A 72,089-nucleotide genomic window follows, 5' to 3' on the forward strand; every position below is an offset into this window, starting at 1 on the left:
GTGGATTTTACCAGGATTTTTCATGAGCCCTTAATTTCTTGTCTCATTTCTCTTAATAATAGGTAGAAACACTTGCTCATTTCTCCTGTACATAAAACTGCCTTTGCTATTCTGCTTCTCGTTCCATAGCAAAAAAAAAAAAAAAAAAAATTCTTTAAAGAGTAAAAAGTAATCAGATACCAAACAAACAAACAAAATGTAAGTGAGTCTTGTGGAAAAAAAAACCCTGATTTCTCTTCATTTTTATTTGTAGAAGATTAGCTTGCTTTAGGGGATCTAGATAACACGAAATCACTTCGCAACCAGAAGCGATGAAGATATGAACTCTAGTCTAACAGTAACGGCAAAAATAATTTCAAACTGAAGGCAAAAGCACTTCATTTTGTGCACAATGTCTGAATGCCTTCCACTGGACTTTAAATAAAAAATGGAAAACATTTTAGCAAATACAGGGAAGCACTGAGTATATGGCACTGAGAGGCATTTTTGATGTTTTTGCATTTTTGTGCAGAGAGAGCTATAAAAGGTTGCCAATGGGGTATTATAAAACCACAGTTAACAATGAATTTTAGATAGATATAACCAGTTAAAAGTGATTGAATATCAAGGGTTGAATAGTGCTTATTATATCTGCTGTTGGGAGACTTCAATTCATTATTGTAACAGAATGAAAACAGCATTGCTGCTGTCCAGGACATGCTTGTAGTATTGATTGGGTTTCTCCAAAGTCTTCTCTTAGGATGCAGAGTGCAGTCAAACATGCACAAACATCACTCAGTTCCCCTGATTCTGTCACGTGCTCCTTGTACCTCAAATGAAAGCAGCCTTAAGACACAGGAAAATGCTTCTTTATTTGAAGGCAGACAGGGCTCTAAGCCTGACTCCAGGGGCTATGCAGATGTGGTGACCTTTCTTCCAGAGACCAGATTTTACACTCAAATTGTCATTAAAGCTCAATTTTCCCTAGAGGTTCCCAGTCAACTTGTGTGCTCTCTCCATTAGGATTAAAAGTCAAGAGTGGCACCATGCCCACCATACATACTAAATGAAATGGAACATAAATAAAAGGGGGGAATGACCTGCCCTCCTAGAGAAAAGGCATCATCCACAGTCTACGCAGATGTAGTCAGGCCTGGTCAAAATTGCACAAATCCAGGACTGACACTTCAGCCAGAATGTCACAGGATCCTGTCTCTAGCAATGTACCTCTGAACGAGGATATTATTCCCTCCTTTAAATTTCCAGAACCAGTAAAAAGTATTGACTAAACCTGTATAGATCTAGAAACCCTATATCTTTCTTACACCCTCTGCCTGTATCTATAAACTTAATTAATCTGATAGTCTTAGGAACAAAAAATTAAAAAGCAAAGGAAGAAAAGAAAAAAAGACATTAGTCTATAACCAAAAAGTGAACTGTTTTGGGGTCTTTAACTTGGAGTTTGGCAGAGTAAGTGTATACAACAATAGAATTAACTGATAAAATAGATTTTTTCCCCTTGCCTATGTAGGACAACATGACCTTAAAAAATTCCATGATCTCTTAATCTCATAAAGTAGCTCATTTTAAGGTTATCTCATAAATGAAATTCGGAAAAAGGAAATTTCTCTAATGTCTCAAATGAATCAACCTAATGTTTCAGGGATGGGAGATATTCTTGACCTATTGATATGCTGTGTTTGCCCCCCACAGACCTATGTCAAGAATATGCTTCACCAAAGTGGAAGCCTTTCTGCTTAATTAGGCACTTCTTGATTTGAATTGCCAATGCAGAGAACTCCATTTTGTTCTTAAAAGGGGGAGAGGTGTTGAGAACTGAAATTGTTCAAAGAAACATTTCTTAAAACTTCAAAAAATCCCATTATAGGGAACCTGAAAACCAGGAAAGGTAAATCCTGATCATATCTGACCTGATTAAAACAGCAACAATAGATCTGAAACTGGGATGTACTCCAACATCCCAATATAAGATCTAGTATCTGGATTTGGCCTACTGTTTTTAGTTTTATCTATAGGTTTGGGGCAATTCTCTCATTTAAAATGGTGTTTTGTATCTGAGTAAAAATGTAGAGTATAACACAGTGTATGTTGTAGCAAGACTTTGATTGTTTATCAAAAGAAATGAGTTTTAGCCCCAACTCCATTATTTGTGGTGTAACCTTGAGCAAGTCACTTGCCCTCGTTGAACTTTTTATTTTTAATCTGCAAACTGAGGCTAATGACATATGCTTTGACTATGTCTAATATTAAATGAACTAATTCATATGAAAGTTTTAGAAAGTTTTAGAAAATTGTGAAGATGATAGATTGATAGATCCTATTATCAATTTGCTATCTAAAATTTAATCTACCTAAGATGAACAAAATTCCTCTTGCTAACTTTTGGGGCAATCATGGCTTTCTAGATCCCTTTTTCCTTAAATCTGTTAAAACAGATTTTTTAACAAGGTGTCAAAGCCATCCTTAATTAGATGATTCCCAAAGTCAAGGCCATCCCCCTTGGTCTTTTGCTCCAACTCTCACTCTCCACTGGGGCTTTGTCTCCACATAGCTAGCATGACACCCTTCACAATAGCCTCAGTGACGAAGGAGGTCCCACATTTTTCCCTTGAGTAATCACTCTGATTTTTCAAAAAAAAGAAATTATTATTAGTGACACTATGATCCCTACTCTGTCCCAAACTACATTTTTAGCTCATCTTCAATCTGATGCATGCCTTTTATTTCATAGTAATGATACCATTTTTTTTCCTAATAATGTTCAGAATCACTTACTTTTTTTTTTTTTTTTTTTTTTTTTTTGCGGTACGCGGGCCTCTCCCCTGTATCGGCAGGTGGACTCTCAATCACGGCGCCACCAGGGAAGCCCCCCTTACATATTTTTAAAAGCAATTTTGGCCTGCCTCACTAGATTGTAAGGTTAAAAGAGGAGGAGTATGTCCTGTTCAGGTACTGAGCTTGGTACCACAGATGCCACAATGAACTGATCCCAGCCTTGCCATCATGGAACATATGCAGTCTTTGTCTTTACAGCCAATTAAAGATGGTTCCAAACTTCCCACATGCTTTCCCAGGATACATGGAAGAGAGCTAATTCAATCTCCTCCTTCCCCATAATGATTCTTGTGACTTTCCCTGCCCTCAGGAAGCAATCACATAGATTATACAGTGTTCAATCAATGAACGTTGCAATCTTGTATTTGACTTACCTCTGCTCTCATTCCTCACATCTCCTACGTTCTCATCTACCCCCACTTCCCCACCCTGTCTTGATAATGTAAAACTGGTTCACATCCTTTGAGAACAAATTAACTATCATTTGTTAGTGCAGGCCTTCTATGCCCAAGGCCCTTACCACACATGATTTCCATTTTTCACTGCAAACTCATTTTGCAGAAGAGAAAGTTGGGACTCAAAGCTGTAAATTAACTTTATTCATGCCATAAGATAGTAAATATCTGTGCTAAGAATTCTTGAATTCTTTATCAGGTCATTCTGACTCTGAAGACTGTAATATATTCCCTCCTATCTCAGTATATTGACTCCCTTCACTATATATTGACTTCCATAACTCCATTTGGGGGCATGCGTTTTAGTGTAAATCTGCATCCCATGATGCCTCTAAAACTCATCATTGCTCATGCTCTAATTTATAATAATTCCCTGTGATCACATTATGCTTCATAGATTCTCAGAGTACTTTTACGTAAATAATCCCATTTGATGCTCATGGGAAACCTGAGGAATGCTGGACAGGTGTTACAATACACATTTTATCATGAAAAAAACAAAAAAACAAAAAAAAACAGGTCTTTAGGTTATAGAATTGCTCCAGTTATCACAATTAGAAGCAACAGAATCATGCCTAGGCTTCATGCCTCCTGACTGCACTCCAGAGGGCCAAAGCTTACAGCATCACATATTATTATGTGCACCTATATTGTAATTACAGTTTAAAACTTATTGGTACAAATTTAACAGTTGAGAAATTCAGGGGTTCAAAACTCCAACTTAATTTTGTCACAGCTGGACTTAATTTCTTCCTTAAAACCCTATTTCTGCCTGAGGGTAGAACCAACCTAGCCACATCCAGGAAAATGTGGTCCAATTCCTGATGACTCAAACACTTCAGGAGTGATCGCCTTCTGACTGTTCCTCCTCTTTCTCTGGACCTTTCCTTCTTTTACTTTTCCTCTTGGCCTGGTGGCCTGTGTGTTCTCACAACATGAGGTGAAGGTGGTTGGCCCAGGCGCATCGGTGCCTGGTCGCTTTGGCACCAGGGAGATGTGGGTTGGCAGGCCTGGGCTTTAGATGCTGCTTTTGGCCTCCACTGCATCTACCACTTACTCCATGGCCACAGGGTCCATCCTGCACTAACTGTGTTGCTTTGGTCCCGACCCAACCTTTAGCCTCTTCTCTGGACTTCTTAGGAGCAAAATAATTATAAGATGTTCTCTATTGCTGTTGGGCTACAGGAGGCTTGAGAGCCATCTCCAGCCCTCTTACTGTCTTGGGTCCTCTTTCCTAAGACATACCTCGTTGCTGTCAAACACTGGTTTAGAGGACCTTGACACAGGCTTGTTGTCATCCCAGACTTCCTCTTAGAAGAAAAATATGAGTTCCCTCTGCTATTGAACACCAGCAATTCCACTGAGTGTTATCATTATCAGACACTCCTCTTCCAGCAAGCCTTACCCAGTATTAATTGCATATTATTTCTGTTCACAAAAGTTTTACACAGCATGTATTATTTGTCAGGCACTGTTCTAAGAAGTTCTACTCTTATTAATTCTATTTTATAGATGAGGATATGAGCCAAAGAGAGGCCAGAGTGTGCCCAGAATTACACAAATAGTAAGCAGCAGAGCTAGAATATGAGTCTTGGCAGTTAAAAATGATGGATTATGAGAGCGATTCACATGAAGTATATTAACCACACCAGTGTAATGAGGACCTTAACAAGATGCCATTTATAAAATTTATCCAAATGGTCTGAGAGACATTAAAGTGCCTCATATAGACTAGTGCATTATGCTTGTCTGAACTAGCTGATGGTCCTAAGGAACTATCCTTATGGGCATGATTCTATTTACACATCAAGAGATACAGATGGTTCTTTCTGAGTGGGAAATGGTGAATCTGTTATATCATATTCTAAAATATAACAGTATCCAGGCCAGGTATGTATCCCAATAATAAATGTTTTATATTTAAATTCAACATAGTCATGTAGGTGATTACAGTATAGATAGTTTTTAAACATATTTTACTCATATTACTGGCAGAGTTCTTGAAAAGAGAAATAGTAAGACTATTTGAGAGAATGTATCTGAAATTTTAATTAAAGTAGTTATCTTCAATGTCTTAGAAAAATAAGTGTTTTATCATTTCTAACATTTTGTGAAATTAAGCTTGGAGTCATAGACACTCCTCATAATTGAATTCCTTTTCCTGACATATAATTTTTCCAGAAAACCAAAATGATTGCTATATCCTTAAAGAAGGAAAATCGTCCATTATAATAGACACCTTTGTCTTCCAGGCAAGATAAAGTCACAGGACCAGATTTTCCCTCCCACATTACATAACCAAAAACATGAACAACGGTTTTCAAGACACTGGACATCAGGCAAAAAAGGACACGATCTCTGAGTGACAAGAAACAAATGAGGCAAGCTCTTTTATTGCCCCAGTCCCAGTTGTGAGAGGGTTTCTGGCCTGTGGTGCCAGAATGGGGAGCATGGAGTGCTCAGGGAACTCAGCAGACTCTCTGAGTTGAGGAGATGGAACAGAGAGTCCAGGGAGATAAAGGCAGCTGAAATTCACAAGACAGAGTTCCAGAAAAGAGAGAACTGAATAGAGCCAGAACCCTGGAGATCTGCAGAGGGTCTGCCTCGATCATTGTACGCTTGGGTGCTGAGCAATTCATGCTCTGAGGAAAGCATAAGGCTGGGGAAAGAGGCATCCAAGAAGACGAGAGGTAATAGTGCTCAGCACTCCCACAGGACCAGAATGGAAAAATATAATTAGAAGGATCTTGGACTTCCCTGGTGGTGCAGTGGTTAAGAATCTGCCTGCCAATGCAGGGGACACGGGTTCAAGCCCTGGTCCAGGAATATCCCACACGCCGCGGAATAACTAAGCCTGTGCACCACAACTACTGAGCCTGTGCTCTAGACCCCACGAGCGGCAACTACTGAGCCTGCACGCCACAACTACTGAAGCCCACGCGCCTAGAGCCTGTGCTCCGCAACAAGAGAAGCCACCGCAATGAGAAGCCTGTGCACCGCAACAAAGAGTTGTCCCCACTCGCTGCAGCTAGAGAAAACCCGTGCGTATCAACGAAGACCCAATGCAGTCCAAATAAATAAATAAATAAATTTCAAAAAAAAAAAAAAAAAAAAAAAAAGAAGGATCTTGGCTCAGTATGGACAGGGATCCTTAGACTAAGCATTATTTGGGCTAACATATCTTGAAAGAAAGACCCCGAAGGATCAAACTCTTTCTAAGTAACTTAACTGCATCACAAAACAATGCACAAGAATACTTACAGGAATACAAAATTATCCTGCACCCAACAAGGTAAAATTAATAATGTCTGGCATCTAATAAAAAAATACCAGTCATGCAAAGAAGGAAGAAAGACCCATAAAAAATGATCAATTGAGATCAACCCAGAGCTGACACAGATGTTAAAATTAGCAGGCAAGGACACTAAGACAGTTTATTATAATATATATTTTAAAAGTTAAGTAGAGATATAAAGATATAAAAATACCTAAATCAAACTCATAGAGATGAAAAAAGATTAAAAATAATGAATAAAGCATCAATAAACTATGGGACCACTTCAAGTCATCTAATACATATTTAATGGGAGTTCCCAAAGAAGAGGAAGGGAATCGATTACATCAAGTGTTGATAATAACGTGTAGGAACTGGAATTCTCATACACTGTTGATGGGAATTTTAATGATACAATCACTTTGGAAGACAACTTGATAATGTAATAAAAAATTTTTAAAAATATCGACCGTATGATCGAGGCATTTCACTCGTAGGTGTTCATCTGAGAGAAATCAAAGTATATGTCCACACAAAGACTTGTACACAAATGATCATAGTAGTTTTATTTGTAATAATCCCCAAATGGAAACAATCCAAATTTTCATCAATGTGAAAGTATAAAGAAACCCTAGTATATCGATATGGAATCCTACTCACTTTAAAAGGGAATGAAATATTCTTTCACAGTAAAACATCAGTGAATCTCAAAATAATTATACTAATGAAAGAAACTAGACCAAAAAATACTATATGATTCTATTTATATTAAATTACAGGAAATGTAAACTCATCTTTAGTGACAGAACATGGATCAGTGGTTTGTTAGGGGCAATATGGGGGTCAGGGAGGGTTGGGAGAAAGGGATTACCAGGAGGCAGGAGGAATAGGGATGATGGATATGTTCATCATTTTTATTATAATGGTAGATACATGAGTGAAAAGCTTTCAAGTTGTTTAACTTAAATATATTCAGTCTATTGTATGTCAATTATATATTAATAAAGCTGCTTTTAAAAACCACATACACATAAAAAGAATAAAAGAAATAGTTTCACATGAGAAAAGAAGGTTTTTATAATATGATTTTATAGAGCATGATGGGGCCAATTAAATTTTGTTTCACCTTTCACTTCTTCCTCTAATCTGTACTTGAGTCATTAATCATATAAAATCAGATTCTTTAAAGAAAAAATTTTGATGGAAAATATATTTTCCATTATATTGAATATAAATTTATAGGAATTTCCTCCCTATTTATTTTATTTATTCATTTTTATTGAAATACATTTGATTTACAATATTGTTTTAGTTTCAGTTGTACAGCAAAGTGATTCAGTTATATTTTTTTCAGATTATATTCCATTACAAGACATTGAATATAATTCACTGTGCTATACAATAAATCCTTGTTGCTTATCTATTTTATGTATAGTAGTTTGTATTTGTATTTGTATTAGTTTGTATACTCCTAAATTGTCCCTCCTTCCCTTTCTCTCCCTTTTGGTAACCATTAGTTTGTTTTCTATATCTGTGAGTCTGTTTCTGTTTTGTATACTGACTCATTTGTGTTATTTTTAGATTCCACATATAAGTGATATCATATAGTACTTTTCTTTCTCTGTCTGACTTACTTCACTTAGTATGATAATCTGTAGTTCCCTCCATGTTGCTGTAAATGGCGATGTTTCATTCTTTTGTATAGCTGAGTAATGTTCCATTGTATATATGTACCACATTTTCTTAAGCCAATCATCTGTTGATGGGCACCAGGATTGTTTCCATGTCTTGACTATTGTAAATAGTGCTGTTATGAACACTGGGGTGCATATAGTTTTTCAAATTAGAGTTTTCATTTTTTCTGGATATATACCCAAGAGTGGGATTGCTGGATCACATGGTAGCCCTATTTTTAGTTTTTTAAGGAACCACCATACTGTTTTCCATAGTGTACGCATCAATTTTCATTCCCACCAACAGTGTAGAAGGATTCCTTTTTCTCTACACCCTCTTCAGCATGTATTATTTGTAGAAGATAACATTTATTATTTTTGATGATAGCCAATTATTTTTAAGTAAATAATAAAATGTGCTCAGGAAAAACTCCTGCTCAATATTTTATTTTCAGGGCTTTTCATCAGAATATAATGACCTAAATTTATATGATCACAATATGTATTTAATATCTATGCCAGAATTTATCAGGAAAATAAGTAGTTTGATTTAATAATGTACATTTGTGGAAAAAGTTAAAGTCAAAAAATTGGATTTAAGGTATAATTATCAGATTGCCGAGAAAATTTTGAAGTTTGAATATTAAATGACATATTTTTCTCTATAATAGAACATTAAAGCAATTTAGAATTTTACATTATCTCAGGACAATATGCCTAGACAATTGTAAAACCTTAGGTGTGAATTGTCACTAGGGATTTTCATACTCTTTACCAGAAGATAATATTTTAGAAAATGATTGGTTTCAGAGAATATTTCCAATGGATAACAGAATCACTTCTATAAGATCAGAGAGAATCCTATCATGTGAGAAGAGGTTCCTAATAAGTTTTTATTCCTCTAGTCTCTTCTTCCCACAGTTCATCTTTCATATTGCTTCCAGGGTTTCTGAAATAAAGATTGGGTTATGTCAATTCTCTATTCTAAAGCCTTCCATAATTTTGCAGCGTTTAAGTAGCTATTTAGAGTACATGCATCATTATTTTCCACCACGGTTACCACTACCTCCTCCTATACATTCTAAGTTTTAGTTAGAAAAAACTTAGAAAAAAATTTTTTTATTAACACATATTTATTGACACTCTTCTCATATGTTATATAAAGATCACTTCTCCACTGTGTGTGGACAGGATTGGAAAAGGGTAAGAAAGAATGAAGGAAAACTGTAGCATTAACCCTTGTGAGAGACGATAGTGACTTGAGGTGTTGTAATGGCAGTCAGCGTTCAGGGGAACTCTCTGCAGACTGTTCCTCCCTGCTTTTCCACGTAAAGATTCCGAAATAACATTCAGGACCCTACGGCAAGGTCACCTTGTTTATAACTTGTTCCCAATTGCCAAGACAGATTCCTTTTTTCCTTCCACTATGCTCTTTTATCATTCTGTACATACTGCTATCATAATACTTATCCCAATTCAGAATAATTATTTGTTACCTTGCTTTATTTTCCAAGATCTGATATAAAAAGCCGAAATAAAGATTCTTAATTTGTTGCCAGGGTCCCCTCAGGGAAAGCATGTCACACTCAAGAGGATTAAATGAAGCACAGAACTCTTACAAGGTATGAAGAGAGTTACATGAAGTCAGCAAGAGATGATGGAGCAGCCTGGATTAGACAATCTTAAGAAGCTGTTAGTCTTCTAAGCCTGAAGGGGCAAGAGAAGTGGGCCAGTTGCCAGAGCTACAGCTATGGCGTCTCCTACTGGATGCTTTAATAGAGGAATTCAGCCACTGGCAAACTGGAAGGAACTCGGCCACTGCCAAACTTTTCTCAAATGGACAACAGGAAAATAAATACCTTCACTGCACTCTCCATTGGCCTGAAGGCAAGAGCACTGGTTGATGCAATCCTTACAGCCTGGCCTCCAGGACACGGGCAGGTCAGAGGTGGGAGAATGGCTCTGGAGGGCAGATGCAAAGCCTCCAGTGTTCAATACATGGAAACTAAATGAGTGATTGAATTAACAGATGGCAACATGTGTGAGAATCTATACATGGAAAGAGAATAGAAACTTGGAGAGAGTTCATGTGAATCTTAAAGTCTGACTACAACAGGGCCAAGATGGTAGCTAAAGATTAAATTCCAAGTCTCTAGAAACTCACTGTCAGTGATTCATGAAGTGTTTTCTTAAGACCACCTGCATCAGAATTGACTAGATTCCATGTTAAAACACAGATATCTAGGCATCGTGTCAGGCCTAGTGAATCAGAATCTCTAGGGATAAAGCCCAGAATTTGTTATTAACAAGTACTCCCAAGGACCCTGAGTAACTTTGATCTTCCCTTCCTTCCCTCCTTCCTTCCTTCCCTCCTTCCAGAATTACTAATCTGAAGCTTTGTGGAATGATAAACTCCAGAAAATTGCAGGCAATTTTCTCCAATTTTTCACTTTACACTGGTTTTAACCTTCCTGATAAACTCTACCCCTTAGTTAAGGTGTTAGTTTTAGTTTCTGGAGATAACATGAGACAAGCAAAACACTCACTGCAAAAAAATTGCCAGGCTGTGAGCCCCTTGGGGCTAAACTTTCACTGAATCTGAAGGAAATATGCACTGGTGAGGCACATCCCTTTCCTTCTTTTTTTCTTGTGCAGAATGCTTCTCAGGGATGTCTCAACTCCCCAGCCCTTTGTCATAGACAGGTGGTCTGGAACAAAACTTCATCATTACTATGCACCCTAATCCCAGAGGTCCCACAGCCCTTAGGTTAACAAAGCAAGCTCATTTTCAAGAAGCTTAATGTTAGTGATACCTCATCAGGTATTAGCAAATGGCCCTCCCAGCAAACATATCATCAGAAGCAATGCTGCTGAAAGCAACCAGGGCCCACTTGAGGCTGACAGCCCAGTTCCTAACAGAGCCCCACCGAGGACTCATTATGGCCCACTTATGGTGGGCCACATGTGTGAGAGCTGAAGCAGCCAACCTCCCAACCATGGCTCTGCAAACCAGTTCATTGAAAAAATATCCAGGATGGGAATTGGAGCTGTGTCACGTTGATATCAGAATTCCAGAATTTTTTCTTTTCCCTTTTTGCCATCTTGTCAGAAGGAAAAAGATGTAGGGAATTTTTTTAACTTCAGGAAAATAGAATCTATGCTGTCAAAGAAGTAGCTTCCCCTGGTAATAACTGATGCACCAATAAAATACATTGTATTTTGTTAAGCGTATTCTAATCAGGATGTCATCTCAGTGGGGCATTCTGAGGGCTTTTAAGATTAACCAGTGCTCAGAAATATGTAAAAATCCTTTGAAAAAATGTTAGTGGATGCATTCAGAGGCCCAAGTCCTTCTGATTGAGGCTCCCCAAAACAAAAACTTGACACATTCATTTATATTCACTAATCAGCTTACTTACATATTGTGCTTCAGAGAAAAAGAACCTATTAGAACTTTGGATGCAGGAGAACCAGTTTTGCAGAACAAGAATTATTTTTCAGCTTAATATATATGCCATTTTACCTTCAAATTAAAGTATATTTTTACCCCCTCATTAAGATTCTTAAATCTGAAGCCACAGCTCAAGATCACACTGGAAAAACAGCTATGTAAAGTGACTACGGTGTGTGAAATGTAGGTGTGCTCATGGGTTGCTTAGGTGGAATGAGATGTAGTTAAATAGAGCTGAGGAAGTCAAGGGACTTTGAAACAGTGATGTTATTAACAGGGCCGGAGGAGCAATGGGAGGATGATGTCAAGATGTAAGGAGAGAAAGATGATGACAGAAGTATTGAAATCACAGAAGCAGATAAGGGTTTTGGAGTTGGTAGATAAGAGGAATAAAGACAAAAAAAATAGTTTGCTGAGTTTTTGAAGGTACTGAAAAGAAGTTTGGAAGCAACAATAGAAAACAAGATGTATGCTAACTCGAAGGCCAGTTTTTCTGCTCTTGAACTCTCAAGTTGTTCTAGAGAGAACTCTATGACAAAATAACTGGTTCCATCATAAACTCAGCAGAAATCAGCCACGCACTAATGAACTAATCAATGCTTTCATTTGTCTCTAAATTGACTGCCTTTGCATAAGGTTGTTTCATTCAAGGACATAGCCCCAGCTCACATTTAATTGTTATCTGCAAATAATATCACCTTCTACTTAAGTGAGATCAAGACTAATGACCACGAGCTTCCTTAATGCCTTTCCTGTTTCACTTCAAAACCCTCAGCTTCTCCTTCCAAATTCTCTTCTCTTCTCTCCCTCCCATCACAGAAGAAGTAATTTCAGGGCTTATTCAATTGCGACCTCATTCCATTCTTCACACATCCTCTGAGAGCTTGTCCCAGTAATCACATGCCTTTTCTCTTCTCTCACACATCTTTCTCTCTCTCACTCTCTCCCCTGGATCCTTCCCTTCAGACTGTAAGACTACAAACATTCCAACATTTGTGGTCCCATCACATCCCTTTCTTGCCCGGGCGCTCTCTTTTACTGGTAGTTTCTCAAAGATCATTCTCAGAAGAAGAACCTCCATCTCTTCACTTTTTCTTTTCCCATTTGCACAATTGACCTAGTGAATCGCTCTCTCAGAGGTGTAATGATCATCTGCCAGATCTAAGATTTTTGTCCTGCATCCTCATCTTTAACTGCTCTGTAGCATCTTCATCACAGCTCTCTGCCAGTGCCTTCCACGAACCTGCTCTCTCCAACTGCTCCTTCTAGGACTTCTTTTCAGACTGTTATTTCTTGTTCTGCTCCCTACACAAACGTTTCCAAAGTTTCCATCCTTCATCCCCCCTGACCTACCCTCTCCCTTTTTTTTCCCTGAAAAATTACCTGTAGCAGCCTGGCTTTCACTATCATTTCTAAGCAAATATATAGGTTGACTGTAACACATCACAAACTTTGTCTCACTTCAAAACTCTCTTCTGATCAACTTCACCGCAGACCGAACCCAACACCTTTCTCAGACCTTCCAGTTTCACAACTCTGGGCCTCTCTGATGATAAGATCTCTACTTTTCCTCAAATTCAAATAGATGCTAAATCATATGGATTCAACATCACTAATATCTCAGTCACGTCTCTGTTTCTGTCAGCACTCTCTTCCTCGTCTTTCATCTGGTGGCAAACAACACCTTTTAAACAATACCTTTAAAAGTTGGAATGCAAATCTAAAAGTTTGGAATCTAATGAATAAATATGGCAAACAAATCTACAAAGCTGCGGTTTCCTCACTGCGGCGTCTACTTTGAACCCCTTTTCAGTCTCTCACTGTAGCCTGCCATAAACATCACACTTTCAGAAATATTTCAAAAGAGAGAACATTCTTGAGATTCCTGGGACCTTTTATTCTTCACCCTTTTGTCCACATTCAGAGACTCCTAGATCTTAGGTTATGAGCTGACTTCCCAGAATCTCCCAGCCAGGCTGGCTCTCTCGACATCATCCCTTGCTGCTTCTCTAGGCCCTCATTAAAATTCATCCATTTTTTGCATCATGGTCTTATGAAAGGAGTTTGAGATTTGGAGTCAGAATAGAAAAATGTCAAATCTCACCTCTACAACCTACTGACTCTGAGACTTTGGAGAAATATTATGTGATATTTATTTGTTTGATGTCTGGCAATGTTTGATGGTATCCGTTCAAGAGTAACAATATGGTTTTGTAGGCAATACCAGAGAGAAGATGCATTTCTGGTGAACAGAGTGGCAGGTAAGAAGATTCTTCCCATCGCCCTTTAAAATAATTCCTACTTTGCTTCATTCTCTATCATTCCCATGACAATGAGGATAGCTGTTGTTAAGTTCTAATTTGTTTATTAAAATGCCTTAAAAAGTCATTTTTTTGGCCTGATGAAATCAGAAGTGGAAGAGGCTTTGAAAGAAAGGCCATGCTGGTGAGGTTGCCTGAAAGCTGGAGGGGGCGGGTATTGTGTGAGAGGTGGCAGTGTTGTCGGACAGATGGCAGGGGACAAACTGAGAGGCACAAAGGAGGGGCTGGCAGCCTCAGGTACCCCTTTTGCTTAGCCAAGATTCAGAGAGATTTAGGGGTGTGAAGAGGAGGGAAAACCCAGGTGGACAGTCTTTCTTAACTAGCACTAATTAATTAACCTTTGCTGAGAAAAACCCCACTTCTACATAAAAGAACCCCGCGGTTCCTAAAGTGTTGTTTGTTCATAGATTTTGGATTAAGTTTGGCCATTACAGGCTGCAATGGGCATCCTACGTGCCACTTTTTCATCTCAAGATTTTTGTTTAGGGTGTGAGCATATGATTCAAAATCTAGGAATTTATTGCCATCAATAAACTTCTCAGTCTAACGTTGATGTTACTGAAGTCAGGCTGGCTTACATTTCTGTGATTCTATCTTCACCACTCAATATTTTTTTCATCCTCAGGGTCATGTTCTAAATGTGATCTAAAACAGAGTCTTTGGCACAGTGGTCAGGATCATAGTCTGTGAAGCCAGAGGGCCTAGTTTCTAATACTCACGCTACCACATACCAGCTACATAACCTTGGACACTTCATTTAACTTCTCTCTACTTCAGTTTTCTCATATGTAAAATGGGAATAATAATATCAACCTCATAGTACTATCAAGAGGAATAAATAAATTAATACATGTAGATCCTTAAATCATGCCTGGCAAGTGCTTTTAAGTTAGCTACTAGCCTGGCACATAGTAAATGCTATATAAGTGTTAGCTGTTGCTGCTGCTAGAAGCGGTTAGACTGAATTCCACACGCTCTATTATTACCTTAAAAACAGTACACTGATCTATCATCTCAGAATTTATTCAAGTGTGCCAGATAAATGTCTGAATACACTTACTCATCAAACCAAATATGAATTTACTCTGTAAGTTGAAGAGACGCATAGTGAAAACAACCATTTTATTTTTTTAACAGAATACTGTTTAAGTTTTAGTCACTCAATATAGAACTAAAATAGCTTATAAAAGCACTTGGAAGACTCTGGTGTTGATCAGTTTCAGAAGTAACGTGAGAACAAAATAAAATAATCATTCAATGGATTATTGATTCATTCAATAAACAATTACCATATGCCTTGCCCTTACAGAGGTTTGAAGAAGACGCAATGAAAAATAAGACCAATTTCCTACATTTTTGGAGTTATAATCCAGTAAAGAAAACTCAGATAAGTAAATAATTTTAAGTAATGGTGCTGAGCACAATGATAGTCAAGTGTGAAATGATATGGGAACATATAGAAGGAAGTGATTTGTATAAAGGCCAAGGCGAAGGGGTTGGGGGATGTGATGATGGTTTGGGGATGGTTATTGGAAGGCAAGTATTCATCCCACCCTTAACTGGGATCTCTGTGTGTAGGGAGAAAAGAAATTCATGGTATCAGTATTCTTTTGCCCTCATACTTAAACTTTTTTTCAGCTAACCCTGTAAAAAAATATAACAAGCATGTTGACTTGACCCCCAAACACAAAGCATTCAAAGTCTTCAAGTTTAGTAGGGAAACAATAATTACACAGAGCAATATCAGTGAATTGTGTTAATGTAAAATTGCAGCTAATACTATATTTTGAATCCTAGGAGAAAAAACGTCCCAAAATTTTACCTGCAGACAAACCATAGGTAGAACTTATGGAGAATCACAGGAGAAAGTTTCTCCTTGACTCTTATGTTCTCCCTGGACTAATGTAATCTGTCAGGGCTCTCACTTGGTAATTAGGCCCATGGAAATACACAGGTTGATATTCAGCAAGATAGGAAGATAGATCATTCCTGAGAATTGTTCCCACCATAACAGTCACTCAACCCCCTTCATACAGTCATTCACAACCTCCCTGGTCAAGTGTGGAGTCAGAAAGCAGAGACAGCATCCCAGTCTCATTCAACATTATCCAGTCATAATAGTCAACTTTCTCTTCTTCTTTAAATGAAAATCTATAAGAAAATAAGTTCAAAAACTGTAATACAACTTGAGAAATATTAAATGGGCTTTTAGAATGTATAAATACATTTTTAAAGTTTCTTAAACTTGACTACATGCAATACACACAAATTAAGGTGTTTTTGATAAATAACAAATTTCATAGTATAACTTAAAGACATAAACTACCAATAGACATAAATACTTTTTAAAAGGCTAAGCTTTTTGGTCATCGTCAGGTTCTCTAACTCTGATACTTCTACACTGAGTGTGAGCTCAGGAAGTTAGGGGAAGAGAGTTCGAGGGGCTCAATCACAGGAAATTTTGAGTAGCATCTGTGGTAATTGGCTCACTCTGATGCTAACACTGGCACTGTAGCTCAAATTACAGACATCACAATTAAAACGGTCAGTCACCTGCTATAGCCAGTTAGGAAACATTATGGATTGGATCTCTCTTTGCATTATAACAACAAAAATGTAAAATACAAAGGAAGAAATTTGACAAGAAGTGGACAAGACCTAAATAAGGAAAACTATAAAGTGATATATGTTTTTAAAATAAAGATTTGAGAAACTGGAGGACCTTATCATGCTCTGAACACATTAGCTAAGGCATCACTCTTCTCTAATCATGCTCTGAACACATTAGCTAAGGCATCACTCTTCTCTACTCCACTACCCCTATTGCTATCTAAAAGATCAGAGACAAAGAAATATCCTTGACTGAAAACAAACAAATATCTTGTTTCCTTGTCTGCTTATTTATTTTCTGTCTTGGAGTGCTAAAATAAGCTTGTGAAAGTAAGTTCTTTGTTTTTCATCTTTAATCACGTCTGGCACACTCATCTTAAGAATTTTTAATACATAAAGAGTTATTATATCCCAATACATAAGATAAATTTTTGCTGTAGAAAAATAGTGAAGGACATTAAGATATAAATAATAAATACAAATTGATAATAAATTTTAAAAGTTAAACTTCAATAAATAGTCAAAAACATAAATTGAAAATACATGGGATAGCATTTTGACCTCCAGTTTTTATAAATTTTGTAATAAGTGTCAAAGGAATTTTAATTGTGTATGCCCTTTGACCCAGTAATTCTACTACTTAAGAAGGAATAAGAGATTCACAAAAATGAGTATATGTATATATGGATCCTCAGTACAGAGTTCTCTCTAATAGAAAAATGGACAAAAGCACCTAAATATCTACCAATGAACTAATGAGTAAATAAGGTATGCTACAGCCATGTGAAGTAATGATATGAAGAAGCCACTAAAAATTGTTTTCTCAAAGATTATGAAAGGATTTGGAGAAATACATGGAAAATTGATGACAGAAAAACCCCAAAACAATGCAATACTGCTTACACAGTATTATCTTAATTTGGAAGTATGTAGTTGTGTAAATATATATTTAAATATATTAGGGCACAAACACACCCAAATTAGCAATGACTCTCCCTGGGTGTTGCAAACTGTTTCCCCTTAACCTGCTTTTCTTTATACTTATAAGGTTTACAGTGAAAATTACATTACTTTTATAATTTTCAAAGCCAGTTACAGTTATTTTTAATTGCCAACTGATTTATTCAAAACTTAACCCAGAACTTAGCTGTTAAGTCTACTGAGGACATATTACAAAAGGGAATATTGTCTGATATGTGTAGTCTAATTGTTTCATTGGAGAAAATTCACCCTCATACGTATTTCTACTAAGTTTTAGGTTAAGCCGTGTAATTTTATATTGTTTTCTTTCTTGTTTATCTTTCTTTTTTGGGCACATTTGATAGTTGACCTAATTTTTTCATAGATTAAAATGCAAGCATTTTATTAGTGTGCTTGAATACCATTGGCCCAATTCTCACTTTAGAAAGAAACAGTAAACTATGATCCATGAGTATGGATGGAAACTGAATGGTCAGTTAGTCATATTAGAGCTGTTACATTTCCTTACCATAGAACCCAGATATCATAGTTGTTTTAGATCTTTCTGGTTATCAAAATATATTTACTCTCAGATTCTTGATGATAACAAAAGGTAATCCTTGAGCATTTAGAACTCAAGAAAGGCTCAGAAGAATTTATTCTCAATGTCATATATCTTTCACTATTATTAATAGTAGATGAACATGGATATTGTTTTAAATATGGATTCAGTTAAGCCACACTTACATCAATGGCAAAGTTTACATATCCTTTCCATTTAACACCTCTTAGGCACTTTTACCCACCAAATTATAGACTTTCTTCCAAATCTCATGGTCAATGTCTATTCTCATTTCTGAATTTGGTATAAAAAGCAAAGTTCTTGCCACATTCACTTCACTCTATATAGCCACACTTGAGTCACCATGGTCCTTTCAAATCCATCTATGACAGCTGTTGGGATGAATGCCAAGATTTTCAGACATAAAATAACCCAATCTAGTAGAATCCAGATTATATTCCTAATCACACGGGGCTTGGGTTGTTCACTGAGTTTCAGATAACATATGTAAATTCATCCACTGGGTTAGAAACAATGGTGATGTAATCTGGAATGTGCTACAAAATCTTAAATATTATGCATTGAAGCCAGTAACTTTTCTCTGGACCAGACTGAGGTAACTCTCTCTCCTTGATAGAGTCTTGGGATTACCACCACAACCTTACACTTGGCTTTGACAGTCATCTTTTCTATCACAATTTTAGGTGTCTGAATAAATAAGCTCCTGATCTGCAGATCCATATATTTTTCCTTTAGTTTATCAAAACAATAGCAAGGATAGATTCATTACCAAAATTCCCAGAATGCTGATGGCCCAAGTCTACATATGCTGAAAGAACTCCTCCTAAATGGAAAGTGTCTTAACTGAGTCTTCTAGGAAGCAGAGGATGGGGCAAGGGTTAAGGTGTTAACACTTTTTAGGAGGTGTTAGCCCTGGTGGTGAAGGTGAGAGAAAAGGTGAAGCAAAGCAAAGAAATGTGAAACCAGTGTGCTATGATGTATTACCACACTGGTTTCTGCTTAACAAGGAGCTGCAAAGACACATGGTTGGTTGCCTTGTCCTCGTGTTACCTGGCACTCAGAACTGCAAGTTTTGCAAAAAGGAAGCAAGCCTTGAAGAGTCCGTGGGGAAGAGAAAGAAAACAGAAGCAATTGATGTACCTGACTCCTTCCCTTTCCCACTGGTCAAGATTCACCTCACAGAGAGCCAGCTTCTCAAACTTCCAGGATTTTCATGTAAGTCAGAAAGTGGAGGGGAAAATAGCACAGGCAGCATGTTGATCAAGAAAGAAAATGAAAGAACATGTGCGAATCTGAAAAGCGATCTGAGATTTGTGTCTCCACAAAGACAGGGACACTGTCGTCTATGTAGTTTTCTCATGTGCACAAACTGTAAGATTTCATGTTTAAGTATTTGCATTCCAAAACTCTGAATTATTCTTCATGTTAAGCATATTAGAAAGACAGGACTTTAAGATTTGTGGGAAATGGAATATGAATCAACTATCAATATGTAAAAATCTCATAAAGAAAAACTATAGATTATATCAGTAAAAATATTTTCTTTTTTCAATAAAAAAGATTCAAAAATACTTTTTAAGAAACTACAGCAAATCCATCATTTTGTCTATTAAATCCTTCATCTAAAATTGTATTGTTCGTATCAAAGTATACTTTTAAAATAAGATTTGGAATTTGTGGAATAAAATACATTGGATTTGAAATTTGATCTTCTCTGTTTGTTATACCACCATTATTAATACCATGAGTCATCATCAGGAAAACTGAGGAATTGAGCAACAGGCTAAAGCTTGCAGAACCGATTTGGCATGTGCTGCGGAGATAGTACAGCAACTTGCTTCCGGGTGTGAAGCATTTTGGTGCATATCAAATTGAGACTTCTGCTTAAATTCCAAGACAACAGGAAGGGTAATGTTTAACATACTGATGCATGTGTAGTATTTATTTATAGATACATGATACCCCTGTACCTCTACATTTACATATGAATGTATTCAGAATTTGGTTTATCTATGTATCATAGTATAGAGATATATTTGGAGAAAGAGAGGAAGAACCCAGGACAGAGAAAAGTTATCTAAACTCAAATATTTAAAGCCTAGGATATGACTTGGGGGAGCTTTAAACTATCAACAAGTGCTAACTTAATTTTAACTTTTACATATAGTCATTGTAAGGTTTTGAAAGTTTATCCTAATGTCTCTACCTGTAACTACTGTCTTTTTGGACCTAACTGAACATGTTAAAGTCCCCATGAATCTGTTCCTCTGCCCTCAGTTCTGATGGCATGCAAAATCACCCTCTAAGGATATTTCTTGAGATGTTGGTTAAAGCTTTGAAACTGGTATGAGATAGCTTGAGGAAGCATCATCCACTAAAATTCCCTCAAGCTCTCCGTAAATCCAGTTCAAATATTTAATGTTTACGAATCCATGTATCGAGATAAATATTTCCATGAGCGTCTAGTGCCTAAAAGAAAATTTCAGTGCAGGGACATTCTGAAGGTTTGTATCTGACCTTTCTTCAGTTTTAATCACTGAAGTCCTCGACAGCTTAATAATTTGAAGATGCTGGGTCACCATCTAACTTAATAAGGCCTGCCACAGAGACTTGGTCATCTCTGATTGCTCCCATAAGTCTTAGCACATCTGGTACACTGTCCCTGGGTGAGAAATGTTTTCCATAACACCCCTCTTGTTCACTACCCTGCATATAAACTGTTTTTATTAACCTGAGAATGATACAGCACTGTATATGTGTGTGAGCTTTTGCCATTTGCAGCTTTATCCTAAAGAAAGAGAGTTGATTGTTTTCTCCAAAATGGAATTAAACACTGTTTATCACCAATGTCTTCTTTTCTATTTTTCTACCATTTTTTAATATAGGTCAAACTAGCCTTCAATTTGACATGAGATTAAAGAACTAAACATTGTAACAAGACTCTTTGAGACAATTTAAAATATGCCAGAGTTGTGGGAAGAGAAGAGCCAGATAAAAACAATAGATCACTTTGAAAGATTTTCCCATTGGACAACATATCTAGATGTAAATATCTTAGGAGTATTCAATTGTATATGGAGATATATATAGTTGGATGATTGGCACATTTCTTTGCCCAGAACGATAAACAAAGTGATAGACAATCTATTCTGTTTTATATCAGTATATTTTACAAATCTAATGAAAGTCATATTTCTGCTTTCTTTGCAATTTCCCATATGGATAATAATAGCATGGAAGTTGATCCAGATGGATAAAACTACAGTTTTATAGTATGGCATTATATCTGTATCCTCCACCTTAACCTTAGTCAAGGAGGAATGTATCTCAGGGCCATTATAGTGAAGTAAAGAAAATTAAGCGTCTTGATAAAGAAAGTGGGCCCAAGACAAAATGACTGCATTTTTATTAAGAAAAGTCTGCAGGTGGAAGTAGTTTGTGCTGGCATCCATCTTATCTTGATAAAAGCCAAAATATTTGCATACTGAAGTCATCTGCCAACCCATCATTGACACGTATCTTTTGACATGTATCTTTTGAACAAAAACAGTGTTTAAATTCTCCTCTGATTTAATCCTATCTAACCTGAATTCATACACAAACACCATATTGTTCACAAAAAATATAAAAAAGGAAGAGGGAGTAGCTAGATAATGTGAAATGAGTAACTATTACTATTTTGTATTCTTCCTCTCTTCAATAACATACTATAGTTCCCTCAATCTCCCAAGAGCTTGGAGGTTTTGTTGCTGTATTTACATTTTACTACTCAGCCACCTTTCCAGAATTTCCTTTAACTTCACATCATACAATTCATCTGCAAAGGAAGTTTCATGTGACTCCAATTTAAGATACTTAGATTAAAATTTTAGTTTTATCTACTGACACGAATCTAGCTACCAGATACATCTACATGCAGATATCACCGAAATCTGCTGTTCACTTTCCCTCTCCTTCCTGTCCAATGGAAGGTCTCACTGATATCCCTATCTAGACAATATTAAAATGTGACTTCTTTTAGTTCTTCCCTATATCCTGTAAGATCATCTTCATCATATTTTTGCTAGCTGATCATTTAGCTATATGATCATTTGCATGTCCAATCATTTTGTTTTACGTTTTATACAGCACTGCCCACACCTCCACACCTTGTGAAGCTATCTTTTTGTCAGACTTTGAGGATTCCTCCCTTGGATAGTCACAGAATCTTAGGGTTCTAATTTGCAATCATAATTGTATAATGTTCAAGCCTGAAAGAGGCTCAAAGACCTATTCCGTCTCTCACATTGTAGCCAAGGGAAAATGCTGTAGGTGGCAAAGACAGGATTAAAACACCAATCACTATATTTCAAGTTCACAGCTCATACTGCAACAGCTTGTGCTTACAACCCATAAGAACTGCTGCAAATTAGTCCTCTTCAAATTAGCAGTCTTAAAATTGTCAGTACTCTCTGCATTCTTGTATTAGGGTTCTCCAGAGAAACAGAATCAATAGGGTATATATAGATAGATACATGTAAGAGAGTATTTATTATAGAAATTGGCTTACGTGTTTATGGAGGCTGAGAAGCCCTGCAATCTGCTATCTGCGAGCTGGACAACTAGGAAAGCTGATGGTGTAATACGGTCCAAGCTGGAAGCCCTGAGAACCAGGGGAGCTGATGATGTAACTCCTGGTGTAAAGGGGTTCGTTCACTATTCTAAGTTCCAGGGTCTAGAGGTCTGAGAACCAGGAGCTCCAATGTTCAAGGGCAGGAGAAAACAGACATTCCAGGTGAACTAAAGACAGAGAATTTGCCCTTCCTCTACCTTTTTGTTCTATTTGGTCCCTTAATCAGTTGGATGACACCCACCCACATTGGGGAGGGGATCTTCCTTACTCAGGCTACTGATTCAAATGCTCATCTCTTCTGGAAACACTCTCACAGGCACACCCAGAAATAGTATTTTACTGGCTACCTGGGTATCCCTTAGGCTAGTCAATTTGACACATAAAATTACCCAGCCCAACTGCACACGTCTTCCAGAGAATCCCAGGCCAGGTAGATGTTTACACGGTGCTTTAAAACTTGTCAGTTCAGGGCCTCCCTGGTGGCGCAAGTGGTTGAGAGTCCGCCTGCCGATGCAGGGGATACGGGTTCGTGCCCCGGTCTGGGAGGATCCCATATGCCGCGGAGCGGCTGGGCCCGTGAGCCATGGCCGCTGAGCCTGCGCGTCCGGAGCCTGCGCGTCCGGAGCCTGTGCTCCGCAACGGGGGAGGCCACAACAGTGAGAGGCCCGCATACCGCAAAAAAAAAAAAAACTAGTCAGTTCCCTGCGTCATCTTTTACTCCATTATCCCTCCTTATTCTCTCAGACATACCTGCTCACTCTTACTATATCTCTTAAGTCTGCTTTTTGCCTAAAACCCATCCTTTAAGCATTGTCTTGTAATCTACTACAGCCATTTTAATTCTATCTCCTTCCATTTAAAAGGTTTCTAAGATTCACCTCCCTTAGCTTCTCAGAATAGTCAGCTTTCTTCATCAGTGTTGATGGTTTCATGCTTCTGATGATAAATCCACAAATATTTTTAGTACATCCTATGAGTTAGTCACTGTGGAAACACTGAGGATATTTATCAGTACCTCATATGCACCACTTCAGGTCCTCTCTGCCTCACCTCTGTCTTGTCCCAGTGCCCATTGCATTACTGGCTCTGAGAGGGCTCTGGCCAACTTTAAGCCTGAGCACTTTATTTCATGCTTGTGCCATCGCTTCTCCCTCAACTAACTATGGCCCATTGGAGGGGAAAGGGGGGTCCCCACAACCACATAATGAAGAAAGGAACTTGAGCCTTTTCACATATGTTGGTGGTAGCCAAAAATGGACTACCATTCCATTGTATTCCCATTTAGAACTTGTCTAAAGGACAGTGTTAGGGAAAATCTTACCAGCAGGCAGAGATAAGAGCAGTACACTGCATCATTCACTTAATATGGAGGGAGAAGTGATCTGAAGGATGGTTATACATGAACTCATGGACAGTGGGAAATTCCTTGGCTACTCAGTCATGGGCAGAAGAATGAAGCTGGAGAATTGTAGATAAGGAAGTCTTGAGTAGAGATCTACAGATGGACTTTTGGGGTAAGTGTAAAGCACATAATTCTTTGTGTTTCCAGTTAATCCTCACAAGAAAAAATGTTCCCCACAGAGTAAGCCCTCAATAACAACATGGATAGGATGACTTGTCTCATAGATATCAACTAGCTTGTTTCCTCTGCTACCCCAGGGCCTAAATGTGCGATGGGACTATGGAAAGAGTGGACATGGTGGAAGGAATGGAAACTGTGTATGGGCTCCTTCTCACAAAGCCCAGTCTAGTTACTGCCACTTCTTAATGTCTACCAGCAGCAAGACGGAGCCTATGGGGGGCACCATTCCTTGAAGCAACCAGCAACTTGAGGGTTGATGGATTACATTGGAACTCATCTCCTTAAGGATAAACAATGTCTCCTTACCAGAATCTAAGAGATGAATTAGTCAAGAGAAGATGAGAGAGATATTCCAGATGGTAGTACCAATATGAGAGAATGCCTAAAGGTAAGAGAGACGGTGGTCTGTTCCAGGAGCTGAAAATATTTTGGGTAAAAGTTCAGAGAGGTGGTAAAACATGTAGCTGAAGAGAGAAATGAGGCCAGATGAAGAAGCCTTAAACACTCCTTCAAACCACAAAGGAATATTTGAGTCTATTATCACACTGGTAACCTGAAAGAGGTAAATCTCAGTTTGCAATGTGCCTTTAACAAAAGCCACATTAAATTTTAAAATAGCAAATGAGATTCCTGCATTTGAAGGCAGATCTGTTTCCAGCCCTCAAGATATAAACCTCTTCTTTTGCTTGTCTTCTGTATGCCTCTCTCCATAAAAGCATTAGAGACCTGAGGAATGTACTAGATACTCGAGACTTTCATTATGAGTGTCTTCATAGAACCTCACTGTTGGAAGTTTTTAAATGGGCATCTAGTTCAAGTTTCTTCTTGGATCTCCTATTTTTTAATCTCAAAAGTGCATTTTGTTTCTTATGAGAAATATAAAAATAAAATAAGGAAAAATAAATATCAAATTGAAGCTTTCATATAAATTGAGAGTCTTTGAAGACTGAGTTACAAGAATCTGTAATTCAGAGATTGGAAACCCAAATGTCTTCAGTTGTGAGACTGGTAGATAAAATGAGTAAAATGAAATTAGTGTACAATGGTAGAGAGGGATACAGAAATTTTTGCTAACCAGGTTGAGTGTGCCTCTTTTAACGACATTCAAATTCTTTCTTTTAAATTGAATTCTATGTCTATAGATAGGCTCATCTTGTGGTTTCTAATACATGGTACCCACCTGTATACAGTTGGTGGTTCCCAAAATTAAATGATCATCAAAATCACTGGGCAATCTACTAAAACATTCAAATTTCTGGGTTCAATCTTAAGATTCTTGTTTTCCTGTGATTTGTTTTAGTTTGTTTTGGTTTTATAGTTTTTCTCTTTGGTCAGCGAAATCACTGATTTAGGTGCATTTATTCAGCAAATAGTTTACCTAATGTTTCAAATTTGTCAGCAACTATTGTAGGTACTAGGAATATAGTAGTAAATAAGCCTGTTTTCCTAATCTCATGAAGCTTACATTCTAAGTAACATAATAGAAATGGACATGTCTCTATTCTCAGCGACACCTTAATGAACTAAATTATGTTTACTTTATTAGCCAAGGATTAATTAAGGTTTAAATTAGTCATTTAAAGAAAAAACTACTTATTCATCCATGAGTAAAACAAAACCATATAAGCACTCTATTCTTGCACCCTTTTATTACTTCTATTATTTAGAAATAGTAATTCTACTTGATAGTCTATTTATAAAGTCAGTTCTATAACTCCAGTTTTATAAAATTATTCAGATAGAATAGCTTACATAAGGTTTACTCAATTAATATTAAATTATTCATTGACTTTTTAGTATTATTCAAAACACGATATAAAAACAAATTCAAAATATCTAAGAGACTAGAGTCATCTATTTTCTTTTTTCTATGAACTTGACTTTAATACATATCTTCTTCCTACAGCACCTCGGCACTGTCTTCTATTTTGTCTCAATTTTTAAGGGCTGCTCATAGGAGGTAGGTTTATAATCTAGAGTACAAAATAAGATTAGTTGTTTAAGACAAGTGTTTCATGGCCTCCTACCAGAATAGAATCTTCCTCAAGAATCTTGCATTTTCTTCTTTTGAGTCACCTCAAATAGTTTCTCCACTTCCACCCACCCTGGTCTCATCCACTGGGTGGTCAGCATACAGTCTACTTAACAACAGCTGAGGGAAAACAACCACCCTGAAAAACCTCCATTTTGATATAAAAATTACAACTCCCAAGAGCCATAAAGCATTGTGGTCCTGACATGCTGACCTCAGCCAACTGTTGTGGCCACTCACAAATGAACTCAGTAAGGAAATTAGAAAAACTCTGGAATGTGTTTTTTGGGCCAGAATAAACTCAATCTAGAGAGAGGAAAAGAGACTCTCCATTTTATTTTTCAGGGTAATGTCTATCACAGGGAAGGCCTAATGAACTCTCAAACACACCAAGATTTTTTTTTTTTTTTTTTTTTGGCTACACATTCATTTCAGGTGGACCCTCCTTTACCCAGGGTTCTTTGTGGGCAAGCAGCTGCACTGTGAAAGTACTTTGGTAGTTAAACAAAAATAAAATATTTTCCCTTTTGAAGTGGTTAAAACAAGATTCTTCAGCTATCACAGAAAGAACCATGTAGCATGAGCTAGAAATATTATCTTATTAGACTAGTTCTTTCTTCTCATCTATTTCGTTCATTTGGACATTTTATTCAGTACTTACTAGGTGAAACATACTAAGTAAAGTGCTTCATTTGTTTGTCTGACGTAGAAAAACAATCCTTTGCTAGCTGAGTAATTTACAGTGATTGCATTATCATCAAACTTCTTCTAGATGACTGAATTTTTATTTAGGGCAGAGAACTTGTTGGATACATTCAAATGCATAATATACTTAAAAACAGGGTACTGTATAATCACATATGGGAGGAAAAAAGGTCTAGTGTTGCCAGAGTTAATAGCTCATACATTTCATGGAACAAGTTTGCTTTTGGATATGGCTAAAGCATAATAATTCCTAATGATTTTTCTTTCAAATCTTTCTTGTAAGCATACATCTGCTCCTTTTGAGATTTAATTGTAGATGCTGCCTATGTTGGCCAAAGGGAAAATATCTGTGTTCCCTTCACAACACCTCTCAGTTTGCATTTAATCAAAGGCCTGACTTCATTTGATCTCAGTTCCACATCGCTATTTTTCACACTTCACCTTAGAGGCAATGAGCTTACCAAATAGAAGCATTGCTTTTGGAGTGACGGTGAGGGGCAAATTTCATTGCAAAGTTGAGCAAAGTGTTGGACTGGTGTGCTCATCGTCCTTATTGAATTCTTTGCCAAGGAAATCCAATCCATGATAAATAGACAAATGTCTGAAATCATTGTGGCTCGGTCTCTGATGAGGCAGCTGCCTCCATGCTGTGTTCGTTATTCTGGGATATTGTAAATACTAATATTTTATAAGCTCTGGAGCAGTTGAGAAATGAATCTCATAAACATAATTCAGTATTTCCAAGTTTTCAGAAACACACAGCCTGAAAGAATCTCACTCTTGGTCAGCCTGTGGGTTTGGACATCAGCTCCGGGAGCTGTGATGGGCAGAGGAAATTTGGGGTATGCAAAGTCTCAACTGCTGCCTTTCAGAAAGATAGGAAGTTTGAGTGTAATGACCATATATAATTTCTAGTGGTTTAAAATGATAGATTAGAAAAGAATGCCTGCATTTAAAATTTATAAAAAGTGCTGTAGCATAAATTAATAAAGCCAGTTTGAAAAGATAGGTTTAAAAAACCCACAGTGTTGCTTACTAAAAAGGCACCATAATTATTTATTTTCTTTTCCAGCAGAAACAAAGGATGTTATATCATATCGCATGCAAAGCATCAACTGAGGGTATTCTGTTAAAACACTAAACTAATTGCCACTCTCTTTTTGAATTCTCACTCTCCTCTGGCAAATTTTTGGATCTAACCTATATCTGCGGCCCCTTTCTCCCTTATGTGCTTATTTCTATATTCACAGAACCAAGCCTCCTTGCTCTTTCTCAATTCTTTTCTTCTCTCTCATAACTAACTGTGTCTTCTTTGAAGGTGGTGACTCTTCTGCCCACTAACTGCTTAGGTTTGCTTTGCAGAGAAGTACCTCTCCATGTAGTATGTGTATCATTCTAGAAGTGCAATAAAAAATAAAGATAACGACTCCCTTTATATACTGGAGATAGACAGCTTAGCAGATATGCAGGCAAATGGATAAGGACTGAAATAACACCTACATCTTAAATCACTACAACCAATAAAAACATATTGATTAATACATGGCTAAAACAGACACTGTGTAAGAGTAATAAAGTAGATGAAAATATTTTGTAAATTATATAGCACTATACACACATTACTGTGATTGTTTTCCCTTTAAGACACTGCACTGAGAGTGAATTAAATAAGATGCCAATTGCCTATCAAAAACGTAGCCTTAATTAGAGTTGGGAACCCCCCTCTTTGTATTAAAGGGCAATAATGATGGAACGACCTGCTACATGTGGGATCTTTTCTTTATCCTGAGTCGGTGATGCTATTTGGGTAACAACTGATGAAAGGACTAGGGTGCCAACCAATTTGCAGTTAAGTGGCTAATTAAGACCCAAAGCAAAGCTGCCAGGAGGTTGGGGTTTCTAGCTTTAAAGTGACACATAAAACCAATTAGAATGGAGCTGGCTTTACTGGGACATATTTAAATTTGGACACAAGTTTGGGCCAGTTATTATTTTATGTTAATATATTCTCTCGTAAGACAGCATCAGAGAGAAAAGGGAATCATTTAGGACATAAGAAATAAATTACTTGGATTCACTGAACTTCAGATGCGAATAAAAAGCAAAACTATAAAACCCATTTCTATGTTTGCAGTCCTAATAAGGGTAGTAGAGTAATTAGATTTCCTAGTCTCAGAGGAAAAGAGAATAGTGCATGAAGCATACTGTTATCCAAGAGGAGAAAAATCTCTTAATTCTTGCGTGTGTTGTCACCTGTCTGTCATATTGTCTGAGTGTGACACCTAGCCCAGAATGGCAAGATTTTTACAATTGTTATATTTCAACTTGGGACAATCCAGTGTTCCATTTAAATATAGCTGCTCTAATAGCAGAGGGGGAAAGACAGATTCTTTCCGGGTATAGAGAGAAGGTTTGAAGTTGAGGAAAAGTAAAGAGGATTGGAGAAGATGGAAATTATAACACAAATTATCCACGTGTAAGGGAATACTGGTTGTGGGAGAGTAGACAACTTTTAAAATCATAGCGCCAGAGGCATGTGAGAGTTGTGGGAAAGCACAGTCCATTTATACCTTGCTCTTGTGATTTATGATGTCACCATTAAACCCCTTGATGGCATTATATCCTTGTAATTTGCAGTTGCCTAGCATTTTTTCTATATACAACTCAATAACTCATTGTGTAGCTATTTCACACACACATAAACACACACATTAGTGTGAATGTGTGTGTGCTGAATCTGTCATCAGTGGAAACCATGATTTTTGATGTAATAATAAGTTGGGTTAATAAAAGGCAAGAAATCACAGGCTGGATGTGTAGTCACTGTGATACCAGCTTTGTCGTGAGGCATCGCAAGGAAGACAGCACTGCATGTTCCTATAAACAGATATCATTTAGATGGTGTATATATTCTTTTTAAGAATTAAAGAAGCAAAACTGTTTGCAGGGTCAGCCAAAAGTCGTTATTAAAGGAAATATGTGAGATTGCACAAAGATAAAGAAGGAAATATATTCAATTCACCTCAACATTGTAGTAATAGGATTAGAAAATAACAGGATTAGAAATATTAAACCTTCAGGGCTAAATTCTGCTGCCCCCGGAGATGTGTGGTTGGATCTCCTCCCTGCCCAGGGAATTTCTGTTTCCTTCCAGAGAGCCTGGTCCCGGCCAGTAACTGTGACACCGTAAATCTGGGAAAGAGAAGGTTTTGGAACCTTTGCTTTTAGACTATAATACAACTAGTCATTAGCATTTCTGCGGGGGTGAGAGGTTCAACATCTCTTAAGTTAGCTTTTAAACTGACTTCTGTAATTATTCTCCAATGGAAACATGAATGCCAGCGACTTTCTGGAGAGTTATTTTTATTTCTATTTGACTATTTTAGCTGCAATGCTGGATATACACTGCTGGATCTCTGAGAATGTTGTTCTAAAATGCTATATTTATAAAATGACCAAAGAGCACATGCTGCCTGGATTAAATTTATCCCAAGATGAGAGGTTTTATCTCTAATCATCTGTTTGTTGACTAATCTGGGTGCTTCTTGTGCAGGTTTGATAGTTGAAATGTAACAGGCTGAGGTAATCCAGATCCTAAAGGGGCATCCCTTTGTCTCTGCCTTTGCCTTCCTGAAACCTGGAGATAATGAACACTGCTGCTTTAAATTCATCATGCCATAGAGTAACATCCTCATTGAATGAGACTGCTAGTTTGATACAAGAAAAAGTGGGGTGCCTTCTTTAAAGGCATGTAATATATAAGATCACAAAGTTATTTCGCTTCTCAGGAAAAGATTTTTAAAATACATAGGATGGCTTTTCCACAATGTGTTTAAAGCCCACATGAAGTATAATTCTGGAGTATTTGTTTCTATGGAATTGTATTCTCAGCTATTCTGTGGTCCATGTCACATTATAATGTTATTATTTTCACATGAGTCTCATATAGTAGACTGAACTCCTTGACAAAAGGGACCTGTACTTGCTATGCTTATATTCTCACCAGAATTTCACACAGTTCCAGGCACATTATAAGCATTCACTAAATATACCTTAAGAAAGGTTGACTATTCTGTGTTTAAGACACTTAATGGTGAGCAATATAGCCCTGTTACCTGCAGTAACTTCTTCCAGGGGCTGCCTTTCTTTGCTTTAGGGTTTAGTTATAAAAGTCTAAATTGGGATTAGATCCTGTGTCTTACAGATCTGCCTTCCATGAAGTGAGGAAATCAGTAAGAAGGATATTCATAACAAGTTCAATATCCCAGCCTCTCTCTTTGGAAGCTTTTAAGTGCCAGCAAAGAAAAATTAATGAATGAGAAACTCTTAAGAAAGAGAGTTTTGGAGTGAGCATAGAATCATTTGCCTCTCTGCTGTGCTATACTAGGGCCTATCAAAAATTGTAAGCAGCTTTACTGCTGGCTACATTTTCTCCCATGGGTTATTTCCTTTTCTATTAAGTAATTCCTTAATGCCCAGGGAGTTAAACATTCTGTTGAAAAGAGAGTTCTTAGCATCTTCTATGATTCAAAGCCTTACTGCAAAGTTCTTCTTGATCTTGTAATTTTAAAGTGCTACCGGTATAGTTAAATGTCTCTCTCATGATATATTTATTTTAGTGATATTTTTAAGGTTATGCACGTTTGAAGACAGATGTTGTGTAATAAGACTCTTACTCTGAAGCATTTTCTGCCTCATTTTGCTGTTATCTAAAACCTTTTAGAAGCCAGCTACACATTTGGCCTTTTTTTTTTTTAATAAATTTATTTATTTTATTTATTTATTTTTGGCTGCATTGGGTATTTGTTGCTGCACGCGGGCTTTCTCTAGCTGCGTTGAGCGGGGGCTGCTCTTCATTGAGGTGCACAGGCTTCTCCTTGTGCTGGCTTCTCTTATTGCAGAGCACGGGCTCTTGGCGCGTGGGCTTCTGTAGTTGCAGCACGCAGGCTCAGTAGTTGTGGCTCACGGGTTCTAGAGCACAGGCTCAGTAGTTGTGGCACACGGGGCTTAGCTGCTCCGTGGCATGTGGGATCTTCCCGGACCAGGGTTCAAACCCATGTCCCCTGCATTGGCAGGCAGATTCTCAACCACTGCGCCACCAGGGAAGCCCTGGCCTTTTCTAATTCTCATCCCAATACAAAAATCAGAGTAGTAGCTAAAGAAAATGGGAAAATCAAAGATATTTTGAGTTCTATTTTGTTTTGTTTTCCCCTGGGGCTGAAGAAAGCATCGCCTCTGCAATTTCCAGCCAACATGTTAGAGGTGCATGAGAATGTTCACGAAAAAATGAAATTCTTTTAAACACATTTTATGAATGTATTTAGCGTTTCTTCACTAATGAAAAGCATGCATTGCAATTATTGTCAAAGGTGGAAACATTTATTTTCTTGATTTTTAAATGGAGATATAATTCAATTATAAATAGTCTTTTCTTGAAATTAGTACATCAGCAGAGAGAACTTATTTATTTGCCAATTTTCCCCTCTCCTGCTTTTGATAAAAATCGTAGACCTCGGTCTTTGAATTTTTGTTGTTTCCAATGGTCCAATGTCTTATTGGCCTTGCTCAGGGTAGGAGCAGTTTTGGAAATGATATGTTGCTCTTCAATATCATAGTGATGTATTATCTAAGAGTTGACATGGTTTTAGCAGTTTGGCATTTCAAAGGGACTTGCCAGAATGGATACAGTGTCCTGAGGTGTGAATGTGTGTGTGTGTGTGTGTGTGTGTGTGTGCATGCACACATGTGAGTGTAATCCTCAAGTGAAGAGACATCTATTCTGGTATAAGCCATGTACTTAGGCCCATCTACAGTTTGATTGTACATCGGTTATGATGTGTTTCTTTCTAACAGGAAGGAGACCGATCTTGATGAATAGCTAAAAGGTAAGATCATTCTTAAAGGTGTGAGTGATTGATAATGGCTATGCATAGATTTTTTTCTAAGAGTGTAAATAAAATATATCATTCACTTGAAGGGCAGGAGTTTGGCAGAGTGATTCACAGTGCATCTAAAAGCATAAAAACTCAAACCCAGGGTCTCTTCTAAGCATGCCAAAGAGGAAGCTGGTTTAACCATTTGAAATATCTGAGTGAATGTTGAAATATTTCAGTGGATGTAGAGAAATCATATGCCTTATGGAATACTGAAGATGGAGCTAATATTATTAATTGCCACCAATTAAACACAATCAAAATTTTCTCCTTTAGTAGCTAACAAGTAATAATATGACAGAGATAAGTGGATAAAAAAGATGGTATTTGTGTACTATGGCATTTGGACTATACATTTCAATACAACTAAGATTTACTATATAACCTTTAGATTAGAGGTTCCTGTGGGAAGTTGCTCTATTAGCATAAATCGTGGCTTTGACATGGTCAGTATTCATACCAAAGTACATAGGGCCCTATTAAATTGTTAACTAGTGCAACAAGACTGAAAAAACTTGAAGACAGAAGAATTATTCTAGTGGTGGTATCAAAGGACAGTAACAAGCAACCTATATAGTTGGTCTTTGTTAATTTCTTGTCAATGGTCTAGAGCTCATGACATTTTCACAATGCATACGACAACAAACTTCTTGGTAATACACTACCTGTCATGCTTTCCTATGGTCTAGCATCACAGGGATTGTGCATGTCACAGAAAGAAAGAGTCTCAACCCTGGGGTCAGGGTGGGATTCATCATTTCTTCCACAAGTCCCAGGTAAATGGAGGAGCATGAATTATGTCTTTCTAGTGAAGGTGGAAAAACAAGTGACTGTCATCATAAACTATGTAAAAAGAAATATTGGTGACTGTCTAGGATCAAATGCCTATATCCACTGGAGACAAAAACAAGATTCATCATTTATACATATATATAATCTCAAAATTATATATATATATATAATCTTAAGATTATAATCTTAAGAATAAAGATTTACAAGTCACTGAATTTTTAAAAGACTTTGTTGACTTAATGTCCTATAAAAGATGCCATGAATATAATTTTCCTCGTTTCATGCCTCTCCATGTGAGGACAGAGGGCATACATCCTGGGTATGAGAGAAGGCACAGTGGCATTCTCTCCCTGTCGTTATCATGGTCCTTTTCCCTGTGTTCTTTGGCTGCCCATGTTCCCTGCAAGTCAGGGCTCATGTAAACAAGCCAAGAAGGAGGCCTATTGATGGATGGAGATCTGACAAATACACTGACACCATCTGAAGCACCACTTTTGAACATGAAGGGCAAGGTGTTCATAGGATTTTCAGAATCTAAACTCCCTTTGAGAAACTCTAAGGTAATGATACGCTTTTACTGACTTGAATACAGCAGCATATGCAGCCCTCCACACTCCTCTATACTGTCTCTCTTAAAATACACATTTTGAGAATGTTCTGCCTCTGGGTGTGTGGGTGCCAATATGTGTGGACATTATAGGTGTGTAGATCTTCTGAATATCTTGGGCTTCCTGGGGTAGTAGGATTTAAAATTGGTCCAGTTCTACTAAATAATACATTCCAGGATTTGGGAATCTTTGAAGAAACATGGAACATGTTTCTCGTAACACATATTCAAACACAGAAATGAAAGGTATGTCTCCAGAATAGAAATATTTAAATGATTGTCTGCATCTGGTAAACATTCTAGTGAAACACTATCATGTACTGTACTAAGTTCTAACTCCAAGTTATATGTTTCAGGGTAAGTAAAAATGAAAGCATCAAGTGGCTCAGAGAAATCAGGACTGGGAGGGTGATGCTTGGGGGGTGGATAACTGTAGATGTACTAAAAGATACAGTAGTGTATCACTCTCCTCCAATGATCCTTTTTAGGATGTATCTATTTGGGGATTTCGTAAAGATACATTTATACTTTGTTCACCAAATTTTAATGAGAACACCCTAATCTGAAAAACAAATACTATTTTAATATAATGTGAGTCATATGTAAATAATCACATTGTGGTTTATGGGTAAATGAAATATACTAACCTACCATCAGGCAGACAATTAAACAACTATGTTTGTTTAATTGAACCTTTGAACCTTTGAACCTTTCCCAACAAGTGTGGATTTTTTTCTCTTGACTTTGCCTCTAGAAGGTGGGGGTGAACAAATCATTTCCACTGTCTCTCCTGTCTGCTACATGGCCATGGAAGTGAAGGAATCTATTTTACTCTTTTCCTTCTCCTCTCCTGTTGCCTATCAGGATCCTTCCCAAGCTTCCCTTTTCCCTGTCCTTTAAAGAAATCTTCAGGGAGCAAGTGGATGCCACTAGCCACACAGTGAGTCCAGAGAAGGCCATGACTTTGTATTCTCACACTGGTTGTTGTCATGGCCAAATGGCAAAATGACACATAGAATAAGAGTGAGATGACAACCAGATCACATACATATCTGAAACGTAAGGGAGATGAAATAACTGAAGTGGTAAGACACATGGCCATACTTACTTTGGATTTCCCCAAAGGGTACAGTCTCTAAAATCTATCCCTGATTTCATCCCTTCTGTGATGACACAGAGATTCTGTCATGGATTTTTATTTCCCCTTTCTATCTTTTTCTGACCATCATCACCTCTGTCCTCTCCAACTCCTCAACTCCTCAGGATCTGGAAAGACCCCAGGTTTGCTTGGGCAAAAAACTTTCTATTCAGAGGTCCCTGACTATGGAGTCACTAGTGATTTCAAGATTTAAAACATGATTATTATTTGCTTGTTTTATTTCCTTGTACTCCTCCATTCTTCCTTAATCATCATAGAACAATTTGCAGATTATCGCTCATTTAAGAGCCACCTAGCTCCATAACTTAGCAAATCAAGGAGTTGCTCACCAAATGACCAGCAAAGAGACAATCTGGTAGAACAGTAATATAAGGAATTAGTGTCTTTCCACTAGAATCTGCCCAGTTCTGGTCATCAGTACATTATATTGTACAAGGGGGGAAGCTATTCTTTATTGGAGTTGCAATTAGCTCTTCTATCCAGAATGTAGTCACACTTTAATTTTAATTGTTTGTTTTAAATGTGTTCTGCTTGATTCCTTTAACTAAAAATATACACCATCAAACCAAACAGGTGTTTTAGTGAGAAAGGTATTTACAGAACAATGCAGGTGAGGTATTCCCAGATTGACTGGATGCAGTTTTAATGGCACAAGTGTGTGCTAACCCCTACCACATTCCAATGACTTATGTATCAACATCACAGAGTATAGGAAGATTCTCCCCCATTTAAAATAATTTGCAGTGACTATTTGAAATCACTAAGAAGAAGGAAAAGGATGAGGTGGAGAGAAAAAAGAGGGAGGAGAAGAAGAAGAGAACTACTCCAGTGAAAAATAATAAAATCACAGGAATACATTCTAATGATGCTAAACTCTGCATCAGTTATATTTAGTCCCTTCTACCTCCAACTCACAAGCCTCCTTTGGTGTTACCATGTTTAATAGACTTTTCAGTAAGTTCCAAAGAATACATTAGGTATTAAAATTCCAGAAACATTATTTGCTGGAGACCAAGTATACACAGATAATATGTTCAGCATCTGAATGTTACAGAAAACTTCTCCAAAATGGCCCATATGTTCTTGGAGAAAAAGCAGCAGTCCTGACAGTGAACCATGAAATATTCTGGAGGCAAATGGCAGAGTGCCAGTGTCTTAAGGGACGGCATTTTCCACTTTAAATAACAGACAAAATAATGCTTTAAAATGTTCTTGGTGATGCATGATTCAGTAAACCCTTCAAGGCGTTGTAAGAAAAACCTTTTCTTCTTAAGACTGATGTTGGAAAGAATCAGACAAAAATTAAGAATTGCTCTGCCAGGCAGCATAAAGAATCAATGGGGGTCTTTCTGAAATTCAGGAAATTCAATGAATCGATAGACTGTTAGGAACCAGGCCACACATGCTGAAAGTGATTCTTTATAAGGACTAGATACAGAGATAACACAAGGCTCTTCAGAAAACCCTGAGCACAAGCATGCATTAAAAGAAGCTAAATTGTGTACTAGCAGGAAATGAAAACAGCTTATTTTTTAACAGGCATCTGCAAATGGGGACATTTGGCAAGGGTAAACCAATGCTTAATTGAAAGATAAGCAATTTACAGGTAAACATCAAAACGTATTTTTTCACTTCTCATTTGATTTTTGTCATTTCTAGTTCACTTACCCTGTCTCTAAAAATGGCAAAATCTCTGTCATTAAATAATTTGGATTTAATTGACATTCCCCAAGGCAAGCAAGCTGGAAGTATAATAATTCCTTTGAAAGCAAACACTTTTTGATGACTACAAGCATCAAGTATGATCAGAGAATTCTTCTTGGTCATTTTACAAGGGTCTATCCATCTTTATGTGGCCTATGACACCAAAATTAAAATGTATAAAGTGGTTCCTTAAAAATTATAAATAGTCAGTGGGGCAGCTGGGTACCTTAAAAAGATTCTTTTCATTATTATGGAAGAAACACTAGACTAAACCACTTACTCTATCCATGGTTTTATTTTAAATAATTTAATTTACCATTAAGACATGAAATTTACCCAACTGAAATCAGCATAATTTCTTATGTTTTCTTTCAAAAAAGAAAAGTTTTTTAAAAAGGGAACTGAAAGAAAACAAGGAAACTTTTAAAAATTTCATAAGCAAATTGAAAAATTAATTATAATAAGAAATTGATCTTAAATTTAGAGTTATTACTACTAATTTTTCAGTTTATTGGCATTATCATAGTGTTCATTCATTGACAATTAAGCCAGGATCATAAAACCTCCAGAAAACATATAGTTTTTGAATCCATTAGATAATAATACTGTAGACTATGATTTCTCCTTGTGGTGGGATTTTAACTGTGTCTAAATAATCTGGGGGAAAAGACTCTCTTTAAGTATTTAGGACACATAAAATTTAAAATCTAATGCAGTAAAATTAAGTATTAGTTAAGGTAATAATGTGACAATTACTCAAAAAAAGTTGCACTTTCTATAGTGGATGCTGGCACAGGGACAAGATCAATGCATGCACTTCATTTCTTTGAACAATTTAAAAATATGTCTAGAGAGCTGGAGAGGGGCCAGGTGGAGCGGCCATGGAGGGTCAGCGCTGGCTGCCACTGGAGGCCAATCCCGAGGTCACCAACCAGTTTCTCAAACAATTAGGTCTACATCCTAACTGGCAGTTTGTTGATGTATATGGAATGGATCCTGAACTCCTTAGCATGGTATCAAGACCTGTGTGTGCAGTGTTGCTTCTCTTCCCTATTACAGAAAAGTATGAAGTATTCAGAACAGAAGAAGAGGAAAAAATTAAATCTCAGGGACAAAATATTACAGCATCAGTATATTTCATGAGGCAAACAATCAGCAGTGCCTGTGGAACAACTGGACTAATCCATGCTATTGCCAACAATAAAGACAAGATGCACTTTGAATCTGGATCAACCTTGAAAAAATTCCTGGAGGAGTCTGCATCACTGAGCCCTGAAGAACAAGCCATATACCTGGAGAACTATGACTCTATTTGAGTTACTCATGAGACAAGTGACCATGAAGGTCAGACTGAGGCACAAAATATAGATGAAAAAGTAGATCTTCATTATATTGCATTAGTTCTTGTAGATGGGCATCTCTATGAATTAGATGGATGGAAACCATTTCCAATTAACCATGGGGAAACTAGTGATGAAACTTTATTAGAGGATGCCGTAGAAGTTTTCAAGAAGTTTATGGAACGTGACCCTGATGAACGGAGATTCAATGCCATTGCTCTTTCTGCAGCATAGCTTGTCCAGAATGGAAACACCAAATACTGTATTATTTGCAACAAAATTAAATTTCTTCTGTCATACACTAATTCAAAAATTTTGATATTTTTCATTAACTTGACTGATTAAACTTTATGTGAACTAAAAAATAAATAAATAAATAAATAAATAAATAAATAAAATGTGTAGCATGTAGCACCCAGTGGGTGATCAATTTAGAATGTCTGAATTATATCTCTATAAATAATTATATTTGAAATATATTACAAAATCTATGGGCCCATATGAGGTAGAAATGAAGACTTAGAACAATGGGTAGAGAAGAAGTAGTTACATATTTGTCTATTGTATGTCTGTTGTATAATCAGTGCATATGATGATTCTTCTTAGTATCCAGGCTCTATCTCTTCCTGTTTAGGTTCAAGAACAATCTCTTGATGCTATTTATTTTCTAATGTGTCATTTCCTAACTAATGTCATACCTCACAACACATGAAAAAGACAGCAGTGTCATTACTATTCATAAAGCCATAGCTCTTCAGAATGCATTTGTATTGAAATAATATAGATCTTCTTGCTACTCCAGTTCCCTAATACCATTTATTTAGTTACATAATTACTCTGCTGCTCCACCCAATGGTTTCATTGTGCTATCAAAGGTAATAACTGCTTCACTGATGAGGACTACAAATAAATGCAAATCTTATCCAAAGTATGCAGGAAAGTGTGAGTTATTATTTTCTGTTATTTTAATTTTATCAAACAGAATTTTACAGTTTAAACATAGAATAATGTATCTTCTTAATATGTCTTCCCTTGAAATCTTTAGCTAAAGTCACTGCATTCCTAGAATTTAATACTTTTCAAAGTTGACCACATATGGCCACCAGTGAGGAGGATTGCTGAGGGTCCCATGAGCTGAGCAAGAAGAACAGTCCTACTCACACAAGGAATGTCCATCCATTTTCAGCAAGGCTTAAGACTAACCCAGGAGAGTATGCCACCACATCAATCACAGGCAAGAGAAAACTTGATCAGAAGGGTCGATGCGGGCTTCCCTTGTGGCGCAGTGGTTGAGAGTCCGCCTGCCAATGCAGGGGACACGGGTTCATGCCCCGGTCTGTGAAGATCCCACATGTCGCAGAACGGCTAGGCCCGTGAGCCATGGACACTGAGACTGCACGTCTGGAGCCTGTGCTCAGCAACGGGAGAGGCCACAACAGTGAGAGGTCCGTGTACCGCAAAAAAAAAAAAAAAAAAAGAAGGGCTGATGGGCATCAAGGAGCAACATCCTGGAAAGCCCTCCAAGGAGACAGGCACAGCCTTTGCCACAGATCTGCCTGACATGTAGCACAAAGCCTGTGGAAGGAGTAGGGAAACTGTCCTAGGTTACAACTGGGGGCAGGGGTGGGGTGGGGATGGGCACAAAGTAAAGATCAGAGAAGAGAGCTGAGAACTGTCCCTGTGGCCCAAGGGTTAGAGGCGGACAATCAGTAGCCTAGGGCCCTAATCTTAGGTCCTAGCCCCCAGAAGGAATCTTTAAAAATTTAGTGGAAGGTGTTCCAAAGTGCAGAGCTCCCTAAGATACAGGCCAGAAGCAGGGTCCCTGCTTGCTGGTATTGTGTTTTCCTCCAGTTTCTAAAAAGCCCTTAGATACAAACCCTGTCTTCCTATAGCAGCAACACATGTCCCTTTCCATACTACCAATAATTGCATGTTCAAGTGTATTGCCAGAGAGTAGGCCACCCAACAATACCAGAATACCCTTGCAGGAAAGGATCTTCTCTTGCATTTTTGCTCTGCTCTCTAAAACCTGGCCCAGGGCTGGTCACATAAAAGTCAACAAATACTTCTCGGTTCATGATAGGTAGTTACCAAATACAGTTAACAGGTAAACAATAAAACTGCTAAACAAGAGAAGTCAAGAGTCATTAATACCGCAAAGGTAACTGTTACTGGAAAAAAATTCATAGTAAGTTGTTCTTCATCCTTAAGATTTCAACCTAAAGAAAACAGTGCTGTACACCAATTCTTCAGCCAGAGTGAAAGGGCTGGGTGGATATGCCATTTCCTGAAATTAGTCATCACATTGAGTCCTCAATATTGTTTCTCTTCCCTTTTTTCATTTTCATTATGAGAAAGTACATGTCTTCTTTCTTTTTACTAAAATAAATTTAGTACATCATTTTACGTCAAAGTTAATAAAGACCTTTCTCTATGACTAACCGTCAACCCACAGTGATCTGTTACCTAGAATGAATGAAGTACCATTTTTTATACATGGTCTATACCACATTATATGTATGTGTACATGTATACGAATGCATAAGAGTATTGTGTACATATGTATACTGTATATTATTTAGATACATATATACACATGTCTCATCTCCACAGGAAAATCATATCCTTTATGCCAATGAGTATATTTCTTATAGAGCATGAAGCACTTTCCCAGACAGAGAAGGAAGCTGAGAAAAGTTTCTTATATTTGATTAAAGTTTGATCCCACCGTTGGATGTCTACCCTTTGAAATTTTTTGAGAACCTTGATGCTCATTAAAATATAAATGAGATTTAAGAGTGATAGGCATCAGTAATTAAGAAATATCACATTTAAACAATTCTGTGGTAATAAAGGTAGCAGGTAAAAAAGTTAAATTAGTGTGGATTTCCCAGGGGATAGATGTACAAGTCCAGGTGATATATCTGCTTCCCAACAGTTCTTTCCCAATACAAACCAAAATCATCACCAATTATCACCAGTATCTACCACTGCTACTACCAGTACAACCAAACACGCTAGGTTATTAAGTTCTTGGGAACTGAAGCCATACATTATTCATAATTCTATCCTCAAGTAAATAGCACATAGTAGTACTCAATAAATATTTACTGAAGGGATAAATGAAAATCAACACTGATTTGCCTTCTTAAACTGATCCAGTCATATCTGGGTCAACATGTGAAAGCTAATAATATAATTTCCTTTCTTTCACAGATTTTACCAGAAGTTGCACAGCAATAATAATTATCTTGCCAAAGTTGTGAACATTATACAGGCAATATGTTCCATGGTTATTAGGCTACACAGCTCACTTTGCTCATTCTTCTCAAGGGAAACTAAGTAAGAAGATATAGGTGGCTTTTCTTTTCAATCATCACTGTGAGCAAAAAATAACCAATACAGTCATGTGTCATCTTCATTTATGAAGCCAAAATAGGAACAGATGATCTTATTATTTAGAAAAAAAAAAGAGAGAGAGATGAACATGGCACACTGGAAAATGTGTGGGTGAGGAGAAAAAAAGTCAAGGTGCAAAATTTATAGTTTGTGGTAAAACATTAAGTGGCAATGAAAAGTCCTCAGCATTTTATCAGTAAGGGCTTAGAAAATGGCTACAAGATAGTCCAGATAATAAGAAATTGTCATATGCTTTTAAAATTTAGATTGTCTTTTGAAATCTGATAATGTATATCTTCCTCAAGGTTAAGCCACATAAACTTGTGGAATATAGAATACTAGGGCTTACAAGCATGTTCTGATAATACTAAAATTAAGAGTTACTGAAATTAAAAGAGATTTTTAGTCCTATTTCCAGTTCAAAACAAAATAATCTTCCATAGCATCACCATCAGGTGGATTCTGGAAGATAATTATTTTGCACGCTCAGTTGAGGTTCTTGATTCCATCGCAGGAGGTTACTACAGGTTTTAGAGCAGAAGAGAGCCAAGATACGTAAACTTTATTGTTATTGTTGCCCATTTGACAAGATAGTGTCCCAAATGAATGGACATTGTCAATTCATATGGAAAACAAAAGTCTGTTTATCAGCTGGTTAATTGTGCTCAAACATGAAATAAGATTCCCATCAGTGAAGCTTCCTCACATTTGTATTTCTCACCTAAATTATAAACTATCTGTGAACAGAACCATTTTCAGCATCCAAGTGTTTATCATAATGAAGCACATCTGCCACAGATGACTGCTGACCTTTCAACTTTTGTCAGCACTTTGGCAGCTTGCATACTCATAGGAAAGGGGGATGGATGTGTGTTTCCTGGCACTGTCATCTTCCTTTATTTGTGTGGCTTAACTATGAAATGAGGAAATAACTAAGTAAAGCCAGAACACTGAAAATATTCCTTACACAAAATGAGTCTGGTGAATGCATTTATTTCCCTTCAAATTTTCTGGACTTGGGAAAGGCTGAGTTTTTTGTTTTTGTTAACTCATTTTACTATTTTTTTTCAAACTTAGCAGCTGGAAAGAATTATTCATTGTATATATAATTTTTAAAAAGTGGTTACTAACAATTAATTCAGCCTGTTTTATATCTGTTAGGTCACCCAGGAACCCCCATAGACTCTTTCTTTACCGATGGGAGGAGACTTAAATACAGGGCTTCATCTTTCGTCTGTGGAGTTTTTGGACAAGCTAGATGATCAGTCAAGAGCAAATTGAAAAAAGGCAAAAGTAGATCCCCCCTGCACAAATAGAGAATCTTAGCTCTGATAATAAATCATTACTAAACATAATTATAATTTATGGAATACCTTTAATAGGTACTGTACTAAGATCAGTATTATATACAATCTCCATTGACATATCCAGATCGTGCAAAACCTCAGCGCACACACGATGCAAGTCTCACAAGGTAGCCTTCTGGATGGGTGCTGCTTACATGGTTTTGACTCATGTGAGCAACAGAGTAATAACTGCATTCATGAATATGTGTAGCCCTGTCATACAATTTCAATAAATATTAATATCATCTCTTTCCATCCCCCTTTTCCTTCCTATCAGCACGTATCTGGCCATATACTTGTCCAAGGCACTAGTGGGTCCTTTTTACAGATGAAATAGTGTAAAGTCTACTCCCTGTACTTCAGGAGTTAATCATCTAATTTAATTCAGTAAATGGATGGCTGCTTGCCATTCATGCTCTTCCTAGTGACCCCCCACCAAGTTCCTTTTTGGAAATCCCCTCTTTCTCCTGGTGTGTGAATTTCTAGCCTGGTCCTTCCCTTCTAGAAAGGTGGGGGGGCAAATTATTCTTTTTTCTACACCATTAGCAGAGTAGGCAGTTCTACCTATGGCCTAAATATGACAATTGGATCTGTCACCATGATGGTATTCTGACCACTCTATTCCACCTGCTGGAAACTTACTGTGGCTATTACTTCCTCAAACCTGTCCTTCCTGAATTTTCTTTTTTTTTTTTTTTAACATCTTTACTGGAGTATAATTGCTTTAAAATGCTGTGTTAGTTTCTGCTGTATAACAAAGTGAATCAGCTATACATATACATATACCCCGTATCTCCTCCCTCTTGTGTCTCCCTCCCATACTCTCTATCCCACCCCTCTAGGTGGTCAAAAAGAACCAAGCTGATCTCCCTGTGTTATGCATCTGCTTCCCACTAGCTATCTATTTTACATTTGGTAATGTATATATGTCCATGCCACTCTTTCACTTTGTCCCAGCTTACCCTTCCCCCTCCCTGTGTCCTCAAGTCCATTCTCTACATCTGGGTCTTTATTCCTGTCCTTCCCCTAGGCTCTTCAGAACCTCCTTTTTTCCCCTCAGATTCCATATATATGTGTTAGCATATGGTATTTTTTTTCCTCTTTCTGACTGACTTCACTCTGTATGACAGTCTCTAGGTCCATCCACCTCACTGCAAATAACTCAATTCCGTTCCTTTATATGGCTGAGTAATATTCCATTGTATATATGTGCCACATCTTTATCCATTCATCTGTTGATGGACAGTTAGGTTGCTTCCATGTCCTGACTATTGTAAATGGTGCTGCAATGAACACTGTGGTACATGACGCTTTTTGAATTATGGTTTTCTCAGGGTATATGCCCAGTACTGGGATTGCTGGGTCATATGGTAGTCCTATTTTTAGTTTCTTAAGGAACCTCCATACTGTTCTCCATAGTGGCTGTGTCAATTTACATTCCCACCAACAGTGCAACAGGATTCCCTTTTCTCCACACCCTCTCCAGCATTTATTGTTTCCAGATGTTTTGATGATGGCCATTCTGACGAGTGTGAGGTGATACTTCACTGTAGTTTTGATTTGCATTTCTCTAAGGATTAATGATGTTGAGCATCTTTCATGTGTTTGTTGGCAATCTGTATATCTTCTTTGAAGAAATGTCTATTTAGGTCTTCTGCCCATTTTGGATTGGGTTGTTTGTGGTTTTTCTTTTTTGATATTGACCAGCATGAGCTGCTTGTATATTTTGAGATTAATCCTTTATCAGTTGCTTCATTTCAATATATTTTCTGCCATTCTGAGGATTGTCTTTTTGTCTTGTTTATGGTTTCCTTTGCTGTGCCAAAGCTTTTAAGTTTCATTAGGTCCCATTTGTTTATTTTTCTTTTTATTTCTATTTCTCTAGGAGGTGGGTCAAAAAGGATCTTGCTGTGATTTATGTCATACAGTGCTCTGTGTCTGTTTTCCTCTAAGAGTTTTATAGTGTCTGGCCTGACATTTAGGTCTTTAAATCATGTTGAGTTTATTTTTGTGTAGGGTGTTAGGAAGTGTTCTAATTTCATTCTTTTACATGTCCCTGTCCAGTTTTCCCAGCACCAATGATTGAAGAGGCTGTCTTTACTCCAGTGTATATTCTTGCCTCCTTTATCAAAGATTAAGTGACCATGTGTGCATGGGTTTATCTCTGGGCTTTCTATCCTGTTCCATTGATCTATATTTCTGTTTTTGTGCCAGTACCATACTGTCTTGATTACTGTAGCTTTGTAGTATAGTTTGAAGTCAGGGCGCCTGATTCCCACAGCTCCATTTTTCTTTCTCAAGATTGCTTTGGCTATTCGGGGTCTTTTGTGTTTCCATGCAAATTGTGCAAGTTTTTATTCTAGTTCTGTCAAAAATGCCATTGGCAGTTTGATATGGATTGCATTGAATCTGTACTTTGCTTTGGGTAGTATAGTCATTTTCACAATGTTGATTCTTCCAATCCAAGAACATGGTTTATCTCTCCATCTGTTTGTATCATCTTTGATTTCTTTCATCAGTGTCTTATAGATTTCTGCATACAGGTCTTTTGTCTCCTTAGATAGGTTTATTCCTAGGTATTTTATTCTTTTTGTTGCAATGGTAAATGGGCGTGTTTCCTTAATTTCACTTTCAGATTTTTCATCACTAGTGTATAGGAATGCAAGAGATTTCTGTGTATTAATTTTGTATCCTGCTACTTTCCCAAATTCATTGATTAGCTCTAGTAGTTTTCTGGTAGCATCTGTAGGATTCCCTATATACTTTATCATGTCATCTGCAAACAGTGACAGTTTTACTTCTTCTTTTATGATTTGGATTCCTTTTATTTCTTTTTCTTCCCTGATTGCTGTGGCTAAAACGTCTAAAACTATGTTGAATAATAGTGGTGAGAGTGGGCAAGCTTGTCTTGTTCCTGATCTTAGAGGAAATGGTTTCAGTTTTTCACCATTGAGAATGATGTTGGCTGTAAGTTTGTTACATACGGCCTTTATTATGTTGAGGCAGATTCCCTCTATGCCTACTTTCTGGAGAGTTTTTTTTTTTTTATCATAAATCCGTATTGAATTTTGTTGAAGGCTTTTTCTGCATCTATTGAGATTATCATATGGTTTTTCTCCTTCAATTTGTTAATATGGTGTATCGCATTGATTGATTTGCATATATTGAAGAATCCTTGCATTCCTGGGATAAACCCCACTTGATCACAATGCATGATCCTTTTAACGTGCTTTTGGATTCTGTTCACTAGTATTTTGTTGAGAATTTTTGCATCTGTGTTCATCAGTGATATTGGCCTGCAGTTTTCTCTTTTTTTTTTTGACATCTTTGTCTGGTTTTGGTCATCAGGGTGATGGTGGCCTCATAGAATCAGTTTGTGAGTGTTTCTCCCTTTGCTATATTTTGGAAGAGTTTGAGAAGGATAGGTGTTAGTTTTTCTCTAAATGTGTGATAGAACTCACCTGTGAATCCATCCGGTCCTGGGCTTTTGTCTGTTAGAAGATTTTTTTTTTTTTTTTGCGGTACGTGGGCCTCTCACTGTTGTGGCCTCTCCCGTTGCAGAGCACAGGCTCCGGACACACAGGCTCAGCGGCCACAGCTCATGGGCCCAGCAGCTCCGCAGCATGTGGGATCTTCCCAGACTGGGGCACGAACCCGTGTCCCCTGCATTGGCAGGCAGACTCTCAACCACTGTGCCACCAGGGAAGCCCTGTTAGAAGATTTTTAATCACAGTTTCAATTTCAGTGCTTGTGATTGGTCTGTTTCTATTTTCTATTTCTTCCTGGTTCAGTCTTGGAAGGTTTGCTTTTCTCAGAATTTGTCCATTTGTTCCTGGTTGTCCATTTTATTGGTATATAATTGACTCTAGTAATCTCTCATGATCCTTTGTATTTCTGCAGTGTCACTTGTTACTTCTCCTTTGTCATTTCTAATTCTCTTGATTTGAGTCTTCTCCCTTTTTTTCTTGATGAGTCTGGCTAATGGTTTATCAATTTTGTTTATCTTCTCAAAGAACAAGCTTTTAGTTTTATTGTTCTTTGCTACTGTTTCCTTCATTTCTTTTTCATTTATTTCTGATCTGGTCTTTATGATTTCTTTCCTTCTGCTAACTTTGAGGGGTTTTTTGTTCTTCTTTCTCTAATTGCTTTAGGTGTAAGGTTAGGTTGTTTATTTGAGATGTTTCTTATTTCTTGAGGTAGTATTGTATTGCTATAAACTTCTCTCTTAGAAATGCTTTCACTCCATCCCATAGGTTTTGGGTTGCTGTGTTTTTACTGTCATTTGTTTCTAGGTGTTTTTTTATTTCCTCTTTGATCTCTTGGTTATTTAGTAATGTACTGTTTAGCCTCCATGTGTTTGTACTTTTTTACAGTTTTTTTTTCTGTAATTGATATCTAGTCTCATAGCGTTGTGGTCGAAAAAGATACTTGATACGATTTCAATTTTCTTAAATTTACCAAGGCTTGATTTGTGACCCAATATATTATCTATCCTGGAGAATGTTTCATGAGGACTTGAGAATATACTGTATTCCGTTATTTTGGGTTGGAATGTCCTATAAATATCAACTAAGTCCATCTTGTTTAATGTAACATTTAAAGCTTGTGTTTCCTTATTTATTTTCATTTTGGATGATGTATCCTTTGGTGAAAGAGGGGTGTTAACGTCCCCTACTATTATTGTGTTACTGTCGATTTCCTCTTTTATGGCTGTTAGCATTTGCCTTATGAATTGAGGTCCTCCTATATTGGGTGCATAAACATTTATAATTGTTATATCTTCTTTTTGGATTGATCCCTTGATCATTATGCAGTGTTCTTTGTCTCCTGTAACATTCTTTATTTTAAAGTCTATTTTGTCTGATATGAGAATCGCTACTCCAGGTTTCTTTTGATTTTCTTTTGCATGGAATATTTTTTCCATCCTCTCACTTTCAGTCTGTATGTGTCCCTAGGTCTGAAGTGGGTCGCTTATAGACAGCATATAGGTGGGTCTTGGTTTGGTATCCATTCAACCAGTCTATGTCTTTTGGTTGCAGAATTTAATCCATTTACCTTTAAGGTAATTATCGATATGTATGTTCCTATTACCATTTTCTTAATTGTTTTGGGTTTGTTATTGTAGGTCTTTTCCTTCTCTTGTGTTTCCTGCCTAGAGAAGTTCCTTTATCATTTGTTGTAAAGCTGGTTTGTTGTTGCTGAATTCTCTCAACTTTGCTTGTCTGTAAAGGTTTTAATTTCTCCATCAAATCTGAATGAGATCCTTCCTGGTTAGAGTAATCTTGGTTGTAGGTTTTTCCCTTTCCTCACTTTAAATATGTCCTGTCACTCCCTTCTGGCTTGCAGAGTTTCTGCTGAAAGATCAGCTGTTAACCTTATGGGGAGTCCCTTTTATGTTATTTGTTGCTTTTCCCTTGCTGCTTTTAATATTTTTTCTTTGTATTTAATTTTTGATTGTTTGATTAATATGCATCTTGGTGTGTTTCTCCTTGGATTTACCCTGTATGGGACTCTCTGTGCTACCTGGCCTTGATTGATTATTTCCTTTCCTGTGTTAAGAAGTTTACAAGTATAATCTCTTCAAATATTTTCTCAGTCCCTTTCTTTTTCTCTTCTTTTTTGGTACCCCTATAATTTGAATATTGGTCTGTTTAATATTTTCCCAGAGGTCTCTGAGACTGTCCTCAATTCTTTTCATTCTTTTTTCTTTATTCTGCTCTGCAGTAGTTATTTCCACTATTTTGTCTTTCAGGTCACTATCTGTTCTTCTGTCTCAGGTATTCTGCTATTGATTCCTTCTAGAGTATTTTTAATTTCATTTATTTTGTTGTTCATCATTGTGTGTTTGCTATTTAGTTCTTCTACCTCTTGTTAAATGTTTCTTGTATTTTCTTCATTCTATTTCCAAGATTTTGGATCATATTTACTATCATTACTCTGAATTCTTTTTGAGGTAGACTGCCTATTTCCTCTTCATTTGTTTGGTCTAATGGGTTTTTACCATGCTCCTTCATCTGCTGCATATTTCTCTGTCTTCTCATTTTGTTATCTTGCTGTGTTTGGGGTATCCTTTTTGCAGGCTGCAGGTTCGTAGTTCCCGTTGTTTTTGGTGTCTGCCCCCAGTCAGTGAGGTTGGTTCAGTGGCTTGTGTAGGCTTCCTGGTGGAGGGGACTGGTGCCTGTGTTCTGGTGGGTGGGGCTGGATCATCTTTCTTGTGGGTAGGGCCACATCCGGTGGTGTGTTTTGGGGTGCCTGTGAACTTAGCTGAGGGTGCTGGGAGAGATTTCCCTTTCTCTTCTTTGTTTGCACAGCTCCTGGGGTTCAGCTTTGCATTTGGCCCCACCTCGGCCTGTAGGTCACCCTCAGGTATCTGTTCCCCATCCAGACAGGAGGCGGTTAAAACAGCAGCTGATTAGAGGGCTCTGGCTCACTCAGGCTGTGGGGAGGGAGGGGTATGGTAGCTGTAATTGGAATGTGGGGTGAACCTTCAGCGGCAGAGGACCGTGTGACTTTGCAACATCCTGAGGCGCGCCGTGTGTTCTCCTGGGAATGCTGTCCCTGGATCACAGGACTTTGGCAGTGGCAGGCTGCACAGGCTCCCGGGAGTGGGGAGGTGTGGACAGTAACCTGTGCTTGCACATGGGATTCTTGATGGCAGTGGCAGCAGCCTTAACATTTCACGCCCGTCTCTGGGGTCCGAGCTGATAGCCATGGCTCGCGCTCATCTCTGGAGTTTGTTTAGGCCATGCTCTGCCTTCTGTGGGCAGACAGGGAAGGAATCCCCTCTTCTCATGCACCCTGAAACAATGGTCTCTTGCCTCTTCAGCAGGTCCAGACTTTTTCCTGGTCTCCCTCCCAGCTAGCTGTGGCGCACTAGCTCCTTCAGGCTGTGTTCACTCAGCCAACCCCAGTCCTCTCCCTGGGATCTGACCTTGGAAGTCCCGAGCCTCAGCTCCCAGCCCCCGCCCACCCCAGAAGGTGCGCAGACAAGCCTCTCGGGCTGGTGAGTGCTGGTCGGCACCGATCCTCTGTGCGGGAATCTCTCCGCTTTGCCCTCTGCACCCCTGTTGCTATGCTCTCCTCCGTAGCTCCAAAGCTTCCCCCACCCCCACCCCGCCCCGTCTCTGCCAGTGAAGGGGTTTCCTAGTGTGTGGAAACTTTTTCTCCTTCACAGCTCCCTCCCAGAGGTGCAGGTCCCGTCCCTATCCTTTTGTCTCTGTTTTTTCTTTTTTCTTTTGCCCTACCCAGGTACGTGGGGAGTTTCTTGCCTTTTGGGAAGTCTGAGATCCTCTGCCAGTGTTCAGTAGGTGTTCTGTAGGAGTTGTTCCACTTGTAGACGTATTTTTGATATATTTGTGGGGAGGAAGTGATCTCCACGTCTTACTCCTCTGCCATCTTGCCCTGAATTTTCTTGAAGCATGATCTGAAGCCTGGTCTGCCAGCTCCCTGTTAATTGTGTAAGCCCCCACCTGGATATTCTTCCAGTGAGTTCCCTTTCACTTTTGTTATCCAAAGTTGGTCTCTGTTGCTTACAAGGAAGAACCATTACTAATATATAATGCATGTAATTATGAAAGATCATTTATAATGCAAGATAACATATGTGATATTGGGAGAACAGGTAAAAATCTAAATATTTAAAGAAAGGGGAAATTGTAGTAGCCTCAGTTAATCAGGAGAGGATAATAGAGAGAGTGACACTTAGGGAAGAGCAGAGTTTCAGTAGGTACGGTAGGATGGTTGACAAGCTCATAGGCAGGAAGAAGGAGCAAAATGTATTCAGGAGACAATGGATAGTTAACTTCGTTGGAGTGAGGATTGCCTCTAAGTGTTCTTCCTGCCACAAACATTTGTTTAGCATCTTCTACTGTCAGGCACTGCTGGAACACAGAGAGTGTTCATGTCGGGTACCTGCCCCTGGGGAGCACAGGCCAGTCATCTCCAGTAGAGAGGGAAACTCTTACTGTGGGTTAGCAAAAATTTTTGACTACTGCCCCAAACCTATTCTGTGAGAAAAATAGTATCTTTGCCAAAGTAAATTTTTGATGTTACCAATGCATTATTTACAGGTAGAAAAAGGAAAGTAAATGCTAGATTTAAATAAATGCATTTAAAATGGTAATGAGCAGACGTTTGAAGGCTTCAAGGGTAGCACTCCATGAAAATTGTGAGAATTTCTAGCTTCAATTGATTCTCTCTTTAGCACTTGGAGTAAGTGTGAAAGCATTCATAAAAAATATATATATAACCTATATGTGAAGAAAAATTTAATTTCACAATTGTGATTGCTTTATATAATTCTCTGAAAAATCATTACTCATACATTTGCTTCTTTCTGACAGATGTTAGCTTGTTTTTTATCTTTTTTTTTTTTTTTTTAATCTTTAGGGGACAGGTAAAACAAAGATGATTTCTACAGGCCATCTTATTGTGAACACAGTTGATATCTTCTTTCTATGTCTTGATATACTATTGTTATTTAAAATTCCATTAAGTATAAAGAGAAACTGCTTACTTGGTAACCAAACTGAACCTTCCCACTGGAGGAACATGGGTGGCAAACAGCCATATGTAACATAGTGGAAGCACTTGCATATGTTTAAGCATCTCATCAAGCATGAAGTACAGACTGCCCACACAGATACCTGTGCACAGTCCCAAGGGTTGCTGATCCAGAATAACTGCTCCATTTCACCTGAACTTAGAACAATTGTCAAGAGTGATGATTTCTCATGGTTGGAATTAAGCAATGATGGACATCTGGATATAACGTAGTTTATTTAATCAATCTTTTACAGTTCACATTTAGGTGGATTCCATTTTAATTACCTGGATTATCTGAGTATTTATCTTGGATAAAGTCCAAGCAGTAGAATTGTTAGTATATATACATTTTCAAGGTTTTTGACCTATAAAGCATTTGCTTGTTTTTTCCTTCAGAAAAAAAAAAAAACAAACTGTACCAACTTATACTCAAACAGCACTGTGTAAGTCACTGCTACATAGGCTCTTGAACTTCAGTCCTGGTGCCCAGGGGGAGGAAGAACACGGGGTCAGTGGGGAGGGGGAGGGGAGGGTGTCAATTCAATTGTTACATGAATGTCTAATCTGAATTTCCATTCTCAGCCAGAAAAGGGATAAAATAGTTTAAGTTGCCAGGTTTTCGTATCCCTCTTTCTCTGTTTCTCAGTATTTGTTATATTGTTAAGACAAAACTTCACTTTTATAAATTTTAAATTACATTAATAGAAAGTAATAAACTTTCCAAAACTATTATCACAGAATTTCACTTCCCAACATGAGGTTCTTCATTCAGTAACTATATATCCTTCTATCGTATCTATCTATGCAAAGGGAAAGTCAGGATTTGGACATTTTTCACCTATCTTCATCATCACATCTCTGTCTTTGCTCATTTCATTCTTTGTCCAGCAAGGCTCTTTCTCCTCTTGCAGACCTCTCCTAAACCTCTCTTCCTTCCACTTAGAGTACAAGCCCCACCTCTGCCACATTGCCTCCCTGGCTACTGGCTCACAGTGGTCATTCACTCCACTCTTCAGCCCTGGCACTGCATACATGCAACCTAGAGGATCGCCAATATTGGGTAAATTACAGTTACTAATGTATTTTGGCTGAGCAGATTCCAGAATGAAAGCATTTATCACCTACTCTTTAAAAATGACTGTCAGCTGGGTATTTCATACCTTCTCTTACCACCTCATTCTTTGTCATTAGGGGAAAAAAATTTAGTCTTCATAGAAATAAATAGCTCAAAAAATAATCATCTTATTTATAAAATATATGAAACTTTCTGTTATTTCATGATGATGGTGACCACATAGATTTCTATACTTTTAAGAACTTGAGTTTTTTCTTGAATTCTCACTAGGAATTGTCAAGATATGATTGATCCAAAGGTCACTATTTTTTTAAAATAATTGGAATTCTTCAACTGTATATTAGGAATCTTGTTAAATATAATGAAATGAAGAATTAAACATCTTCATTTTGAAAGTCTCTAGTATGAAGTAGTTGCTATCCCCAACATAATTCTTTCTACTTTCTCATCATACAGACATACAGGCACACTGACACATCATCCACAAATAAATCTTTGGTTTTAAAATAATAATTATTCTATTTTCATTAAGAAAAAATGTTCATGCAAGTACTGAGTAGTCATCTTTAATTCTGGTTCATTTGAGCCCTCCTCCCCCCCCGCCCCCCACTAAAAAGAGAAATCAGTTCATCGAACATGCATACATTTAATTTCACTTGTTAAAAGTTGAAATTTGGGCTATTTCCTCTCAAATCTTTGTCTCATATCACTGTCCAATATAACTCCCATGCCCAGGTTTTCCTAATAACCAAAAGCAATATTAGATTAATCCTGAATTTTAAAACAATTTTATCTGTGACTTTTAAGTTTAATAGCTCTAAACTTGTCAATCTCAATTAGAACAAGAAGATTTTAAAAAAATATTCCCTTAATTTATTTATTTATGTATTTATTTATTTATTTGGATGCACCGGATCTTAGTTGCAGCATGCAGGATCTTTACTTGTGGCATGTGGGATCTAGTTCCCTGACCAGGGATCAAACACGGGCCCCCTGCATTGGGAGCCAGGAGTCTTAGCCACTGAGCCACCAGGGAAGTCCCAGGACAAGAAGATTTTTAATCTTATTGTTTTCTTTAGGAGTTTTTTCATGAGGACCATCATAAAAATGTAGTAGATATTACTACAAATAAGGACTATATGAAAACATTTTCAAGTGTTGGATATAATCATTTCTATTTGGGCCTCTGAAATAAATACTCAAAAGTGGCAGCTTAAGTTACAGCCACTGTAAGTAAAAAACAAAAACAGAATCCAGCAATCTTGTTCACTTATCTGTGCAAAGATATATTTCATATGTAATTGAAGAAAATTCTCATCTGATCAGTTTGTTAAATATTCTACAAATTAACGTCTTGAAGACTGAGTTCAAGTCTGTGTAAGGTGACTGTTTTCTCTCAAGGACTTTCAACTTCCAAACTTTAAAAGCAAAACAAATTATTGTCCACATTTAATAGTGAAATAAATACACAGCATTCAGTCATGCTCATCCTTTTAAGATTTTTCTCTTCCTTTATAGCAAGCAAAAGAAAAAAGTTGTAACCAGGAAAGTAACTTCCTCTTATTTTTCTCCTTTTATGTCATTTGAGCTCTTTCCTTCCTCCTTCATTTCTCTCAGAAGATTTAGACTATGTGGTAACACCTGCTGGGGTGGTAACTGCAGTGGAGCTTTGCCTTCATGGTGCCCTGTGAGTACTTAGAGTGACACAGATCACTGTCTCTAGACTCTTGCTCATTGCCTGGTTACGCCTGGCATCAGCAACTTGGCCACAGTGAACTGTCTTCATGCCCACGGCTTCTAGGCAGGACCTAGAAGCTTGGGGCTCTGGGCAGTTTTGTCTCTTCCTCAGCCCAGTGGAACTGAGGCTAGAATCCCTGTCCTTCCACTACAGATGGTCAGCAGACTGGAGTGCGCCAGTAATCTGAGAAGAGGCCAGGCTTCTTTTAATTACCAATTACTCTGTCACTCCACGTTGGTTATCTCTCTGTACCTGGAGCTCATGCAACAGACAACTTAATACACATTATTTAAATCATCATCAAAACCTTTCTTGCTTCAGCACTTTCCACCTTTCCCTGGAAAGGCCTGCACATTTATCAGCATTTATAGCTGCAAGTGCCCGATGTCAAGTTTCAGTTCCAGCAAATGGGGAGGGGGAGGTGACTTTAAGACAAACTGATCGGACATTGGAACAAAAAAGACAGGAAGATTATAGCAGTCTGTGAAGATGAAAGTGTAAAGAGATCTTGGGGGAAAATAGCTGGAGAGGAGCCTTTTAAAAATCAAACAGAAAAACTCATCAGTTAACTCTTATTCCTTTTTCTTTTTTTTTTTTTTAACATTTTAGCAACGTGTGCAAGGAGTTTTATTTATCAAGCCAGATCTCCCATTCTGTAAATACATTTCGAAAAAGAAGGAAGAGGAAAGTAGGTTCATAACCCTTCAGTAGTTTCCCCAAAGTTATTTAGCATTTTTGTCACTAGAAAAACACTTAATAATTTGAGAACATTTTCCAGCAACAATACATTGAACTGAAAGGAAACCGTTGGGTCTGTGTGGAAATGCTTAGTTGCTTCTCCTATACTGAACTTGTCTGTGCATACATAGAGAACTTATGACATATTCCCTTGTTATGTATACACTTTTTTTGTGCAACAATGCCAAAAAGTGATTACTTGGAGACTGAGAATTATGCTGACAGTCACCTGTCATTCATTGTCCTTTATTCCGACAACCTCAGGCATTCAGGCATGGATTTATGGGTTTTCCCCCCTTTTGCTTTATTTTTAAAGGGGTTGGGGGATGGGGGAGAATATCAGAGGATTCAGTCTTGAATAGACTTTTGTTTTGCTCTTTCTTTTACCTCTTGACTGTGTCAAATGCAGTGTGTCTCTCATGCAGTTTCTCTCTTTAGAGAGCCTCGGCTGGGCCAGCTAGTTAGTATTCAGAGACAAGGCGAAGAGGGTAAAATTCTTCTCTCTGCTTGCTGAGACTGCAAATAAGCAATTAGACTAAAAGCAACGTATCGGAGAAAGAAGGCCATTGCAGACATCATTGTTGACTGGAACCTGCCAGTATAACTTTAAAATTGTAAAAACTTCATAGCAGGGAGAAGGAGTCACTTAGAAACACATAAGTTGGTTAAGAAACTAAGTCAGTATTCGTTACAGACATTTCTGCTTTGTAATGTACTCTGAACTGTAAGATTTTGCATTAATCTTGTTTACTTATTGTAATGAGAAACAAATGGGTGAAATTAGCAATGGTGATAGAAAATTCCACCTTTTATTGTATTGCATGTTATGAGAATGTTTCCTAGATGGGTATGTTACTTCCATTTTCATTTGAGCTCACTTTAAAGGACTGTACTGGAAAGCTGAAGGTTACAAACTGTTTTATGTCTGACCAAGCAATAACGTATAGCTCTGCTGAATAGTTGTATGAGAGGTTTACACAATATATGCCAGCTATTTGCTGGGTAGCAATGATGGTACGTGAAGTAATTCTTAAGACTCTTCTTCCTCCCTTTAACATAGAGATTTTATGCTGGGTGCTAGCAGTTGATGCACTTCCTATGCAATTACTGTGCAATCACACGCAGTTACTCTGTTACTAAACTGGGATTACCTAATTCCATTTTGTGCTAGACCAATCTCCAGTGAGCCTTCAAGATTGTCCAATTGCTGGGAAGTAGCAAGTAGACTTTCTCTTGATTTGATATATTTAATCCATCCCTTTTCCTCTTTCCACCCCCATCCTTCCAAACCACGTTTCCCAAAAGTTTAGAAATGCTAGCCTGATGAATTTATTTTTACATATTCTAAGGCAGGAAAAAGAAAGGAATCTGGATTATTGACATTCTTTACCGGAACTACAGTAGACTAGAGTTAGCAGAAAAAACTGCTAATCATCACAGTTTTCGTGTTGGAAGCAATTTGCCTATAATTAGTAAGTTGATAAATACCAACAAAATGGGTGCTAAAACGAACAACTCTTGTGCTGAGAGACATTTGACTCTACATTACACTTTGCATTTTTATATATGCAGCATTACATTTTGTTACAAAGAACGACAACTTTAGTGGCAGCTGAAGCACTCTAATCTGTCTTCTGAAGGAAAGCAGACATACATCTTAATATAACAACTTCTTTTATAAAACATATCTGTTTTTTCAAGGAGTAAGCAATGCAAGGATAAGAAAAGAAGTTGGTCTTTTATTTATTTTATATAAAGTGGTAACAAAAGATGGGAGATTTATTTTGCCAGATAATGAAATGCCATAGCATGTAACATTAAACGGTACCAGTTTCTTAGGGTATATTCTTCTTCACTGATAATATCAAATTCACATTTGTTTGTAGGTATGTTTTCTACATTTCATATGAAATGATTATTGTGTTAAATGTTTCAGTTCCATATAGAATCAAACTCATGGCCAATTTTGTTCAGTTTAAACAATGAAATTAGTATGGTGTACTAAAACGTAAGACAAACGTTTAATTCAAATAAACAAGATATGGTATATTGTATCTTTGAAATCAAATATGGTTATATGTCTGAAATGTTTAAATAAAAGCTTTTAGCTTTTGCAAGGGTCTAAATCACAATAGGTACATTATACATAATAAATAAAGGGATATGATAGCTTTATCAGTGGTATGCTGAAATTCTGACTTTCATAGTTATCAGAAAACATAATATCACAGTAAATTTAATCTATATGATCTGATAGAACAAAAGAGATTATCCTAAGAAAGAAATTGTAAGGGTATAAGTAAATTTCTTTATGTGAATGTGGCTGGGAAAAAAAATACATCTTTCTAGTGCTTTTTAAAATGGTAACTGGTGTTTATAGACATAATTTTAGGAGCACCCTTATCTATAGCCACTTTATAGGTAGCTTGACTAGCACATGGTTATCAGAGATCTTGCAGTGCCTTCATATTAGAGACCATGTGGTCAGTAGATTGATTGGTAATTATCAAATATCTTCTAAGATAGCCTTTAAAATATATTCTTGTATTTTAATATATTTGATTAGGTTTTCTTCTCCTTTCCCTTTTATCAGTATACCTTTGATATTCCTAGATACTGAATGAGATGGTAAAAAAATGACCACCAGCAAAATAAATGCATGTTTTTCTTCCCCTCTTCCGAATATTCTATAGTGGGTGGTAAAATATGTAAGCCATTTCAAAGTCATGTAAACCATCCCAAATATGTCAGGGATAGAAGAAGAGACTGCAATTCATTAGTTGTCTGCAATGAATCAACATGAAAGAGAACATTTTCAAGGCCCAAGTAACTTTGTTTTCATTTACGGTTCATATCAATAATTTTATACCAGAAGCATCTTGCTTAGTTGACATATAGTATATCTTTGATCAGTAACAGATTATTATGATATAAAAAGGCAAAGATTTTGAGAAAGTATAAGTTGCAGTTATTTCTGAAATAAATATTCCATCCTATTTATCATTTTTTTCTTTTTCTTCACATCAATCCTGGTTGAAACTTGGACTTCGATTCATTTGACATATGCTTTTAATGATGATTTATTTGTAAGATGGGATGAAAATTCATTTTGTACACGTAAATTTTTCATGGTATACTATTTGATGAAAAACAAAGTAATATTGTGACATTTAAATTTAATCTTGTAACTCCTTTTGAAAAGCCTTTCTCTTACTTGCTTTCCAAAATCAAGAACAATACACTCAAAGAGTCTGAGATTAAAGAGGGAAGCTATGCAACTTGGATCTGGTCAAATTTGCTGCCATTTTTTCACTAATAGTATTTAATTTATTGTAAGTCTTTTTCTTTCAACATGTAACTCCCTTTAAGAGATAGCAATATTTTGCAAGTGGCATATAACCTATCTTCATGGAATATTTATTCCTTTCTAAAGCAAAATTACATATAGTGAGCTGTGAGTGTCTTTCTTTGTGCTTGGTTTATTCCCAACCTTTTTTGCCATTCAAAAACAATGCTGACACATGCATGAAATGACAAATAGCATTAGTCTAATAAAGGAGTTAAACCTAACCCAAAGCACAGTCATATATTAAACTGTTTTTAAAAATACTGACCTAAGCACCTCTATGAGATGTTACTAGTAAAATATGAAGAAGAAGAAAAAAGGCATTTGGAAGTGAGATGTGCTCTCCTTTGTAGCCTGTATAATTACTGATTCGCCATCATGTTTGCTTGTGATGCCTTTGTCAGATATTATTTCTTGTCTCTTTGGCAAAGGAGAGGTTTTAAAGCCTTTTTTTCCTGCATCTGGTGACTGCCATCAAGGCTCAGACCAAGCCTCCCAACATGTCCAAAAAGCTTTTGGTAAAAAAAAAAAAAAAAGCTTTTAAGCAGCCCCTCATATCCACTCACCAGGTCAACACATATGTTTTACCAAAAGAAAAATTCTGACATTTCAACATCAGCTTCAAACACCAGAACTGTAACTTAGTGACAATTTTTCATTAGGACATGGTGTTGAATAACTCTTGCCCATTCCCTTACAGAATGAAATCTAATACAACTGTTATGTCATCTTCCCTAGTAAGTGATGATTTCCTAGAATTTGATGATTTACAAGGCTTTTCTAAAAATGGTTGGCATTTCCAAGTAGAGCTTCCCAACACACAGTGAGTCCATCAGAGTAAGATGGAGGAAAAAGTTTAGTTTTCATCCATTTACTTCTTCTTGAGAAGTTACGTGAAAAGGCCATGGTAAAGCTTTTCATATCAGCAACAAAAAATGGGAAAAGAAATCATTGTAAAACATCCAGTGATAGGAAAATTTTCTATGTAGATCCAACTATGTGGAGAACTAGTCAATTAGGCCTCACAGTTACTTTTAATGAGGGTTGTTGAGGAGTAAGTGGAAACATCTGTTAGCCATGAACCACCACAGTGGCTACACAAGAAAAAACAGTTCTCTCTTCTATTGACTGGGAGACTCGTCTTCACGGAACATTCTTATTAGTATGCTTAGAACAACCATGCAAATCTCTAAGCCAAATTAATTATTCTTGGCATTCCCAAGAGATAATCCCACAGTCATTTTTAACCAAAGGCAGGGAGCAGGGGAACCCTTTCTCTGTACATGTTTTACTATGGTTAGCAATGCCTAATTGTCCTACTGTATGTCGCCCTATTTTACCAGCTACAGTCTGAATTCATTCTCATCCTCTCCTTAAAAGTTTGAAACCCCCTAGTGACAGGAATATTAATGTGCCAACACTGTCATATCTATTTCAGCTCATACATATGCAATGTCTTTGTTTTCAAAGATTTATGTCAGACTTTGCTGAAGTGAGGTATTCTACCATTTTAGATAATAGCATGCCAAAGTGATGCTATCAGCCACATTCAGCACTCACTCAAGCAGACGGGAGGAGCATCCATTCCTTCATTGCTTAAACTCATAGAAACTGTTATTTATCCTTATTTGATGAGAAAATCTTTCAGGGGGAAATGGTGTATTTTTTGAAGAAGATTATGGCCATCCTGTGGATTATCTTTTAATTAAGAATGGATGATTTGTGCCCACTCTGCTGTAGCAAACATCTTGCTGCTAATGAAGTTTAAAAAGACTTACTTTATTTAATTACAGCTAATCACCAGGGTAAAATGTGGAATTTTCTTTGATCCTACATGTATTGTGGTAATCCCTTTGGCAGATAGCATCTCCTCAAAATATTTTGAGGTTTTCAGTCGGTCACATCTTAGCAAAGGTAGAACCATCTTACACTAAAAAAATTCTTTCATTCCTTCTGTAGTTGCCTATCCTGACATAAACATTACATGAAATTTTCTTGGAAGTTTTAGGTGGTCCTTTAGACAAAGAGTGTTGAAGTCTTCAAATATCTGAATCTTTCACTTCATCCAATATTCAGAATAGGGGTCTTTGTTCTTGTTCAATGATTCGATTAAATCAACATTATTGGACAATGTCAAAGTACCAGGCACTGTGCTGGGTACTAGGAAAACAAACATGAAGAGAACACAAGCCCACAATAAACCAACCTTTAGAGATAAATTGTGTTCACTTTCCATTACATTCAGTGCGTGTGGACATAAATAGGTAAATGTGCTTTAAACCCAGGGATTGCTTTGTCTTTGGTTTAAAACCAAGAATTGCTTTGTCTTTGATTTGGTTTGTTTCTAATGATCAGATTAGAATTTCTTCGCTTACTTGAGCCTTCTAGGATAAAGCAGGGCTCTCCGTTTGCTTTTGTTCCTCTCTTGTCTCTTCCCTTTAGAATCAAGTGCACTATGTTATCCCCATTTTCTGGCTTTCTTCTTTCATGAATCTCAAAGAAAATTAATTTAAGAACTCATATATGTTAAGCCAGCCCTTATTCCAGGTGATACCTGCCTCTGATTTTTCATCTTTTTAAATACCAGATGTAATCATTTCTACAAATGTAATTACTAGAATGTAATTCTGTGGTATGCTTCCTAATATTTACTCTTTTGAATGTAAATTACATTTTGTTTTCCTGAAATACAAGCCTATCCCCCAAATTAGTGTGGTTTATGTCTTTATTCTCTAAGGGGTCATCTTGGTTTTTTTTAATTACCTTTTTTTCCCTTTTCTATGATTTGTTCTATACCCTTCAGTCCATGTGATCCAGAAGATGTAGACTCATTAGATCTAAAGACACTGAAGGGAAGGTCCTACAGGTTCCTTGAGGGAGAAAAGAGCTACTGGGGGGTGGAGAGCAGAGGGGACAGGACAGTAGAGACTTGCAGTGGGCAGAAGAGGGCACCAGCGTCTGAACAGAGCATAGATAGGCTGCTTTTATTTGAAAAACAAAACTTTCTTGGAAAATGACGACATCTAAACCAGTCAAAATGAATATAGGTTCATGAGTTTACAAATGGCTGATTTCAAGAACATAAAAATCAAAACCCGGACGTTCCCCCAAAATGAATTCTCACCAAGGCAAATAATTTCTTTTGAAGCTATATAAATAATCTATTAAATCATTACTCTACCTTTTTTCACTTAAAAAGAAGAAAAGAATCATCTGGGCAGAACCATTTGCTTCGCATCTGCAAATATTTTGTACTTTAACAAATTTGAGCTTCTGTGAATTCTTTTGGTTTGTCAGGACTTGAGCAGATTTAAAGTAGATTTGTTGTCAAATCAGTACACAGGTCTACCTGGCACTTAGGGTTCCTGTCACACAACAATGAGAACTCTCTTCCCATCACCTGCGTTTGAATGCTTAAACACATCCCACCCCTGCACACTCCACACTGTCCCACACCCAAGTAGCAGTTGATCTGCCACTTTACCCAGAGCTCCCAGCATCCTAGTTGTAAGCAATTAGACTTAAAAAGTGATTCAGGTTGCAGGAAGCTCTTCAAAAGTGCAATTCATGTCTTTAAAAAAAATTAAACATTATAAAGTAGGAGAAGCAAAACAGAATTGGCGGTTAGTTCCTGTAATACACTAAACATCTGCAGTTTTGTCTCTCCACTGGGATGTGGGGTTGTGCTGAAGTCACATCCTGATAACATCTGCACATTACTGATAGCTTTTGCTTTATTCTTTATGGTCCGCTGATGAGAGATTCTTCAACATCCCTTCAGTCATCAAGACCCCAGTTGGATTTCTTTGCTTGTGACAGCCTTAAAGGTGGTCTCATTTACATCTGAGAAAATGTCACAATATAGGAAGATATTTTCAGTTTGATGTTTCATCCCTTCCTTTTTTTATCCGGATGCTAGTTTTAGCTTTTCAAATGAATGTCGATCTCAAAATAGATTTTCCATGAAATATATTTTGTCTGATTTTTGAAACACCATGTCTACAGCAGAAGATTTTTTTCCCAAAAAGTTTTCAACAAGGAATGGCACCTCTGCTTCTACTTGCACTGCAACAACAGCTAAGATGCCACATTGGGGGCTAGCTGGTTTGACATCCAGGAACACAGAATGTACAACTATTTTAAAGGTCAATTATCGACAGGATCTGAGCTGCTTTTATTTTGCTAATGACCCAGTTACATTGGAGCTGAGTAAATAGTCAATAAACAATTGCATTAACATATATAGAAAAAGTGTAAATTTTACATTTCCAAGACAATTGGCAAGTCTCCTTCCTGCTCCAGAAAGGCTTTGAGATCCTAGAAGTTTTAAAAGATGGGACCATTAAAAGTAATATAGTGTATTTTTGTAAATAATCTTAGGATACCTGAAAGGATTAGCTATATTGCTGAATACATCTTTATAAATGAAGCAAGCCTGTGATTAATGGCAATATATAAAATAATTTTAAAGAGCCCCATTACCCATAAATTTCAAAAGGATTATTTGATTCTGAGTTTTAATTTTCTTGACCAAAATTTTTCTTTGCTGACCAGGAATTCACAGAGTTGACTAAGTTGTTTAACTGACATCCTTTTTAAGAGTTGAGATCATTAAGCACCTCTTTTTTTTTATTTCAAAATATTTGGAGAGTTTTTTAATAAATCACTGATTTCTAATGTAATTCTGTTGTGGCTAGAGAATATATACTTTGTAAGATATCCTTTTGTTTTTTATTCATTGAGACTTATTTTTTTGTCTATCCTATTGTCTACCTTGGAGAACTTCCTGAATAAACTTGAAAAGAATGTGTATTCTGTAGTGTTCGGTGGAGTGTTCTATAAATACTATTTAGCCCAAGAGTGTTTATAGTACTGTTAAAATTCTTTGTATTCTTATTGATATCTCTGTCTATATGTTCTATCAATTATTGAGAGTGGAGTATTAAAAACTGTCCAATTATGATTGTGGATTTGACTACATCTTCGATTCACGTATTTTAAGCCTCTTTTTATTAGGTGAATACACATTTAAGATATGTCTTCCTGATGAATTGGCCCTTTTAGCATTGTGAAATGCCTCTTTATTTCTGGCAATACTCCTCCTCTTGAGGTCTACTTTGTCTTATATTAATCTAACCACACAGCTAGGAAACACAGATTTTATTTATAAGTGTCTGGCTACACTTGTGGGTCAAATATTTAGAAAGAGTGCATTCAGCTTATCTGTCATCTTGTATTCCCATAAAGATCAACCACAGGGGCTAGCTTACCCTTTCTTATGGGTAAGCCACAGCCTTCCGAAACTAGAGCAACGAGGGAAGGAGACAATAAACCATGTGAAAAATGAGCAAGGATGTAATATGAAATAAACCAGGACATAATTTTATTACTTAGAAAACCCATATCTGTAATTTTAAAATTAGTTTAGTATTTCCTGAAATTTTGAACTCAGTTATGAGCTCTTATGGGTTGAATAGTATCCCCTCAAAATGTATGTCCATCCAGAACCTCTGAATGTGACCTTATTTGGAGATATGTGTTTATATATATATTTTTGTTGTTAGAATTGATCAAAAATACAATACTTTCTGATTTTTCCTCACTCCCTTAGTTAACATTCTTCTTGCCTCTGAACTCACACAGAGAAATATATTTATGGATTCTTAAAAAATACTACTATGCAATGTGTACATATGCTTATAGTAATTCCACTTCAAGTTTGTCCAAAGAAATATATTAAGGGACCTTGATAAATGTAGGGGAGAAAGCATAAAGTTATAATCTTAGCAAAAATATTAATAAATGCAAGTCAATTCTAATTTTGTAGGGGAAAGTCATGATTGTAGCATTTGCCAATTGCTATAGTGTAAATACTCCCATCGCGACTGATGTCAAGCTACTGCATCATAACGTCACTAAACACAGTTGGGAAGGGATGTGGAGTAATATATAATTTTATCTTATTTGAACCATACAGATATGTGTGACCTCAAATGCACAGATAATAGTAAAATAAGTATGAAGTGAATAGTTCTGAGTATGTATTGCCTTTACTTGCATATAAATTATTTAATTCTAAGTTTACATAATTCCATTTTTAATTATGATTGTATATAAAAACTGACTTACAAAAATCCTGAAACCTTAGCAATTGGCTCTCACAAGCCAATACAATCTGGCTACAGGACAGCACTACTTATTCACCTAGTTTGTATAGTGATTTTCTCCTTTTGGTTTCCTTTTTTTTCCTCCTATGAAGCCATCTCACATAGTTTTCAGACTACATGAAGATGCTTGACTCCAAACACTCAGAATATTTCTCACTATTAATAGGATAAATTCTGAACTTTAGACAGTCTGCCATTCAGGAATTTTGATCTAGACCTTCTAAATATTTCTCACCACTCAACTTCATGTTATAATTTACCCTACCCACACTTAAATTCTCAGTTTCCAGGACACTTTCTATATTCTTATGCTGTACTTTTTGCCTAGGATTTCTTTCTCCCCAAATCCAATACATACCACAAGATCAATTAAAAAATTAAATGCTGTGTGAATTTTCGCCTTTCTCTCTAGCTAGAAATCACTTATCTCTTTGCTTGCTCTCATATAACACTTTACCTGCACCTCGTGCCTCATTACAGCATTTATTTTCTACCTTGTATGCAACATAATTTTATTGCATGTATATTATGTGTAAGGGAATATTTTTATTACTGGGAATATTGAAGGAAATACAGACTCTCTGTTCCAACAACACAGTTTAGAGAGGAAGATAGCAAATCCACAATTGTAGTAGACTATGTTAAGTGCTATAGTCAAAGAATGCACCTTATGCTAAGAAAGCCAAGCAGAGAAACGGGGGAAAATTATGAGGCTGAGAAAATATTTTCTGCTTCATGTCCTGAGGGAAGATAGTATATGTGATGCATAGATGTAGCAGAACTGAAGGGTACATGGAGGAAAGAGGCAAGAACTAAGGTGCAGAGGCCAGGCAGAAACGTTCTATGACAAGAAGCTTGAGCTTCATTCTATAGGAAATTTTAAAAGTATTCCCCAAAATAAAACAATTGAATAGTTATAGATTTGTACCATGTAATAAATATCATATTATTGTAGCAAGAGTATTTAAATTACTCTCTATGTCTTCCAGGGCAAGACTGCTCAGCCTTTATTACCTGCTTATGTTTCATGTACACCCAAGTTATCATTTCCCATGTTTCTCATTGACTCCACTGATTGATGACTTCATGTATCTCAGAGCACTGTATGGACCCTGGCACAACTAATTAGTTTAACAATACCATCAGGGGCATCAGAGTGTGATACCCCTCCCATTACCACACGGATACTACATGGAGTTAGCTGTCTTTGGATGAAATGGGAGTTTAGCCACATTGTGTCTGGAAAAAGCTAGGAAAAGATAAATGGATTATCACTAGTTACTGTCACTAGTAACAGAGTGAGAATTCTGTTCACTGTACATACCTCTCACACATTACTAGATGAACTCATGGCAGAAACTAGAATAAAAAAGTGGAATTCTTTCTACTAAGCCCATCCAAGACTATTTTAATTCAACTATTAATAATACTTCATCAAAAATTAAACATTGGAAACAGATACAAAACTAGATAGGATGTTGGGCCAACAGGAATAAACTGGAACTGTTTCAGGGAAACTGGGATGTATCATCACCCAACTACTAAGTCTTACTCCAGTGGCCAAATAAATAGATTTGAATTCCCAAATTACATATTGTTTTCAGACTATGTGTGGGCACACGTTTTATTAATGTGTGATATTGCTGGCAGTTTTTAGATTTTAATTTTCTGTTCCAAATTCCAAGATGTCCTTTTTGTATCTTTATATTTTTACCTCTAACGAGAGCGACTTGCCAACATTCACCACAGTCTTTACTATAGATTCAAAAACGGTATTCATTTTTACATGCTAAAGAATCCTAGAGAAGGTACAGATTTTGGACGGAAGATGATCTCAGTTTTGAGCATATCAAAAGTGAGGTGTCTAATAGACATGCATGGGAAATTAAGTAAGAAATTGGATGAGTGGATCTGGAGCTCAGGAGAGAGCTCTATGCTGAAAATAGATTTGGAAATCATCAACTTATAAGAGGTTATCTGAAAACAGGGGTGTAAGTAGCATGTTTACAGGGACAGTAAATAGAGTCAGAGGGCTCAAGTGCAGTACCCTGAGAAACAATGTATATTTATATACGTATCTAAAGGCCCTGGGACCGCAGGATCCATTTTTGCTTGGTGTAAACACTTCTTGAGTTATGTGCCGAGGCTGAAATAAACATTGCCCTCAGAACTGCTCTCTCTAGGTGTGCCCCCAGCAGCCATATTTTTCCACATAATCTCACTCCTGGCCATGAGGGCCAAGCCAAGTCTTATGGCTGGGCATTCACTTTGAGCCAGTTGGAATCACACATGGAGAGGAAGTATAACTGGACTATAATATCTAAACTCCAGGATGGTAGAGCAGCCATAGTCTCTCTCTAGCGAGTATGGGGAAACGTGAATGCAAAGGCAAAGAGATAAGACATGGAAATTGACCACTTTCTGGGTTTCCTGGTACAAACATTTCTGCTCTTGATTCAGCCCTTAGTTTATGCTGCAATTGTTAATCAAGTACTTCCATGTGCCAAGCACTGGGTTAGTAGGCATGGCCACAGTGATAAGGGAATAAGTTCCATGACCCCTTGGAACATCCCTTGGTATATTCCTTTTCTTAGAATTCCGTATCTCCTTAAACTAAGTCTCCTCTTGATTCAATGTTAGCCTCAGCTAGTTTTTATTGATACAAACCAAAAAGCCTGAGTCTTTATATGGCTAGTATTTGTGTCCTCCACAGAGCAAACCATGGTATCTTAATACATTACCTGTCTCTGATGTGCAATAAATGTTTGCACAATAACAGAATTAATCAATAAATTAATTGCTATCTAGTTTCAATAATCCTATTAACTTCCACCATAACTCTAGTGTTAGCTTCTAGGAGCAAAGCATCTTGTGGCAAAAATGTTGCTTCCCTCAAACATTCTGCCATGGGTCTAACCTACTTTAATCAGAGCCTTCTAGCTTGTTTACTTCAAAAAGAACAAAACCCTTTAAGCAGAGAAGTTCTGAAAAGCAGACTGACATCAAACTTATTTGCATGTTTAAAGTAGGCATTTCGTGCATGTGGCTCTGCTTAGATTCCTATGAGAAAGTCATATTCCATTTCTTGCCATGTTAATTTGTTAGCCATCTTTAAGGATAGCTTTATGACACTTATTTTTATCTCACTTATTGAACAGTTACATAGCTGAAAACGTTATCCTGGGAACAGTTAAATCATAGGTGATTATGATGTTTACTCATCCACTTACTGTTGCAAAACATCCCCTCTAACCCAAAGCCCTGAGGCAAAGAGTGACATGAACACAAAACATACAAAAGAAACCATAAAGTATAGCTCTTACTGTTACACTTAGCACTGGACAACAAAATTTTCCATGAGCATCCATGGAATGAGATTAGAATCCTGGTACTATCGATCTCTGTCTCCGTAACTTTTGCAAGTTAGTAAAATTCCTAACCCTCCATCCTCAAACTTGTCTCCTAGGGTTGCTGTGAGGATTCAATAATGCAATCCAAGTAGCTTGTTTAGCTGAATACTTTGTTCAAAAAATGTTATCTAGTATTATTTTTATTGCTATGAAATTTGTTTGCCCTAAGATGCAAAGTCAAGATAAGAGCAGAAAATGATGTATGAAGGTAGCTATTCAAAGATCCTCGGTCATGGTAACCACAGGCCAGATCCCACGCTTCAACATGCGACACCCTCAGACTCCACACAACGTGAAAGGCTGCTTCACATCTGTGCATTCAGATTTCAAAATGTAAGTTGAACATATCTATTGTCTCTCCTCCACAGAATATGTAGTGTGATATTATTCTTCAAACATAGTCATGTTGCTGGTTAATTCTCTATAGATTATGTTCTTTGAACCCTAGGTCCTAAGAGTGGAATTGAATTGGACTGAACTCTACCTTCAGTCTGGCAATGAGAAGATGAGGGAATCTGTGAAGTTTTGGGTGTTCTCTTCGAGGTTCCCAGCCTTCCATTTATGTTCTTCTTTCCTCGTCTCAATGGTAATTCCACCCACATATGCAGAAGCATTGATTGTTCAAAGTTTCTTTCTACTATCTTTCCCCCTACACATGCTCATCAAAAAAGGAAGAGATCTAATGTCTGCCATTTATAGTTGCTAACTGATTGATTGACTGATGACACTTTAGTGTGAATGAGTTTCTGCAAATGCCTAACCATAGTCAGGCCTGTGTATTTTAAGCCTTTTCTCTCAAATTATGGAATGAAAGACTGTATCCCCATTAAAGTAATTAAGGCATCTGTAAGAAGAAAGGCAAGAATGCTTCTGCGAGGTAAGGCCTACACTAAAGGTAAATCTGCTTGATTCCTTTTAGGATAATTGTACATATGTTCAGAAGGGACATGAGGTCTCTCCTTGAAATGGCCTCTTAATCACTTAAGGGTAATGGATTCAAAACGGTCTTTTAGAGGCCTGTTCCTGTGTGCCTTGTTGCTACTGTTTCCTGACTTCTCTGTAGGCCTGGAGCCGTCCTTTCCAGGACAAGTGTATTTGTCGGAATCTCTTCTACAGAGGCTTCACTTGATACCAGATCAGACCAGACAATGAGAGCAGAGGGCAAGCCCACTAGAGCATAATAGGTGGTCAGAAGAAGGAGCCAGAGGTGGGCTATGGTGTGCGTTAAGACTAGCAGTCAGTATGAGCATCATGCTCAAAAGATGCTGAGTGGAGATTCTAGCTCTCTGGATTAATTAATAAGATGCTCAAGGAGCCTGGAGCAGACAGACAGAAATCCAAGTCATCAGCAAAAGAAAATGGAGACAAAATCTTTAAAATCAAGGTCTCAGGAAAAGCTGCGGTCTTTGGGAAGAACATGGCAGAATGAAAGTTCTGGCTTGGGAACCAAGACTAGATGAGTAACCAAGATTCCAGCCCCTGGAAATCATTACCACGTTGGACTGAGGCAAAAGGGTCCCAAGCTCTGTGCCTTAGAGAACTCTTCTGGGCTCTTCCTCCAGCCTGCTACTCTCCATGCAGTGAGGAAGACATGATGCTAAGAAGACACGCCCACCTGGATCCTGAGCCCATCCCTCTACACTCTGCTCTAATGGCCCTGAGCTTGCTTCTGGGGCCTGAAGAGGCCCAATCCTTGTCAGTATTGAGTCTGTGTTTTATGACAATTTAAATCAGAGAGAACAACACTGTTCAATCTCCTGATATCATTTCTATACCAGATGACCTGATATCTTTTCTATACCAGATTTAGTCATTACTAAATCTACTACAAGAAGAATCTATGTTTAATAAGAATATTGTTCATAATCCTATCTCTGTGAGATACTTTGCTACATATGTCCTAGAATTAATTAGTCTGGTTAAAACACACGCATGCATGCGCACACACACACTTCCTTGCTTTGATATAAATGGTTTTTCCCACAAGTACATGAACATTTTGAAATCACACAAGAGATGTTTAATACATAACGTTGGTCACTTAGAAAGCTGACTCTTAGAGAAAATATGGAGAGTACAATTGTTAAATAATGAAAACCAAAATTCAAACAACCAAATCAGAATGGATACAACAAAATTAGTGTTGCCAATTTCAAATTAGTTACTTTAGGAAGACAGACATTTATTCCACTACTCAGAATATTTTTGGAAGTCCTCTTTGGTGAATTTTTGGGTACCACTGGTCCAAATCCTTTGAAATATTCTTAGTGGTGGTGAATCTTCATCAATTGAGGTCAAATTGTATTTTTAGAGAGAGTATAAAGCCAATCAAAGCCAAGTCTACTGAATGAGGTAAGTGATCACGCTGAGTCGTTCCACTTCTGATCAGAATCAAAGCCATATATAAACCCCTGAGTGGGGTGTTTATGTGGCTTTATGAAGTTTCTACCGACAATGAAGACAATTTTAGATGAAAGTTACAAATATGTTCTGAGTATCATTAGAATGTGTGGTTATGATTCCTAAGACAATGATTTTTTAACAAAAATTAAATTGGGGTATATAGCTTTTAATGTACTTTTTTTTTAAGTAGAAGGATATTAGTTTTTGTTCTCACACTATATATCAAAATTATTTCTAGGTGAATTAAAATATCCTTTTAAAATTAAACAATAAAAATCTAGAAGAAATTACAGATGATTAGCTAACATCATAACAACAAAGTGAGAACCTTTAAGGAACATATTGATACAATTGATGATTTAAAAAATACATCAGAAAAAAATGCGTTTAGAAGATTAAAAAACAATATGTGGAATAAAGAGACTTAGTAAATTTGTACACTTTTGAAATGAAAAAACTTAAATTGTTATACTCAGTAAAAGGAAAGAACTACTCTCCTAGTCTATGGAAGTATAAATTGGCATGATTTTCCTCTAGGGCAAGCAAATTGGTGCTATGTAAGAAATGCCTGAAAAACATGTGCACTCTTTGACATAGTAAGTTAATTTTTAAGAATGTATTAGAAGGAAGTTATGAATGTGCACAAAGGCTTATATTCAAGTAAGTTCTTGATACTAGTGAAGGAAAAGAAAACCTGATGCCCGACTACAGAGGATTAAATTAGTAAAGTTTGGTATTTGCATATAATAGAATAATTAAAGACAGGAAAATGTTTATAATATACAGTTTGTCAAACAATAACACAACTGCAGCCACTTTACTTCTTTGGACAGACATTTAATCTATTTTCAAATACTCTTAATAATTTAATGAGGAACAGACCTTTGGCACTGCATGTGTATGTGTCTTACATTGTTACTTTTGAAGCACTCCTTTGCTGGCTATGTTGTAAGATCTCTTCTTCTTGGATGAAGCGTTGTTTCCGTTCATGGACATTTTCTCACAGCAACGCCATATAGTCTGGTCCACCTAAGAGATGAAGATGCATGGGAACCTCCTTTGCTGCCCGCACAGAGATGCCTTCTTTGGTGGGCACATTGTACTGATTTACTTTTTCCTCCTGAGACATGAGGTTTCTACTTTCTGAGACATTCAGAGTAGGTGATTTAAAGCTTGTGATTATCACTTCAGGATTGAGTCTGTTTTTAATGACAATTTAAATCAGAGAGAACACCGTTCAATCTCCTGATATCCTTTCTATACCAGATGACCACTTAAACCCTATCTTCCTGCAT

At 37.2% G+C, this 72,089-nt stretch overlaps 1 protein-coding gene and 1 pseudogene across 1 annotated transcript; one reads left to right on the top strand and one right to left on the bottom strand.

The window, feature by feature from the left end:
* Positions 1 to 18,367: 18,367 nt before the first annotated feature.
* On the bottom strand, positions 18,368 to 27,638 carry LOC132486792 (L-lactate dehydrogenase B chain-like; annotated as a pseudogene).
* Positions 27,639 to 38,166: 10,528 nt separating this feature from the next.
* LOC132485300 (ubiquitin carboxyl-terminal hydrolase isozyme L3-like) lies at positions 38,167 to 38,862 on the top strand. The gene is given in 1 exon segment (XM_060091811.1): positions 38,167 to 38,862. A coding segment is annotated over 1 exon segment (693 nt). The 5' UTR covers positions 38,167 to 38,169.
* The last annotated feature ends 33,227 nt before the right edge of the window (positions 38,863 to 72,089 follow it).

The sequence above is a fragment of the Mesoplodon densirostris genome, chromosome 3, assembly GCF_025265405.1.
Source record: "Mesoplodon densirostris isolate mMesDen1 chromosome 3, mMesDen1 primary haplotype, whole genome shotgun sequence".
NCBI lineage: Eukaryota > Metazoa > Chordata > Mammalia > Artiodactyla > Ziphiidae > Mesoplodon > Mesoplodon densirostris.